The 70,017-nt window shown below is 43.0% G+C and overlaps 6 protein-coding genes across 13 annotated transcripts in view; 1 reads left to right on the forward strand and 5 right to left on the reverse strand.

Moving 5' to 3' along the window:
• The first annotated feature begins 944 nt into the window (after positions 1-944).
• On the forward strand, positions 945-5,933 carry mbd4 (methyl-CpG binding domain protein 4). Of its 3 annotated transcripts, XM_035536150.1 has the most exons (9): positions 945-1,143; positions 1,577-1,703; positions 2,177-2,634; positions 2,817-2,876; positions 3,018-3,152; positions 3,349-3,368; positions 3,479-3,628; positions 5,078-5,181; positions 5,295-5,933. In XM_035536150.1, the coding sequence occupies exons 1-9, from the start codon at positions 1,137-1,139 to the stop codon at positions 5,317-5,319; spliced, it is 1,086 nt and encodes a 361-aa protein (XP_035392043.1). In that variant the 5' UTR covers positions 945-1,136; the 3' UTR covers positions 5,320-5,933. The 3 variants fall into 3 exon arrangements, with proteins under 3 accessions (XP_035392043.1, XP_035392042.1, XP_035392044.1); XM_035536149.1 differs by lacking the exon at positions 3,349-3,368; XM_035536151.1 differs by lacking the exons at positions 3,349-3,368; positions 3,479-3,628.
• A 341-nt stretch (positions 5,934-6,274) lies between these two features.
• On the reverse strand, positions 6,275-16,599 carry LOC113589247 (protein disulfide isomerase Creld1). Of its 2 annotated transcripts, XM_035536147.1 has the most exons (11): positions 16,435-16,599; positions 15,409-15,540; positions 14,847-14,929; positions 13,190-13,300; positions 13,022-13,113; positions 11,959-12,138; positions 11,722-11,817; positions 9,197-9,280; positions 8,858-8,953; positions 8,410-8,550; positions 6,275-7,943 (listed from the first exon to the last, which is right to left on the reverse strand). In XM_035536147.1, the coding sequence occupies exons 2-11, from the start codon at positions 15,523-15,525 to the stop codon at positions 7,723-7,725; spliced, it is 1,221 nt and encodes a 406-aa protein (XP_035392040.1). In that variant the 5' UTR covers positions 15,526-15,540; positions 16,435-16,599; the 3' UTR covers positions 6,275-7,722. The 2 variants fall into 2 exon arrangements, with proteins under 2 accessions (XP_035392040.1, XP_035392041.1); XM_035536148.1 differs by lacking the exons at positions 8,858-8,953; positions 9,197-9,280.
• A 205-nt stretch (positions 16,600-16,804) lies between these two features.
• On the reverse strand, positions 16,805-28,989 carry wu:fl23c11 (interleukin-17 receptor C). The gene is made up of 17 exons (XM_035536136.1): positions 28,923-28,989; positions 28,523-28,631; positions 27,877-28,241; positions 24,707-24,734; positions 24,168-24,296; positions 23,801-23,979; positions 23,114-23,237; positions 22,972-23,007; positions 22,657-22,796; positions 21,072-21,128; positions 20,643-20,712; positions 20,155-20,396; positions 19,777-19,830; positions 19,548-19,599; positions 19,052-19,147; positions 18,876-18,914; positions 16,805-18,748 (listed from the first exon to the last, which is right to left on the reverse strand). The coding sequence occupies exons 3-17, from the start codon at positions 27,985-27,987 to the stop codon at positions 17,928-17,930; spliced, it is 2,178 nt and encodes a 725-aa protein (XP_035392029.1). The 5' UTR covers positions 27,988-28,241; positions 28,523-28,631; positions 28,923-28,989; the 3' UTR covers positions 16,805-17,927.
• Positions 28,990-30,692: 1,703 nt separating this feature from the next.
• LOC113590957 (interleukin-17 receptor C) lies at positions 30,693-46,389 on the reverse strand. 2 transcript variants are annotated; one of them, XM_035536135.1, is made up of 18 exons: positions 45,359-46,389; positions 44,213-44,228; positions 42,131-42,226; positions 41,856-41,956; positions 41,605-41,694; positions 41,347-41,464; positions 41,174-41,190; positions 40,896-41,096; positions 40,689-40,757; positions 40,487-40,553; positions 40,094-40,272; positions 38,979-39,026; positions 38,820-38,865; positions 38,155-38,309; positions 37,959-38,027; positions 37,780-37,831; positions 34,204-34,311; positions 30,693-34,006 (listed from the first exon to the last, which is right to left on the reverse strand). In XM_035536135.1, the coding sequence occupies exons 1-18, from the start codon at positions 45,455-45,457 to the stop codon at positions 33,159-33,161; spliced, it is 2,379 nt and encodes a 792-aa protein (XP_035392028.1). In that variant the 5' UTR covers positions 45,458-46,389; the 3' UTR covers positions 30,693-33,158. The 2 variants fall into 2 exon arrangements, with proteins under 2 accessions (XP_035392028.1, XP_026887099.2); XM_027031298.2 differs by lacking the exon at positions 41,174-41,190 and having other exon boundaries at positions 40,896-41,068.
• Positions 46,390-49,955: 3,566 nt separating this feature from the next.
• Positions 49,956-67,032, reverse strand: brpf1 (bromodomain and PHD finger containing, 1). Of its 4 annotated transcripts, none has more exons than XM_035536132.1 (16): positions 66,806-67,032; positions 64,519-65,295; positions 63,554-63,743; positions 62,908-63,195; positions 61,494-62,005; positions 60,702-60,876; positions 60,191-60,322; positions 59,267-59,395; positions 58,628-59,081; positions 57,920-58,228; positions 57,464-57,742; positions 56,206-56,353; positions 53,893-54,026; positions 53,697-53,812; positions 53,109-53,263; positions 49,956-50,552 (listed from the first exon to the last, which is right to left on the reverse strand). In XM_035536132.1, exons 2-16 carry the CDS (start codon positions 65,253-65,255, stop codon positions 50,369-50,371), a joined length of 3,942 nt encoding a protein of 1,313 aa, XP_035392025.1. In that variant the 5' UTR covers positions 65,256-65,295; positions 66,806-67,032; the 3' UTR covers positions 49,956-50,368. The 4 variants fall into 4 exon arrangements, with proteins under 4 accessions (XP_035392025.1, XP_035392024.1, XP_035392023.1 ...); XM_035536131.1 differs by lacking the exon at positions 66,806-67,032 and adding an exon at positions 66,518-66,788; XM_035536130.1 differs by lacking the exon at positions 66,806-67,032 and adding an exon at positions 66,436-66,788.
• Positions 67,033-69,276: 2,244 nt separating this feature from the next.
• Positions 69,277-70,017, reverse strand: part of LOC113590955 (serine/threonine-protein kinase WNK2-like) — a 46,615-nt gene continuing 45,874 nt past the window's right edge. The window contains exon 30 of the mRNA XM_035536464.1: positions 69,277-70,017. This exon is cut by the window's right edge and continues 1,004 nt beyond it. The gene's annotated coding sequence lies outside the window, so the exon portion shown is untranslated.

A 70,017-nucleotide genomic window follows, 5' to 3' on the forward strand; every position in this document is an offset into this window, starting at 1 on the left:
TACATTGGCTATTATAGGGCAGATTATTAAAGCATTACATGGATTAACACTATCACTATCATACATAGTAGAATGCCTGTCTTCCTATGTTCCAAATTGTTCTTCAAGGTCAAATAATGCAGGCTTGCTTAAAACACCAAACATTAATAAGAAAAGAAGTGGTGAGGCAGCGGGGAAAAAAAACAAGTTTGGATCGGCAACATCAGTGCATAATTTCAAGAAGCAGATGGAAACCAACTTTGTTTCTCAAGATTCTATTGTTTTTACTTACTTTTAATACTGGTATTATTGCATTTATTTTTTTATATTGTTTATATTTACTGCTATTTAAATGTAATTTTTAATATTTATTTTAAAATTATATTATCATTACTCATTGTTATTATTACTATTATTAGTATTACTATTGTCTATTTTATACTACTTTTTACCCCTACATGTCTGCTTATATGATTATATGACATTTTTATCTCTTTTATATAATACTATTCGTAGATGCAGTATGCCCTTTTCATGTTTTACCTTTATTGCCTGTAGCAAATATGCATCGAATTAAGGTCTGGATCACACAGCAGCTTCTAGAGTAAAAACTCTGGGGCGTGGCTAGAGTCAAGGGACTTGCGGACAGTCAATAAACTACACATGCAACAATAACACATATAGATTTAAAGTATTAGAATAGTTTTATTATATATATATATATATATATATATATATATATATATATATATATATATATATATATAGCAATTTTACTTGCAGTGTTTTTATTTGCATTGAAATGTCAATAGTTTTGCTCTCAAATTCATTAAGTTTGATCATATAAAGGAACAAAATTAATTCCATTGAATTTGAGTACGTGAACATTTTAAAGCGGATCGCCCAGTACGTTAGGTGGCAGTAGTATGGTTATGGTTGCGACTTAACGTGAAAGGAAGAAGAAGTTGACCCAAGCAAACGAAGCTTAGCTGTTTTATTCAAGATAAGGGAAAGCAGAGTTTTAACATTTTTTTTGCAAACGAGCATTTGTTTAGCCAGCATTATTTCTGTGGTATGATTTCCGTGGCATACATGAACAATACCGAATAAAGGCATGCACGAAGTCTGAAACTCGCATGTAACTTACGCGGGAAGTCATGTCAAGTAAGTCCATAAGAAAAAGGTTCAAGCAGCTAGTTATTTCATGTTCAGAAATGCTTGTGTTATCACGGTTGATGTTATTTTATTACATTTTCAATGCAGAAATTGATCATTTCCAAAGATCTTTATTTAATAATAATGGTACATAATAATTATGGTACATCATGGGCTTTGTAATTAGTGTGTGAAACCACTATATGGAAATCTAGAGCAGCAGGTGGCTGTTACTGTGTTCTTGGTGTAGTGTAATGATCTGTTTTGAGCTTAGCTTTTAACAGACAGCTAAAAATATAGCTAGGTGACTTTGAAATTGACAGAACGTGCATACAGGAAACAGGCTTTGACAAAATGATACACAATTTATTATAAGAACACATATATTAAAATAATCCAACATACTTTAGCACAGACTGTCTATATTTCGTTCACCATATAGAAGCAAACTGTGAAGTGTTTGAGGTGATGCCTGTCACCACAAAAGGGCTGCCTCCTGGCTGGACAATAGAGACAAAGCAACGAAAACAAGGCAAGACAGCAGGCAAAACAGACACATATATCATTAGGTAGGTGTTAATATAGATTGATCCCAGTAGAGCATCTTTCTCTGATTGCACCTCTTCATGCTTCATGCTTCACCAATTTATTGACAAAAATCCTCTATTTTGTCATGTCATGCAGTATTCATTTAATGGACTCCAAAGTCAATCCCATACATACTAGGGCTTTAGCTCTGTAGAATAACAAAGTCTTCATATATATATATATATATATATATATATATATACACACACACACAGTGAAGCTGGGGGCCATAATGATGATTTTCAAATCCTTTTCCTATGGTGAGAATCATTGTCAGTGTGCAGTAACATGCATGAACTACTAACAAGAGCTGGTAAATGATCTAAATGTTTCATGTGCAATAATGTCTTTGTATTATCACTGTTGGTGTCTGTTGTAATACCTGGACTTTTAAATAAGTGTAAAAAACAAAAAGGAAAAAAAAAAGGTGTAAAATACGTTTGCTGTCTTTAAGTCCTCAGGGCAAGCGCTTCAGGTCCAGAGCAGCTCTCCAGGACTACCTGCTCTCCAAGGAAAGCACCGAGACAGGCTCCTTCGGCTTCACCCCACCCGGAAATAACCTCGGAGGCTCCCAGCGCCACGAGAGGCAGGCAGGGAGGCCGGGGAGGGCACCGCAAGCGAGGAAGCGTGCCGTTAGACGGACGCAGACGGAGAATGGGAAGAGCGAAGAAGGAGAGGAGCCGGAGCGGAGCGGGCCCGAGAGCGCGAGCGTGGAACCGGCCAGCGGAGCAGCTCCGGTGGAGAACACACAAGCCGCGGTGCCCACCGTGAGGGTGCAGGCCGCGTCAGACAGCGACAGAGATGGTGACGGAAAGGACGAGGATGTGGAAGGGCGGGATCAAGTGAATGAAGGAAAACTGATTGACCCGGCCACAAGGGGGAGCTGTTCCCCTCTTAGAAACGCGCAAAGTGGTGCGTTCCTCCTCAGCGTACTGCCCCTTCACCATATCATATTACATATCATTACATACAGTCGTACCTCCATATGAAAAGTTCTTAAGATTGATAAAGTCACCTAAAATAATGGTTGCTTTCACTGAATCTTTGTGGTGGTTGTTCCATTCTGTTTATTTCATCTTTTTTTTTTGTTTCAGGCACCAGATTACTGGCAGAAAAGCGCCGAACCAGTCCGTATTTCAGCAGAAAGACTGATGGTAGGTAACTCGAAATGGCGTAATTTCACACATTTTCACGTCTGTCAGGGATGGTCTGAGAATCAAGTTAACATGCTGGAACATTCCACCAAGATTCATCCAGGATCTCTCTCCCTTTTTCTCCCTCCACCTCTCCCCAAGGTCTCAGTCCTCCAAAACGTAAAGCACTCAGAAAGTGGACCCCTCCTCGTTCCCCCTTCAACCTGGTGCAAGAAACCCTGTTTCACGACCCCTGGAAGCTTCTAGTGGCCACCATCTTCCTCAACAAAACCAGTGGTGCATATAAAGCATGTTTATACACAAGAGCAATACACTGAATTAATGTTAAGATTTCAGTGATTATTATTTCAGTGATATACTGTTAGAATAATGCTGTTGGCTCAGTGCAGTGCACACATGAGAGCATGCAGAGCGTTTATTTTCCAGGGTTCACCATCTGCTGTGTTTTTTTTCTGTTCTAACACACTTAAAGGACATCATGTGCTGAGTCAGGTGTGTAAATGATACAGGGAAAACCACTTCGATGTGTTTGCCAACGCGTCTGTGTTTATGTAACAAGTGCCTCCTGTGCTGGGCGTGCGGATGCGTGTTTGGGTGTGTAGGAAAGTTGGCAATACCACTGCTTTGGCGGTTTTTTGAGCGCTACCCGTCTGCTGACGCAACACGGGCGAGCGACTGGAAGGCGCTGGCTGACCTCCTTCAGCCGCTCGGCCTCCATGTCTTGCGAGCCAAAGCGCTTATCCGCTTCTCCGGTGAGTGGCTGCTTCCTAATGGCTGATTAGTCTTCGAGTGATGATGCGATTGGTTATGCTTCTTCAGATATTTACAAAATGATGGAAGGATGGTCTTTGTAAGGACAGATTAGGGTTAGTGAAGAATAGTTTGAAAAGGAAACAGATTGTTGGTCACTGTCATAGCACAATCCAAACTAATTATTAAAGCTGCTATTTTGTTTTTCCACAAATGGTTCATCACAGATGGCAACTAAACATTCCGTTTAGTAATAGTGTCATGCCCACAGCATCAAACAAACTATTTATAGCCAGCACTGTTTATCAAGCAAGTGTTAAATTACGGGAACTTACAGTACATGACCAATTTCACATATTCTTAGTTACCATTATAGGAACATTTTGACAAATCTCAAAGGTTCTTAAAGAAGACACTGAGGTATTATGTTGAAATGTATAGTCTCTTTCCAGTTCTGCATCAGTGAGAAAGTAAGACTAATTTTACATTCACAGAATTGACTTTAGTTGCATTGACCTTTTACTTTCAAACTATTTAAATACCATGGCAGTTTGAAATCATTGTCTCCTTTGGCTAGAATTTAATCATCTAGCCAGCCATATGACATGTACCTTACCCCCTGTTTTCAGAAGAGAATGCTGTTGATTAGGCTAAGTAACCCAGAGCTAGTGTGTTTTCTTTTAGCTATGAAACGTGTCTCTCAAATACACCAATTCCTCCACCCACATACAAAGTGTCAAACTTTTGAAATTATAGTGCCACTGATCTGTGTAGTTGAAACAAAATACTACTGTATGTAATTTTAGAGGCAAATCTTATTTTTTGGTACAAAACTAATCCCATTCTTATTGTAATGCATTACAGTTGTATTGTTAATGACACCACTATGCATTGTGATACTGTAGAAGGTAAATAAACATTCAAAGTTTTCAGTCAACAGAAATGTCTGTTGTGTTCTGAGTCTCTTCCTCTGTGGAATCAGGAGAATAATGTTCCAGATTATTGCACTATGGATTTTAAAAACATCAGCATGTACATAGATGTTTCTCTAACTTCCAAGACCCTCTGCGAGAGAGGTTCCACAGTATTTCATTAAAGTTACTTCTCTCAAAATCACAAGGCTTAAATTTTGTCTTCCATCACAATATTGTATATACTTGTATATATTTAATTTCTATGTCAAAATGTAGGTTGATGGGGCTACTAATTCACATATTGAACTGTTCTGAGCAAAACCTTTGAATCTAACTATTAAATTATGATTAGGATTATATATTTAATATATACACTTTGTCAAATAAAAAGATGTATGTGATGTATTTAGTCTTTTTTTCCAGTCCCTACTCTCAGATGAACAGGAACTGTTATGCACATGCTGGTTTCAATATATACACGCTTAACCTTTGCTATAATGATCCTCACATGGCTTTTTTCATGTTTCTGTTTGCCAGATGAGTACCTCACAAAGTCATGGAGGTATCCTATCGAGTTACACGGCATCGGCAAGTACGGCAATGACTCCTACCGCATATTCTGTGTGGGGGAATGGAAAGAGGTGACACATGCACAGCCACATTTATTGTACCCATGAACACAAGCAATGCAAAGAAAAAAGTAGCACTGGATGCACGTTCAGTCTGTGTGCACCTTCTTGTCTGGGTTTTTCAGGTCATCCCAAATGATCACAAGCTGAACGACTATCACACTTGGCTTTGGGAGAACCATGAGCGATTGGGCATCTGACCTCATCGCCACAGATGGAGAACTGCTTCCTCTTTAAAACCATGTTTAGCACCAGCATGCCTGACCACATCATCCTTTCTCTTTCCATGGCAGATGTTTATTTTTTATAAATTAAGCTCTTCACTTAATCACCCAACGTAGACATTTCTGTGCTCCGAGGGTGACCGCTATGAACGTTACCTGACCTTTGGGATGATTCATTATGTAACTGCACTCAGTGTAATTTACTGTAATTAGCATAATCATAACCTAACTCGCAAAACTTTCCAAAGGTGCAGTCTGCCAATGAAACTAAAAATTTCAGAAAAACTGCTTGAATTCTACTTCTGTTGAGAAAGGCCCGCCGCTGGCTGACTAGTGACTGTTTCCTGATGTTCTACCTCTTAACAAGGACTCTAAAGCGCTTTCTTAATTACAGGCACTTTAGCAATAAGCAGATGAAAATGCTAGGAAATCACATTTTTAATTGTTTTGGTTTTAAATGTATAAATTGGTGACTATTTCTGAAGTTCTATAGGAAATGTCTCCAAGTCACATCTCAAAATAATAAAAAGGGGAAACTTTCCAGTGCTAAGCCACCCCCCCCACCCTTAAGTTCAGTGGAGAATTATAAAGTGTGTATGCCATTACTATCGTAATATTTACAGTGTTGGCGGTTGGTGTGTTTTTCACTGTCAGTTCCACACATAAGAATGACGCAGTTTTGACATCTGCATCAACTCAGATTATCAGTCGTTAAGCCATTCATCGCAAATGATGCAAGACGCACACATGCACAGTGCCTAGCGTCCCTAACCCGGGGATAGTCTCTTTCTGCTCCATAGATTTCCATATATTGAGCTAAAAAAAAAACAAAAAAAAACACTTAAAGCCTGAAATAAAAGTAAAAAATAAAGTCTGCTAAATAATTTAAATAGGCTTTATTGAAATTCTCTTTTCACTTCTTTGATACAGCAAATAAATCATTAGAAACCCATTATTTTATGGTTGACAATATTGTAAAACAAAGCTCTGAACGTAAGCGATAACAGGAGGTAGACTATGACGCAGACTTCAGGGGTTGGCAATTATGTGTTCAATTTAAGGCAAGTACGTTTGACCCTAGTTGAACACAGCCCACCAAAAAGCCCTCAAGCCAACTGTGTTTCTCACAACTTTCCTAGAAGATGGTCATTGCTGATGGGGTCTTATTGTCTAAAGACAGAGAATTCATGCAGATCTTACCAGAATTACACAGGGACACACACACAGCTTGGTAGACAACTGCATGAGATTTAAGGAAAATTATCATTTGTAATTACTTGGATAGAATATAATGTTCATTTATGGATGGAATCGAGGTCACACAACGTAAAGACATTTCAGTAGGGAGACGATTATAACAGGAGCAGCAGCCTTATACAATTTCAGTGAGCTTTTAAGCACCAACATTATTAACACAAAAACAAACGAATTGTTAGGCAGTTTAAAAAAAAACAAAAAGTCATTAAGATATGAGGTGAAAATAAATATAAATATATAAAAGCCAAACAAAGTGCAATGAAAGATCCCCTTGAATAAAGGGATCATTACTCTATAATTAAAAAGTACACCAAGTTGTATATCATCATTGCTGATCTACCTCTTACTGCTAAAGCTAAAAACGAACAAAGGTCTAAATCACCAAATACGTAAGTGTTTAACATCCTTCACTTTGAGAGCTCATCTACTCTCTGGGGTTCGTTCACTCATCCTGTACATTGGCTTCCTGGGATACAAGTGATGCACATTGTCCTTTAGTATCGCTATCTGTACCTTCAGATACGCTCCTTTCAGCTCCTCAAAATTAAAAAAACATTTATACACCCTGTTTTTTGCTGAGTCTGAATAGATAAAAGAGATAAACATTAAAAAAAAGCTGTTTGTCTTGGATTTTTTAACATTAATGTAAAAAATGGAGCAAGATTTAGCTTTATGCTATAGCAGTGTTATGTATCAAACATATATTAACAGATTCTATTATGGTTCAAGCTTCAGTGTGATTTCTATATATCTTATCAAGATGCTTATCTGGTCCAAGTTTATTAAAAATTCTTTATGTAAAGTCTCTTATAGTGAGCAGCAGAAAAACTGTGGAAACAGAAAATTAGCATAGTCCAAACCATTAGCATAGTCCAAACTTTCACTACCCAGCCCTTGACACAGTTGCACTGCTAACAGTTACCCCTCCTCCAAAATCCCTGATTGGCTTGCATTCTTATAGCCACTCCTTTCAACCTCCAAGTCCTTCCCACTTCAAGTTTATGATGCCCGATAGGCTTGCATTCCAGTTGCACCCCCCCCCCCCCCATCCCATTCCTGAGCATCTGATTCATTAGCGTCCTTTAAGGATGCCGTCCAGCATACGGTCGCCTTTCTCTGAGAGCCAATAGCCTGCCATAGCAGCCACGCCCCCGATAAAGATGGCAGTAAAGACCATGTCTCCTTTTGCGGCTAGTGTAGCTAGCGCACAGATCACCACGCCAAAAAACATTTGCTGAAGGACCAGTACCTCGTCATCGGTCATATCGTCAAATAAACCTTTTTCTGGATCCGCTGCAGGGGGAGGATAAAGAAAGAACACACGTTAATTTGTAGGTCAATAGAGGAAAGTGTTAAGGAGAAGTATTGTATTCATATTTTATATTTATTTAATAACATTACTTAGTGTGGGATCATGAAATGTGTGCCTGATGTTTCATGAAAGGGTTCTGGGTACTAATAAGAGATTTGATTCATCGCATCTTATTTCAGCTCATGTCTCCTCATTTAAACTAAGACCTGTGCAGACAGGGTTGTTCGATCCAGCATGTACTTGTCTGCTCATGACATGTTGCTAGTACTATAGTCTGTCGATGCCAGCTGGCAGACTGCAGGAAGACTGACTAACTGTGCCAGTCTTAATGTTGGCTTTCTGAAACGTGCAAAATGTTCCATTAACTTGAATCAAAGAGCAAGCATTAGTAAATGCAGAACGGTTAGATGCGTGTTTATGTTGAGTGCGTGCGTGCCTGGTACTTACAAGGCAGGAGGTTCTCCACGCAAATGCTGTCTCTACGTATGAAGCCCTGTGCACACTCACAGCGGAAGGAGCCCTCTTCGTTAATGCACGCCTCGTTCAGGCCAGGACATGCTATCACTCTCTCCTTGCACTCGTCCACGTCTGGAAAGGGAGAGAAACAGACGGGACATGACGTCCTACACTCCCGAAGCATCTCCGCTGGCCACCACTGACCGGTGTTCTGCGGCTGTCACGGGCTTACCGAGGGCTCACGTTCGCTAGAGTTTTAGCTCCGGCTCCACCTGCCACTACCTGGCCAGGAGCGGGTAAAAGTCTGCACCCAGCCCCCACCCCGTCTCACCCTTAACGCATCAAAACGTGACCCAGGCACAGGCAGCCGAGGCTGACGTGGAGGAGGTGGCCAGAGAAGTTAATGAGGTCAGCAGGGTCAGAGAGGTGTGAGGCTCACCAAGGCACTTGGCTCCGTTCAGACGGTATCCTCGGGCGCACTTCTTACAGCGAGCCGGCCCGCTTCCCATGCAGCCTACACACGCTTGGTCACAGCCTGCACACAGGGAAGCGTTAGGTAGCACATAAAAACACGCTCACACCTGTTAGCTAACATGCCGGCATACACACGCGCATAGACCCACACACCCACATCTGTTAGGTAGCAAGCACAGACCCATGCGCACCTGTTTCATCATTCTTGGTGGTATATGCTCCATCTGTCTGTCTCTCTCCTTCCTTCACACACACACACACACACACACACACACACACACACAGTTTCACCAGCAGGACTGACCTCTGCACTCATATGAGCCATCGGTGTTAAAGCAGTAAGTGTTGGAGGGGCAGTGTGCCAGCTCAGTCCCACACTCATCTACATCTGTGATACAGAGAGTAAGTGTTACACACCACATAACCACCTATAGCTTGGTTTGTTCTGTTTACACGCACACCAGAAGCAGTGTTCACTCTCACAGAATGTTTGTCTGGAGAAACAACAGACTGTTGATTTTATAGTATCCTTTATATTGCAATTTTGGCCTACTGATTTAGCAGATTCCTGTAATTCATGATCAATGCTTGATGTCCATTTATGATGTGAATGTAATCTTTCAGGAAGATGCTTCAAATTACAACAGGTCAATTAAGGACATTAAGCAGTTTGTTATTTACCATCATTCATTAAAAATCTAAGAATCTAAACCAGACACAAGGTATTTTAACCATTTTATTTAGTATTGCAATATTCTGAGGAACCGACAAGTTTTAAAAAAACATTCATTATAAAGTTAGGCTTTAAAATATTATTAGTTGAGCCACATTTAAAGCTTTTGTAAAGAACTTGAATGCATACAAAAGACAGCACATTTACTCCATTAATCCACCAGGGTGTTAAAACATTAAAACGCCGAGCCTTCTGTTAAACTACACTGCTTTATTTGGACTATTAAAAATGATTGAATATTGATGCATTTTATTATACTGTATTTTTGTTATTTTACAAAAGCAATAAGCCACTTGAGTGTGTCATGCCCAACACCTGGTTAATGGTGGTAAAAGAAGGAAAATCGATGGGTTCATTGTTTTATTAGCCTACTCCAATCGAGAGCACTCTCTCTCCAACGTATCCACTTCCAGACCATCACTACTTCCCAAATTCTAGATGCTGTGAATGTTTACAGACTTTTAAACAGTAGTGAAGCTTGTAGAAAGACAAATATTAGATGCAAATATGTTACGCTACTTGCATGTAGATGATATAGGAAAGTGATGATGATTCTTACATTTTTCATGCTGTCACAGTCTGAATAAAAAACACTGAAAGAACCTCACGAGTAGCTACAACTAATGGTCCCACCCTGCATTTTCTATAGTGAACATTGACCTACAGAGATCCAGTATCACCTAATCATTAAAATGCGCTGGGAACCAAAATCTCTGTTAAAACTTAATATTCACAATAATTAGTAGGATCCGTACTTCTGTTTTTGCTTTTGTAAAAACATACGGTCGCAATGTCTTTCTTGAAATGATGATGCTTTATTTACTTTTTAAAGTGTATTTGTAGTGGGAAAATAATGATTTCTCAGGTCTAGCACAAGGCCTTCATTTAAGCATTTATTTATCAGATGTGCAGGGTTGTGCACACGTGCCTGAAGGACATGACATCGTGGAACATTCTCGTTTCAGTACTTCAGAGGTGGGCTTTGCACTGTGCCATTCAGTTTTCCTGAAGCACATACATTACTCATATGAAAAATACAAAATGTAAATTACTACCTGTACATTACATAAACACCAGTTAGCTCTCATTTTACCTAAAGGAGGAAAAGAGTCAAATAAATATGTAATTATTATAGTGACAAATTCATGCCGTTTTAAATGGCTTTCCTTCAGAAGACATCTAGTGCTGACTTTGGCATTTCTCCCCGATTTACATCTACGCAGGCTTGCTCAGGCTGGCTCAGGCTGGCTCCCATCAGGCCAGACAGTCAATGACCACACGCTGACTACATTTGGAACATTCGGAATCTTATTGCTTCGTCCCAGTCACCTTTTGGACTCTGGTTTTAAGACAAGATTCCTGCTCACTTCCACAGAATACATTTACCAGCCTAAGTACAAGGCTTTACTGAGTACCAAAGGCTACATTTTGTCCTTTTACAGATTTTGGGAAATGTATTTGTTCCTATTAATAGTGATAGTCAGTAAGCACTGGTCAAATAATGGTCAGAGAATGGGGAATCTGATCAATGGCCTTTACAGATATATATCCATGTTCTTTTCCCCCAAACAAGATGACTACGGTTCCTAAATGACTTAATAAATACCTCAGAATCTTGCCCTGTGACAAACCGTTCATGTATACGGACCAACTGATAATTCAAGTAGATAAGTGTTCACCTTAATTTAAGGCCTGCTTAATCTAGTTTTGCAAATATACACAAGCGAAGCCAATATTTTGGCTCAGTACCAGCTGTGTAATCTACAGCCATGCATCCACTACCAATTTAAAACCGGAAAACGCTCCACTTCACTCAGCCATCAGACAGGACATGGCAACGCCACGTCTTACTTGAATTCAAGTTTATCGTGTACAAGGTTGTGTTTCTTCTTCTACTTGTTCTCAAAGTAAACAAAGACCTTACAACGCTTTTAAATACAACATTCCATCTTCCTGGAATATGTTACAACAAAACCCACCTGTGACTCTTGGCAGCTTCGAACAGCTCCTTAAATGACCTCAATTTAACCGTTCAGTTCGAAGACCTGTTTTAACTGTTTGGTTAACATGACCTCGGCCAGCATAGCACAACTCACCCACACACTTGTTGTTGTGAAGGATCCACCCAGGCTTGCAGTCCAGACACTTGTAGTCTTGCGGCCCAGTGCACTTTTTACAGGAACGATAGCAGGCTGTAAGCACGCAAGCATGCACGCACGCACATTTATTAAGAACTATATTTCTTGTTTAAAATTAAAGCCTACTTGTGAAATACTGAGAAACAAAAGGATCATTTAAAATATACAGATAGTAACTGTCTGGATTCTGTTCACCTGAGCAGGGTGGCTGTGTGTGATTGGAGCTCTTCTCCCGATAGTATCCGTCTGCGCAGTTCTGGCAGAGAGGGCCCGAGTAGCCCGGGTCGCACACACACTCTCCGTCTCCGAACCTCGTCCCCTCACCTTCGCAGCGGCCGAGGCCGCCGCACACCCCCCCCGGACCCAACGGGCACTCTAGAAAAGCACAAGTGGGCTGGACAACCACCTACTGACCAGTAGCATGGCTACTGAATACATCTGTGCATTTGTAAACGCATATGCAAGCAGATGGTTGCAAGAATAAGCCTGAAACAACAACAACAACAACATTACTATTATTATTATTACTACTATTACAGATTAATCCTTTTGTAAGCACTGTGCATGAGGAAAGTAGGTGAGCTATGGCAAGCTGTCTAATGTATGAGCCATCGATCTCTGCTACTGACACTACGGTGTCAATCTTGTCTGGATTGCCCAGTCTGAAGGGCAGATGTACACGTGCATGTGCTCACATGCCCATCCTGGCCTCGTACAAACTGCCACCCTGACAACCACGAATCATTCTTTCCCCGCCGGTTACCTCATTTCACACCCCAGATCACTCGAATGGCCTTCTAGGAGGCTTTATTAGACGCACTGAACAAACAGGATGCACTGGGCACTAGAACAATTTTTTTTTTACCCAGTCACTGTCTGTAATCATTAAATGAAATATTCATGTAGACTGTATAGGGGCCTGATGAGGAAATTCCCAGATTCACAGAGTCAGTGGAGGAAAACCAAAAAAAATTAGTTTTCAACAAAACACACGGAACTGTGCACAGAGATCTGTTGGTTGCGGTAAATTGCCTGTTCCTCTGCACTAAAGTCAAACATCATTTTATACATGTACGTTTTTGCACTGTGTTACACAGCTGGTCATAGTTTGTCCCATCCCATACAAAAGGAAGAAAAATGACAGTTTGGAGACCAGCCAGTCTTCATCACCTTAACTATGAACTTTTTAAACCCCCAGGTTCTAATACCTGACATCAGACCAGTCTTCTCAAAGTTATTAGTGCTTAGGTGCGTGTACCTGCACACTCTGATCCGAACCGTCCCGGTGGGCAGCACAGTCGGAGTTCTTCTATGCATAACCATTCGGACAGGTCCGGCGCCTCCTGCTGCCTACGGAAAGAAAGATTCCTAATTTACCTGTACTGTAACCCCCTAGGCTGCGAGGCACCATACGGCCTGTGCTTACCTGTGAAACCACCAAGTCTCCACCTGGTCCTCGATCTGTTCCAGCAGCTTGTTACATTCAAAGTCCGATTTCTCGCACGCCGTCTCCACGATCTCCAGCAGACGCGTCTCGCTGTGAGCCGGCACGTAGAGAGAGCACGACAGAAGCAGGGACTTCTTAATACACACGGCCGCGGTTGCAACTGCGTAACGACGGCGTAAAACCTCAGAGCGTTTCCCCAATTAAAGATTTCGTTTTAGACTGGGTTTCCCGCCACAGTCAGAGTGGGGTGGGGGGGAGAGATGCATTTCGAGGCTAATAAAATAAACTGCTGCTGCTGGTCACTGGGACACGTTCCCAGAACCCCTGGAGCAGTCAACGATTCCAGTCATTTTCAGGCAGGGGTCAATACAAATGTGCTCCCTTCTGGCAGCGAAGCTTAAAATTCACTTAACTGCCATTACACACACAAAGTCAGTCTGGCAGGGGTCCATGACAGCTACATTTGGTGACATACTGGTAGGCATGCTTGTCAATCAAAGGAGATTACGCTCTTGCAAACTGTCCTGATCACTCCTATGTGATTCAGACATTGAATCCAGATGGCTATGCCATCTGGAGATAAAGACTAGGCATTTGAAACATCACTGACCCCCCTAGCACACATTTATTCATCAACATTTTCCATGTACCCTCCCTCCCCCTAAAAACCCCCCCAAAAAACATCCCAGTGGTGCACACCTTATTGCACATAGTCTTGGAACACTGCCTAAGAAATTAGGCAGACAAGTCCGTGGGTTCACAAAGTGCATGAATTGGCAAATGGACAATGTCAACCTAATTTCAGTCTCCCAAAGTTGATTACCATGCTTATTTTTCCATTCTTTATTTATTTTTCTCTTAAAATTGTTATTACTGTGGTGACCTTTGTCAGCCAGAAGAGGATGCCCCCCTCTTTGAGTCTTGGTTCCTCTTAAGGTTTCTTCCTCATGCTCTAGGGACTGATTGCCTTTGGCTTGCACACTGGGGGCTTGGACATTTGTAAAGCTGCTTTGTGAAAACATGTATTGTAAAAAGCACTTAAAAAAATGTTTTACAAATACATTTCTTTATAAATTGATAATCATTTGAACACATTCCCATGCACTCAGAACACAGTGATGGAAGCTGAAGAGTTGTTGAATTCTGTCGATAAATGTATGCAAAACATACATTTGTGTAGAAAGCTTTCATTATACATCAGTAAAACATATCTGTAAATTAAGATGTAGTCTGTATTTTGGCCTTTCAGAGACGGAACTACATTTGCAGAAGTGTTAGCCAATTACCACTCAGTCGAAAGTCAACATGGTTCCACCTGTTCTTGTACGAGTACCACAAAAACTCAGGGAAAAGTTAGTGTTAATGGTTTTAGTTTTTAAGTCATATTATATCATATTATAATCATAATCATATTATAGTCATATTATAATTCAAACATATGTTGATGAAATTCAACAACTGCCCTTTGGCTTCCATTACAAGTGACTTATGAGCCAACAGGTTTTCAGTTCAGAGAAACCCATTGAAATGATTCCGGGTGGTAACTGTGCATTCACTACAAATGTGGTAGATAAAGATTACGTTGAAAACCACCAGAATATTCCTTTGAATGAGGTGTTCGAGTTTTGCACCTTACCTGCGAGCATATTTGGCCAACTTCTCCTCCTCCCAAGCTGTGTTCCCACCACCAAAGTTTTTATTGGCTGTTCGTTCCAGGCCCTGGAACAAATCCATTGTCCATGCGTGTTAGCTTCGATCCTTATGTTTATTTAAAGCAAAGATTGTACTAAGCCTGAATGTTCAGAAAAATAAAACCTGTACTCTAAAAGTCACTTTTTAAGAAACAGGTGCAAAGCAAATGCATGCAAGTATGGCAAAAAAGCATTTGATTCTGTTGGTTTAAACATTTGGCCTGTTCATTCATTCATTCATTCATTTGATTCAAATATCAAGTCATGACAAGTTATTTTTACAGGATTACTGCACTCATATGTCAGCCCGAAGTCTTGCTCAGAAATTAAATGGACCATAAATAAGAAAAAAATAATAATAAAAATAATAATAATAAAATAAACAAATAAAAATAACAAAAAAAATAAAATAAAAAATAAAAAAAATCCACCCACAGGATTTGGTCCATGTTAGATGAGAAAGACCTAGCCAGACACTTCAGCACTTCAACACCCACAGACACACACCTTGATAAAGCTCTCTGCGAGTTTACGACAGGTCTGGCAGGGCGCTGTCTGCACGGTTACCATGGAGAGGACGGATGACAGAACCAGAGCAGGCAGCAGCGGCCATGAGCAGCACATGATGTCGTACACAGCCTGGGAGGGAAGAAGAACAAACCTCAACTAGCTAAATGAAAATGCATCAAGCCAAACTACCCAAGTGGTTTTTCCCCAAACCCAGTCCTAGGGTAGCACTCAAAATGATAAAAGTTGACAGGGCTTTTTTGAGCTGTGACAATTCTAATATGTTCAGTACATTAAGCATGCATTTTATGCATATTTGAGCATATTACATTTACACTTTTCACATGGACTATGTATGCCCCTTGACGTTTTCAAAAGCTGTTGTCAAATACCCTGTGCCAACCATTAGTTTCTAACAAATTTAAATTCTACCCTGCTCACACATGTAGGTTCCACACCACCTGTGCTTGCGTAAACACCAACAGTGAAGTTCCGCGATGTTAAAACCTGGGGGGGGGGGTGAGCGAGTGAGAGTGTATATGTGATTAAACATGGCCCAAACTGGCGTCTCTGCCTAAATGTCAATCTCTTCAAATGGAGCGATGCTGATGTTGGACATCCTGCTTCAACGCTTATTGGCAAATCAACCGTGCCGACGGCGGTGACCGCAGGGTGAACGCTGAATATGTCGCTAGCTCTAGCTGTCCACACCGACGTGCAAACCAAGCACTTTACAGTGCAAACACGCAGGGAGCCGTCATATTGCTGAGCTGAAGCACAGTCGGTTTGCCTTGCACGACGGCTTGGAGCACTATGCGATGGCTAATAAGAAAAGCCATGCTTCATACGACAGTAGAAACTGCTGCAGTTACCTTCTGCGTTAGGCTCGCCCCATTCATCGTAAAGAGTGTGCGAATGGCAAAGTCGACGCGTACGTCGTGTTCGACATTTACAACGTTACTAGCGACTTGGCTAGCGTACTTGCTCAGATGCAAACGAGCAGCAATCCTTAGGCTACATACTTACGTTGAGGTTTTCCTAAAGCCAAAGAAGCACTTCGATACCTTTCTTTTCAAAATCGCTTATATTACGCGCAAAACTGTTTTCTAATGAAAATTAACCTTTGTATTATAGAAACTGATTTGATCGCCACATATAGCTAGCGAGCTAACGTTTCCCCATCTGTGTTTCTAGTTCATTCTGTGTGCGCTAAAGCGGTATCATAATAATACCGCCCACCGGCATAAAGAACCAATCATTATAAAGAAAGATGAATAGTAACCAATCACACCTCGCCATGCAATAATCTCTAAGGCGGGGCTATTTTATATCAATGGTCATAATTTATTGATAACGCCACAAAAAAATTTAACCAACATCTATGCCCCAAAAATGTAATCTGACATTTATTTTAATGTAAATAGGACAATAAAATAACAAATACAAAACGCGGAATGTCAACATCATTTACAAACGTTCACAGAAACAAATACTTCACTGTTCATCAGTTCAAAAACAATGTCACATTACAAAAAAAAAAGAAGAAGCTACAATCCCTAAACACAATTCAATGTGACATACAACAGTATAAGAACAGACAGGTAGATACAGACAGATGTCCAAGATTTCCTGTTTGTATTCTCCCATGATTCTGGCAGGCAAAAGAGATATATTTCTAAACTAAGTCTGTTCTTTACACACTTGAATAGCAAAACAGTGTTGAATGTTGTCTCCTAATAGTGATCAGGATATAGTGTTAGAGTTAGAAATGTACTAGTGGTGTGGTCATTTAAGCATTCTCTCTCTCTCTCTCTCTCTCTCTCTCTCTCTCTCTCTCTCTCTCTCTCTCACTCTCAGACACGCCCACCCCATACACATAAACACAGATGAATAGACGAGAGCAAGATAAGATGTATAAATATTTGATGGAAGGTGCTTTTACAACAACACCCTCTCTCCATCCTGCTACCACCTCCTTCAGCTCAGGGGGTGATTCCACTCATCCATGAACCATTATAGTCCCTATAAGTTTAACACTCAAGTTAAACATTTAGCACTGGACCCCTGCTAGGCCAGCTATATGTTTAATGTGTAATGTTTAACCAACTTACTTAAAATTCTACATTTTTGAAACACTCATTAAAACACAGTATTAGCACCTTCTAGAAATGTTTACAGTCTATGTATTCAGTGTATTTTCACCCAAAATCAATTCAGCAAGAATACATTAAAATCATTATGTGCAATTGGCACACAACTACACTTTGATGTATTCCATTAACAAAAATGTGAAAACATGCTATTTACATTTACAGCATTTGGCTGATGCTTTTAACCAAAGCCAAGTACCTTAACAACTGAGCTACATGTGACATGGAGAGTTTGTGCTAGATGCCTGATTTTCAACTTTCAAAGACATTGCATGCTTTTTTTTTTTACTTCAAAGATTGAAAGCTCACCATATTCTCTACAGCTTTGCACTGGTCCCTGCCCACTTCAGAGAGAGGGCTAACTAAGGCTCAGACCCAGTTGGCAGTGTTGGTGTTACTGGGTAGGTCAGGATTGTCTGGCGGAGAAGACTGGCCTGGCTGTAATGGGATTCTCTCCCACGCGTCCTCCGCGCCGAAGCCCACGCAATCCTGAGGAAGTCCCGGCAGCCGGTGCCCCGCACCGCCGGTTAGTTCACGCAGCGTGCCGGCCAGAGCACGTGACGCAACTCTCAACATCCCTGCCCTTGCCCTCCTGTTCACCGTGCTGATGTTGCCTGCTTGCACTCTCTGTGCTCCGTGGGTGAGCTCTGTCAGGAAGCTCAGGCTCTGCGAGGGCAGGCTAAAGAGCGGCAGGCCACGGAAGAGCTCCGGCAGGGGCCCGCCGCCGAGCGGCGGCCCGGCCGGCTGCGCTTCGAACTGGGCCAGCACGAAGCGCTCACCGGCGCGGCCCTGGAGGTAGTCAGCAAGGATGCAACTGAGCGATGCACTGAAGACGTCCGAGCAGGGTGGTGCCGGGAGACTGGCGTCTCCCCTGGCATTCGCTTCCTTGGCCCCCCTGTGCTCCTCCCTCTCCTCGTGCACGCTACGGCAGCCTCGCTCCTCCACCCGCGCCCAGGCGGCCTGGTTGAGAACCAGGACCACCTTGCCTCCATGCCGCTGCACCCGGTCGAGGCGCGAGTGAAGCCAGGGCACGGGGCCCAAGGCGCTGAGCTCTGAGCGGCTCCACATGTCCAGGGACACGTTGAAACCCAGCGAGGAGAGGCAGGAGGCCAGGCCACACACCAGCTCTGCCAGGCCTCTGTCCACATCAGGAGGGTACAGCAGCACCACCTGACTGGCTCCCACTGCTCCTAGACAGAGGAGGTGTTATTCATCTTGAGTAAGGAGCTACTGGATTACCTTGCCTGGATAATGCAACCGTTTAGGGAGCACTATAATGATTAGAGGAGGAAAGAGAACTATTAATGTGGTACTCACTGCTGATGTCATCTACTTTCAGCCATCTCAGTACCCAACCTGCTGAAAATGCCATTTTTAAGGTTTTTGTCTGATAAAGAATGTGTGTGTGTGTGTGTGTGTGCGTGTGTGTGTGTGTGTGTGTGTGTGTGTGTGTGTGCGTGTGTGTGTGTGTGTGTGTGTGAGGGTGAGCTTGCCTTTGAGTTTTCCCTGAATTGCATAGGCTGCCAGAACAGTGAGACAAATAAGCACCACACAAACCAGTAGAGGCACGCTCCAGTGAGCCCTGGTCACTATATAGAGGGAGAGAGAGAGAGAGAGAGAGAGAGGGAGAGAGAGAGAGAGAGAGAGAGAGAGAGAGAGAGAGAGAGAGAGAGAGAGAACACATAAAAATGTTTAAAAGAAACCTCTGATTATTTTGTGAATTAACAGTGTATTTCTCCACTGAATGTATTTGAGAGCCCCAAGGGTAAATTAATTACTAAATTAATGGGAGTAATAGTTAGGTAAATTAATTACTAAATTAATGGGAATAATAGTTAGGTAAATTAATTACTAAATTAATGGGAATAATAGTTAGGTAAATTAATTACTAAATTAATTATTAAATCAATGGGAAAAATAGTTAGGTAAATTAATTACTAAATTAATTATTAAATCAATGGGAAAAATAGTTAGGCTAATAAACCTTACCTTCAAAAGGACAGACTGGGACAAAATGTACATCCATTCCCTTCACCTTTATCTAGGCAAGAAAGAGACATAAGCACAGAAACACACACACACGCACACACACACACACACACACACACACACACACACACACACGCACACATGCACACGCGTATACGCACGCACGCACATGCACACACACGCACGTACACGCCCGCGCACACATACAGAGTGTCCAGCCATTATTTACCTGTACGCATATTGAGGGGTGGCGCTCCACTCCAACAAACTCTCCTAGTAACTGCTACAGTAAAGAAGGAGACCATGAGCACTGGGCTGCCCTGAAACTTTCTGATTCGTCTATTTGAATGTATTGCTATTAGGAAGCAGTTCAAAATGTTTCAGGCAGGTTTCTACCTGGTGGCACCTGTTCTGTGGACTTGTAAGTGTGGGTTGTGGGCATGAATGTAAGACTTGACTCTAGAGCAATTAGTGAATGCATGTTCACTGCAGTTAAACAACTAAATAAAATGTGACAATATTTTTCTAATAGGGATGACTTAACTGAAGAACAAAACAAGAATGATAGTATGCTGTAATGTTATGGTGTACTGATGTAATATCTTACCCAGCGTCGGTTGTAGAGCTTCCAGTTTTGATGCTGACGGTTATGAATATGAAGCATGGTGTTCATCAAGTCTTTCATTTCATGGCAGCCTGTGTCACTCACTTTCTTGCACAGGCGCAGTTCAACATCCAGCCTGCAGAGGGCAGTGATGTTCCAGTGAAGCGCTGTCCTGTCAGTAGTGCTTGCTTTAACAGTGGTTGGCGCCTCCATAACAGACACTGACACGTTAGAGACAGAGAGAACTGAGAGAGAGAGAGAGAGAGAGAGAGAGAGAGAGAGAGAGAGAGAGAGAGAGAGATAGAGAGAGAGATAGAGAGAGAGAGAGAGAGAGAGAGAGAGAGAGAGAGAGAGCGAGAGAGAGCGAGAGAGAGAGAGAGAGAGAGAGAGAGAGAGAGAGAGAGAGAGAGATTTGAATTATTTTTAAAATTAGCAAAGCAAAGTCTTCTTAAAACTGAGATTATTCCCAGAGGGTCTAACCTGGGTCATACCTGCGCTGTTGAAAAATGGACAGAAATCCTTTCTAAGTCCACTCGAGGATCTGTTCATGGTCCACCAAACCTGACCCATGATGGAAAATGTTTAATGTACAGATACGGCTATGTTACGTATTATCTAGCACTAAAGATAATTACGCCGGCTTTTTGGTAAGTGGGGGACCACTGAAATTTTAAAAATCCACTAAATTATGATAGAGTGCAATCTTCATTGTCAGAATCTTCTGAAATGTGTCCAGTGTCCCACAACAGCTCCTCACACAAACTTACACACTCCACAGAATACCTTTACACAAAGTTACGACAACCGCACACTTCTCTACTGCTACTGTTTATACCACATACTACACCTGTAACATTTACACTGCAATTCTCCAAAACTAATTTCATGTATGAAATAAAAGATGTAGTTTTAGGAGGTACCTGGAAGCACAGACAGGGGGCGACAGAGCTCACTGGAATCAGCAGTGCATTCTCCTTCTTGAGTCCGGAAAAAAACAAAGTTAACACCTTGCATGTATACACTTGGTGGCCACTTTAATCTGCACTACACTGAATAGCAGTTTCCTTGGTATGCAGAGTATGCAGAGATTGGTGGCCCATTAACAGTACAGCATTAACACTGATATGATAGCGGTATAATTACAGATGCTGAGTTGGTAGCAGATTATCAGGCACAGCAGTGTTGCTTGAGCCTGTGGATGTGTAGTGTGTGTGTGTGTGTGTGTGTGTGTGTGTGTATATATATATATATATATATATATATATATATATATATATATATAGAGAGAGAGAGAGAGAGAGAGAGAGAGAGAGAGAGAGAGAGAGAGTTACCCAACAGCAATGTGAAAGACGGGTGGAAAACATACCAAGACGCATGAAAGCTGTGATTACAAATCGGGGTAATTCCCCCAAATACTGATTTCCTGACTCATCCTAAGTTGAAATATTAGTACTGTGTTGTTTATAAATGAATATGAGCTTGTTTTCTTTGCATTATTTGTGGTCTGAAATTTCTGTAACTGTTTTGTTATTTTGACCATAGTCATTTTCATAAATAATTTTTTTTAAAAAAAGCTCTAAAATACAATATTTTTATCTGGAATTTGGAAGAAATGTTGCCAGTAGTTTATAGAATAAAACAAAACTGCTCAGCCTGGTCAAACACAGACCCATCAGTTGTAAAACTAGAGAAACTGATCATCTTGTAGTGGTCTCTTTTTTTTTTTCTTGAGCTTTTTTTCTTGTGTGGCGAAATGTACAAAATGGAAAAATTATTTTAAAATGTAACGAGAAGAACGTTGATGAATATAACGGAGTAAAAGTACATTTTTGAATTTGTAAATGTACTTGAGTAAGAGTATAAAGTACACTCTTTTAAAGGAACTCTTAAAAGTGCAATTTATTCAAAAAGGTACTTAAGTAAATATAACTGAGTAAATGTAGCGCGTTACTACCCAACTCTGTCCACAGAGTTGCCAGTTCATTAGGTACCTTCTGTGTATTGGAGCCTAAAGGATAGCCAATCCACATTTTGGTCAAATCTTTTAATCAGAAGGAAAGGACTGGTGCTAAGGACTGTGGTTTTTTGCACAGTTGTACCAGCTTTCACTGGTCCTTTCCTTAATGTTTAAGACCTTTTTAACATGTTTAAAGACGTTTAATTGATGCCTGGCTATTTTGTGCATGAATATAAAAATGCATACATATCAATTTGTGCTGTGTTATTAAGATTTTTTTTGCAACGATATTTACAAGAGCATTTACACTATAAACGTGTATTAAAAGCATCCCGCGCCCTTTTGTCCGAACCCGGTCACTGATAAAAAAAATCCAATAAAGATTGACACAACATACACTGTGAGGACTCCGGTACAGTGAGTCAGTGGACTTCAACACACAATACTGACTCTGGGCAGTGCTGGTGTGCATTTTATACAATAAGCACAATGGCAGTCTATTTACGTAATCAAGTAATCACTCAGTGTGGTACTTTTTCAGAACTTACCCATTCGAGTTTAAAACATTCTCCCTCCGCTTCCATCTTCTGGCATGCCTGCAGTTCCCGGAATTTGCTGCTGCCTTCCGAGTCCAAGCGCAGCTCTGCCATTCCTGTGGTCTGGTTGATCGCGGCTGACACACTGGGTACTAGAACACAGTCGCGAGAGGACCAAACAAATACAAACTTTCCGTGAAATGATTCCCCCCAAAAAAACATTATGCAGCACACTGATTCACGTCATAGTTCAAGGAATAAAAACATGCATAAAACTGGATCAGAACACTGAAACAATATTTGCCAAATCAGCTTGTCATTACTCACCATTACACAGTGCAATGGCCTGAAATTGGGAACAAACTGTAACGGAAAAGTTATTTGTGTCAGTAACATCTATTTATAACTTTATGGGTTATAAAGTGTGGGTTATGGGTTATAAAGCAGAGTGGGTGAGTCAGGGAATAACCTGTGTCTATGGAAGGTACCAGAACACGCTTGGTGAAGTTGTGTTTGAGAGTGGCTGAAGAAAGGGCCATGACAGTACTGCCAAAATCAGCTTCTCCCAGCAATATTACAAAAGAGATCCATGTCTACAGGGTATATTTATAAATACAAACCCACACACACACACACACACACACACACACACACATACACACACACACACACACACGATGAACCTCCAGTAGCAGTAACTAGTAAAAATCATAAATTCCTTGCAAATATATTGATCAGCAAATAATGTAACTTTTACAAACATTAATAATAACAATTCGGTAAACCAACAATAACAGTACTTAGATAGTTGTAGTTTTTTGTGAAAATGTGGATAGTTGTTTTTCGTCAGAATGTCTGTTTGGATATATCACAACATATATCACAACATATATCACAACATATCAGCACGTTGGAAAAGTTGGAAATAAGCATATTAGGGAACTTTGAGGGCTTTGTTTGAGTGGTCCACCTGGCCCCAGTACCTCCTATGGTGCCATGTGAGCCTGGTGGTTGTAATAACTTGCTCAATACACAAATATGCGCTTGTGAAATATCTCCCACAGGGAGATATTATGAGTAACAGCATGCCACAGATCTGAAAGAAAATTTTTTTTTTTCAATTTTGGTCGAAAAAGCAGCATCGCCTGTTCATCACCTGACTTGCATGGACTTCTGAGGTGGGTGTGGTGAAGGTGAGCTCTATGTGACGAGAGATGTCCGGAGTGCTGCAGCACACCTGGACAGTCGCCTCCGCTGGCGACTCTTGGGCGCATTCTGTGTTGGTCCAGGGTTCAGCTCCCCTCTCACTGGGCAGACCGGAGGCCTCATGGAAGACTGAGCAAAAGGCAAGTCCGAACGTACAAAACCGTCATCGTGTCAACTGTAACTTGCACACGTAATGAAGTTACGCACATGTATGAACTTGCTCTGACTGAGACCCAGATTGAAAATGGCATTAACTCAAAGAAGAAACTGTGCAGTTTTTGAAACAATTTTGAAACAGGCAGTAGTATGTGAGTTACCTTCAGTTGTGATGTTCAGGTCAATTCGTAGACATGGTCGCCAGTGCTCTTTACGCACATGGCACAACAGCCCGCGGACAGCAAGGCCACTCACACACATGCTGTCATCATGATAAATGCATGTATTGCCTACACCGAGGGAGTTAAACAGGAAAGGCCAATGAGGAACATTACTTTTGACCTGCAATTTATGTGTCCTAGGTTTTGCAATTGCTATTCTAGTTAGAGCTTATATATTTGAATAATTTGAGCTCAGTCTTGTGCTATCTTGACAATAAAAAAACGAAAAACATTTTCAAGTCTCATCAGACAAATCAAAGATCTTTTTGTTAAAAGGATCTTTTAACAAAATGTGCTTAAATTCATTACTCTAGCTTATTACTCTACCTACAAATAGGATCGGTGTGAAGGATGAGAGAATCCAATATCAAAACAATAGGTAAATAACTGCTATTGTAAAATCACAAAAAATATAGAACTGTGGAATTTGTTAGTTGTTATAAAAACATGTTAAACATCTTAAAACATATCTGTCTTACCTTGCCTTATCCTACAATCAGTCAGACCCTGTGAAGAAAGCAAGATAAAAAAGTTTCATTTCCATCCACTGATTGCATGCATTCCTCACAACTACATTTTTCAGGTTTTTAACGCAGCTACTCTAGGCTTAAATTTAGATATCATAATGTATTATACAGTGTATTGCAAAATGCCAGGCTAATGACTAATGAACACTCTTACACATTAGTATACATATACTTTTACATATCCCACCTTTTTATCAATAAATCAGATGATTTCTCATTGTTGCAGCGCATGCCCTATCACCTCCGCCATATTCTCAAAGTAATCTACACACTCACAGTATCAATGCTGAAAATCACTGACCTAAACACTGCCCTGCAGTCTAGTGGGCAACTGAAACTGTAAAACCTCAAATATTACTACTTAGTAAATGTGTAAATAAGAGAAACTAGCATACAAATTTATGCACACATATCAGTGTTTGTAGTTTGTGAAAACAAACCTTCAGCATAATCACACAGACATGCTACCATTCTTAATTCTAAATACACAGTCATTTGAATTTATAGAAATACAAGACTTAAGCAAAATTATACTAATCATACTATAAATTATAATAACATAAACTATATTAAAGTATCTAGGAAACATAGTAGTATGTACATAAGATTGAAGATATGTACTATATCAATACACCAAAGCATACTTAAAGCTCAAAAGGAGCTACATTTTTTTTCATAGATTGGTAGAAACCTATCATAAAATAGACTAGTGACCGATTAAACATAGAATAAGATTGGGACTGGTCTGGGTAAGCAGAACAACAAAGGACGCACTCTTTATAAAGCAAAACATTTAGGTGATGAAGCCAAAACAAAACAGAACAAAAAAACCTGAATCAGGGCATTATTTATGCTTTTTAACAAACTCAGCACTTATTGTTTATAGCACTTATCATTGTTTAAGATAGGCCTTATGTATTTTGCACTTCTAGGTGTCAGCATTCATCCCTGTATTCTACAGTATTCTAGTTCATTGGTATGTTTAATTCTAACCTACTGTACTGTACTTGGATATATTCTATGAGTAAATGACAAAGCACTTTTGTAAGTCGCTTGTAATGTAAATGTAAATGTAAATGACCATGTTTCTGTCATGGCACCATTAAATGAATAATTAACAAATAATTTTATTGCTGGCCATCTTCCTTGGTATATTAAATATTAAAGAAGGACATGACAAAACGCTGCAAGGCATGCTTCAACTATAACTGCCACTACTGGACGCATGGGGTCATGGCACCATACAATGGACTCATCACGTGTCACCTGGAAGGCCAGCAGAGCTTTGGCATGAACCCTATCATCTGAAAGTAGCATGCTTTTTCTCGCACAAGAGAAAAGATCTTAAGTAGCAAATTGCACTTCAGGACACATCTTCAGGACACACACTTTAGGACACATCTTCAGGACACACACTTCAGGACACACACTTCATGGCACATCTTCAGGACACACACTTCAGGACACACATTTCAGGACACATCTTCAGGACATGACATGGACACGCCACCCAGATGTAGCCTTTCCCCCCTATATACCTGGTTGCCTTGGGAATGATCCGTCACCATAGCTGCACAGCACAGGAGCTTCAGGATTGGGTATCAGGCCAAACTTTGCTCATGAATAAGTAAAAATTTTTACAGGCAGGGTTCAGGAGCGCGTAACAGGGCGCCCGTGTAGTCCGAAGAAACTTCGTCCTAACAGGCGAATACTCCAGGCACATAACTTAGGTGTGCTTCCTAAAGAAGTTACAGGAGCTATGATAAAAAAAAAGTACGACGGGTCCCATATGGATCAGAACTTCATTCAAGTAGCAGTGCGGTTCTGATGACAGCTGACATACAGTAATCCCTCACTCGAAGGTGGGAAGTCAAAATCTCCACCGCCTTCAGCACCGCAAGCTTCACCAGCATTTCATGATGTCACTAACCTACTGGCCAATATAGAGTCTTAAAAAAAAAAAGATATCATTTAAAAACACCCCTTATATCACCATTCGGATATGGTGTTATTCTGGAGTTGTGTGCATGATAAGGGACCAAGCATAGCGCTATAAACGTACCTAATGAAAGTGATAATGAAGTAATGGTCTGAACCAGTGTTTGTCATTTATACGAATATTTAGTTTATGAGTGTTCCAAGAGCTAACATATGCAGGGCTATACAGCAAAGGTTTCAGTTAGTTATGTTGTTTCACTGCCTCATGTACTGTTTACCACTGTGTTATTTATTTTTTATCATGTGTTCTTATGTGCAGACTTCACACATATACATGCAGTTCTCACAGACAAAACAAAGTGTCCTGGTGCATCATTGGAAAATAAATTAGAACTGGAACAGCTACATCACACACACACACACACACACACACACACACACACACACACACACAGCCTTTCATTCTTTATTAACAGAGATCTGAACATGAAGTCTTCAGTACAAACATACGCCTCAGTAAAACTACACTCTGTAACCACTACACTCAAATGACGTTTAGAAATCTGAGATTAACAATTTTATTTAGTAGTGGCATGAAGTTATAAATTATATTTACCTACAGGTGTATAATTGGTTCAAAACACAGATGTGGCTTTTAGATTGAATATAAAATTTCAAGATAATTTATGTGCCATATATTTATAACCCACTGCTTCAGTAACTCATGCAAATTCAACAAATGTCTACTTAAACACATAAAAGCTATCCAAGTATCATAGTCATTTTATCTGTAGGTTAATTTTGACTATTCAAAAATGTTATTTCTTATGGAAATCATATGAAATTATTCTTTATCTTATGTTTTGTTATGACATGTTGATGATGGTTTAAGAAAGGTGACACAAGTATAAATACCTTGATTTTTTTAAAACGTTGAACAAAACGTTGTAAACAACTTTGTGTTTACAGTCTGAATGAAGCATCATTCCAAAAAAGAAAGTGAATATTTAACTCATATTTATATTTAATAAATTGGGCCTAAATAATTTTCGTTTTTATTTGTAATAAACAACCGGCTTTCCCATCCTTACAGATGAAGAAACATGATATGTACTCGGAGAAGATTATTTTACAGCTTTAATATGTGGCCTGTCAAAGAAGTCCCAGTTCGACTGTGGTCTTACCTTGCCACAGGTGATTGCATTCTCGTCACTGTACTCCATCGTCTCCAGCCTTTCCGCTAGCAGCGGTGATGAGTACAATGTGAGGCACAAAGTCAGTGTGAGGAGCCCCATGGTTTGTCCGACATCCCCCACAGCTCACCTACAGGGCAGTGCGCTAAGGGTGATCACTGACCCGCTGTTCTGTTTTTACAATAGGCATACAGACATGCCTTCTATGTCATATCCTGATTTTTCCTGGTGAGAATGGATTGAGGCCGTGGCGTAATTTAGTTGCAGGCGGAGAAAGACGTCATACTGAAAACACATGGGTAAAACAATACCCAATGTCCTATTTCACCTGTCCCCAACATGACTCGTACTGTTACCTGAGAGAGAGAGAGAGAGAGAGAGAGAGAGAGAGAGAGAGAGAGAGAGAGAGAGAGAGAGAGAGAATATATACATTATAGAATATGTACATTTATACATATTGGATTCAAATATATATATATATATATATATATCATTGTATATATTAGAATCCAATTACTAGGCTACTTATAGTATCGAATAGAATACATTACAGCAAAATAAATACATAAATATGTCATTTCTACCACTTTTGCTTCAATTCTCTACTTGTCATAGTTGAACGTGTAAGGCTGCGGACCTGCTGGCTGTTTCTTTGAGTAGATATAAGTGTTCACAAACGAAAACACAGAATTGTATTTCAGCCTGTTATTTCACAATCAGGTTGAGCTCCGCTCTTGTGAAGCCGCCTGAAATAGAAACAAAAAGGCGTGATCATAAATCTTTATCGACACGTAAGATATTCGAAGCGTTTGCAACTTTCCGAGAGATAATATCCGGTAAAATAACCTATTGCAGTCATACGTTTTACTTAGCAGCAGGCTAAATAATCTGCAATTTCATTCTGCAGTTTACGCGACAGAAAGAAAATGTTTCGTAAAATATTCTGAAGATAAAAAAAGAAAAAAGACTTAGTTTAAACCAAGAAAGATATGTCGCGTTTGACTTTTTCTAGAATAAATGGTTCAAATCGTACTTACGATTTCCAAACCAGCACAGAAAATGTGTCTAACTCGCAAAGGTGCTATTACGTGAAAAGGTGAGGGCGGGACGCAGGTTACAACACAAGCTCATGTTTACTCGCTTTACACACCCCTCCGACAAACACAACGCGCATACATTATATTTTGCCAAACTTTTACAAACCTTTAAGGTACAGCGTGGAATATTTACTTAAGGCCTACTTCTAAATAAGCATTTATACTAGTTGCCGTCACTAATAATAGTACAAAGCTTACCTTAACACTGGAAGTGCACGTAACGGTTAAAATGACATCGAACCACTACTCGAGAAGCAATTGCTCCTGTGCAAACAGGAAGATTCCAGAAATGTCGCCACTATTTTATTGACAGTGTATAACAAGCTCACCAAAGAATAAGAATGCAGAGCTACTTAAAGGGAGCCTTTAAAACATTATATTATTTAATGGCAAAGATTCTCAGTTGCAATGCATGGCTAGATTTATTTGTAAAATCTGATGTATGATACATGGCTGTTTTCCATATTAACGAAGGGGTCATTCTAGGGTGTCTGCTTTGCATGGCCATCAAACAAACAGGCCTACTGTTTATTTGTGCATGAGTAATGCAAATACATCAACAAGCCCTGAGTTGTGTAGGTTGCATCTTTTTTTTTTTTTCTTTTTAGACTGAAGTGTTTCAGTTTGCTTTGAAGAACGCAACTGATCATGCAGGATGTACACATTATAGCAAAGCTCACTCTTATCATTCAACTCACTCTTGCAAAAAGAAGTACAAAGAAGAAAACTGTTTAACACAAACGTTACTAATTAACAGAAATTTGGTGGATTCAATGAGCAGCTCTTCTGTTAATATAGTTTGTCCTGGGGTTAAAGGCACATGGCCTACCGCTGTAGTGCCTGTATTTTTTACCTATACAATAATGAACTGAAACAGATCTCATTGTACTCATAATGGGATGTAATCGCATGTGCATTGGTGTGCATGAAGGTGCTGACTTAAATCAGAGATAATGGTTAGCTTTCACAATTCAGAGTGGACACAACCTTCTACAATCCTGACAGACAACATAACTTTTATTACAAATCACACACACTCATAAAAATGAAAGTCACACACACACACACACACACACACACACACACACACACACACACACACACACACACACACACACACACACACCCACACACCAATTAATTAATTTGGTCACTGGAATCTAAAAAGGTTCCAGTTTGTATTCCAGTTGTGCCATGTGCTATGACATAGGATTAGCGTAAAAGTAGCTGGTTATATTTCAACAGGTACCTCTGACCTTTGCCCAGTGGTAGGAAACCTAATGCATGTTATGTAAAGCACTTATACTAGAACAAATGTTAAGGACATTCTTCTCATGTAACTCATGTAACCTCGCAGTCAAGCAATGGAACTTTTAGGACCCCTTTATAATAATCTTGGTTTCTACATGAATGTCTCCTAATGTGATCAGATTTTTATTCAAGCCATAAAAGTAATTAAAAAATGTTAATAATAATAATAAAAAGTCTCATTTCACAAACAAAGCCCATGTTAAATACAGAAGTGTTTAAAAAATAACAAAAATTCAACAAGTTTGTGGGTTGAATGATTGTCTCTCGGAAAAAGTGTGAAAAAAGTCTGTTGAGAATTTCTATCAGTATTCCTGTTTACAGTATCTACTCAGTCTTGATACATTTAACAGTAAAATTAAGAATGAAGAAACAAACAAACAAAAAGCTTGCTTGGGCGACAAGTAAGTTTAATTGCATCATTATTAAAATCACAAAATGGCAACTTTTTAGTGGTAAAATTCTGTGTAAAGCTAATCTCAATGTCTGGTATGCTGGATGCGTGCAGCCACAGTGTTATTCCAAATGCCCTACTCAAACATTTCATTCCCCCTTTCTTTCTGTGGAATATAAATCAGGTTCAAGACAGTCTCTCTCTCTCTCACACACACACACACGCACACACACACCACCATCACCAGCTATTCTGGCTCACTGGCTTGTGATCATGTGACAAAGTTGTGAAAGTTCAACATTTATTACTGAACCCAGGCAAATACACAATGACCACATTTAAAACAGTAATATTTTCATCTGCCTGCATGGAGAAATTTGCATAAGTTCTACCGTTGCTCAAAGTGCTTGTATCTGATGGAATTGTATACCAACCTGGGAAAGTACCTTACCACTCTCGGTGTATGCTGGATGTTATCAGCAAGAAGGCAACCACTGGCTATTCATATGAATCTGATCATCTCTGAGCCAACTTATATGCACAGTAGTCTCAGTGTTAGTCACTGAAACACAACAGCAGCCTTTTATTGTGCAGTTTTCTTCAACTATTTCAGGAAGTAAATGCTGTTTTGTAATCAAAGTTGCAGATGTAGCATAGCTGTAAGGCTACAGTAGTGCAGTACCCATACTGCACCAGTTAAAGCATGTGCACTATGCAGTCTAAGCCTAATCTTCCTTAGAATTATGTCACGTCTCAGTGCAAGTGACTCCAATATAAACAATTCATTCCCAGATAAAAATGCCAATAAATTAATTCATTTTCCTCAAAAGATAATTTCCTAGTAATTTTACCCTTACAATTGAATATTTCATATAATCTCCACCCATATATATGTAGAAGTAGTTTACAAAAATTTGTATCCCCTGTATATCATATGTATGAATTAAGAGCTTACAGAAATAACCCACAAAGGAATGATTTGTCGACAGACGTGGAGTGTCTGTATAAATCATTTATTACCAAGACACTGAAGGCGTTGAGGTTGCGCTGCATGGGAGAGTTATGTGTACAGGTCTTAGGCATTTCATCCAGTTTTGCTTCACTGCAAGCACACAGGTTGGGCCCTTTAAAACGTGTTCGAGTGAAGATGTCAACATATCCTTCTTGCTTTATACGTAAGGCCTAAAAAGGTTTAGGAGTATCCCACTATCATAGTCAGAGGCCACACACTGCGTGTGTAACAACTGCTGCGGTGCACATCTCAATGTTTCTCATTCCTTTTTATGTAATGTTCCTCTACACAGTACCCTTAGCATGCAGGCTGTAGGGTACCAGGCTAGAATGTTCCCTTGTCTTCATGATTGACACTCCCATCCTTCCAGACGTTAAATATTTCAAAGCGTTGAATGTTGCATTGTATCATAAAGTGGCACAGACCGGCTAATGAACTTAATAACCATATATGGGTTTAGGGGTTAAAATGAGAATTTATGAGTAACTGCAGAGAACATATACTCCATACTGAACTGCTTCTTTGCCTATACTGTGTTGGTCAATGGAGCACACCTGTACTGAACCAGTCAATGGAGGACACCTGTTTTTAGAGCTGGTCTAAAAGTGAAGGCAACACTTCATTACAGGTAACATTTACAAAAGGCACTGGGATGTGATATATTATTAAGCAAGTATCAGGTGCCATTGCCAGATATCTGTGCATTTGCACACACAGCCACATGCAGCAGAGAAATAATGCAGAGATCAGTCATTTAACAAAGACAAGCACTACCTGGAACATTTTCCTTTTTTACAATAAAAAAAAAAAATACAGTTGTTAAAAACACCAGTATCTCGTTAATGATGATGTGTTGAGGCAGGTTTCACTTGATTGTGCCATATGTCCAGAAGGTCAGTAGCTCAAATGCAGTCCGGGTTAAGGTTTGCCAGTTTGAATGTGGTCCTGGATAGGGATTGGTGGTTCAAATGTAGTCCTGGATAGGGATTTCTGGTTCAAATGTGGCCCTGGTTAGCAATTGGTGGTTCAAATGTGGTCCTGGTTAGGGACTGGTGGTGATGAGCCACCTAATATCAATGTTCAGAGTCTTCCAGAGGATCACCTGTATTAATACTCATAGTTCACAGGCATGTGAATAATGGAGAGCCTCAAGATACTACAGTCTGTCTGCATTTGACTAGATTACAGACTGCAGAAATCTGCACTTTATACCCACATCACTGCAAATATCCCTGGCCTTAGGTTGAGGTATGCAAAAAGTATGAATGAAAATGAACACTTTTATGGTAATAGTTGAGAGAGAGCATGCCCAATTGGAAACAGTTTTGTTTGCTTTTATCAGTACTACTTGTGCACTCCATATAGAAGCAGCATATCTTATAGCATCTTATAAAGCAGAGATTATGGTGGCAATTCCAGTAACCTTTTTTCTGTGATCTCATTATATTCCATATTTTTCTTCTCATGAGTCTGGCAACAAGGTTTTCTTCTGTTTCAGCTTCACATTGTTTTCACTGTCAGCTCTTAACGACAGGTTCAGCATGCGCTTGGATGTGAGGCGAGCTCGTACGTCTGCCTGAGAAAGACACTCCTCCAGTCTCTGAGCAAGTCGCTGTGACAACCAGGAGGACAGCGCTTTGGAGAAGAGGCGGGGCCAACAACACCAGCCGCCGATTGTTCCTTTAACCCCTCCTGGCCCACACTCCTTCAGGTCCAGCTCGTGTATCAAGCTGCAGAGGTCCCTAGGCAGGCAGTACCTTCGGATGCCCCTGAGGTCTTTAGGAACATAGCAACTGGCACCAAGGCCCTGGAAGTCAACCAGCCCGAACCCTTTGCCACGCCTCTCGCTGTGCAGTCCTGCCCACAGACTCGAGAGCGCGGCATTAAACACCGGGGCCATGACAGACGACGCCCCCCTCACCCTTTCCACCCATCCTTCCCTTGGCTTTTCCTTCCACTCTTCTTTCTTGCTCATCTTCTCTCGCCCCAGATTCCCGCTACATCTATGCTCCCTCTCATCCACCTGCCCTTCCCTCCATTGGACGAAAGCCCGCTGGGCGTCGGCGCTCCAGGCCACGAGCACCATGCCCCCGGCCTGCTGTACCACCTGGCACTGGCCGTAGAGCCACGGTGCGGGCCCCAGATGCGCCAGCGAGGCCTGGGTGCTGGAGTGGGCCCACTGCGCCAGGCGCACGTCCACGCACAGCTCCTCCTGCAGGCCGGAGGCCAGGGCGCAAACAGCCGCGACATGAGCCACATCATCCGAAGAGCACACGAGCAGCACGGGCTTCCTCTCCGCACAGCGCCACACTGACCGAGGATAAAGAAAAGGTGAGATTATTCCTGTTCACAGCACATCAAGTTATGAAATACAATTGTGATTCATAATGTATTGAGCACCATTTCAGATGGGAGAGTGAGAGGAGTGTTTAAAAAAGGAATAAGATTGTGTGGCTTTAGAGAAGGGGAAAAAAAGCATGAGGTTTCTTATAATGTTAGGGACATACCTGATGTCTTCCTTTTAATCAGACTGTAGGTGAGGATGGCCAAAGTTGTTATGGCGACCAAGAAGGCCAATGAAATGGCAAGAATGAGTCCCAATCTCCTGTGAGTATCTGAGAGAGGGATTTAGTCAGTGAGTGAGTGTGTGTGTGTGTTACTGATTTTGGCAGAAAAGATAATACAACATGGGAAAAATTCATGACTAGGTGTAGCTGAGTAATGGGCAACTAACAGAATCAACAGTCATGACATGCACGCTGCTAATTGGGTGTAATTGACTCATTTAGTGAAAGGGGCGTGTTCAAATTAATAGCAGTGTAGAGGTCATTCATTCTATGAAGAAACAGGTCTCAATTATGGCCCTTATTTAAAGAAGGAGGGCAGCAAATGTCATACCTCCTGGTTTTAGCCTTTGCTCAGTGAGTAAAATGGGTCATTCCAGACATTGTACCAAAGGAGAAAGAACTTTGATCAAGAAGTTGATTGGAGAGGGGAAAACATATAAAGAAGTGCAGAAAATAATTGGCTGCTCAGCTAAAATGACCTCAAATGCTTTAAAAGAGCAAACAAAACCCAAAACACGTGGTAGGAAAAGAAATACTACCATCCGCGTAGATCATAGAATAACAAGAATGGCAAAGAAGCATCCAATGATCAGCTCCAGGGAAATCAAAGATCTCAATTACCTGTGAATACTGCAACAATCAGAAGACACCTATGTGAAGCCAAACCATTTCCAAGAAACCCTCGTAAAGTACCATTGCTGAAAAAAAGACGTGTTGAAAAGGTTACAGTTTGCCAAAGAACACACTGACTGGCCTAAAAAGTAGCGTAACATTCTACAGACAGATGAGAGCAATATTATTCTTATTGGGTCTAAAGGCCACAGACAATTTGTGAGATGACCCATAAACACTGAATTCAAGCCACAGTACACTGTGAAGACTGTAAAACATGGGAAGTACAAGCATAATGGTTTGGGGACGTTTCTCATACTTTGGAGTCGGACCCATTTATCGCATATCAGACACCATGGACCAGTTTGAATATATCAAAATACTGGAAGAGGTCATGTTGCCTTATGCTGGAGAAGAAATGCCCTTGAAATGGGTGTTTCTGCAGGACAACGATCCCAAACACACCAGCAAGCAGGTGTTATGAAGTGTCCAGCCCAATCCCCAGATCTCAGTCCGATTGAGAATTTGTGGAGCGACATGAAAAATGCTGTTTTTGATGCAAAACCCAAGAATGCAGAAGAACTGTGGAATGTAGTCCAGTCAGCTTGGGTTAGAATATCTGTTCACAGGTGTCAGATGTTAGTTGACTCCATGCCACACAGATGTAAAGCAGTTATCAGAAATAAAGGTTATACAGCTAAATATTAGTTCAGTGATCAACAGAAAAGCTAAATCTGTAAACAACGTTCAGCTTATACTGTAAATATTCGAGTTTGTAAATGAAAATGAAGACAAAGACACTGCTATTTTTTGAACAGCCCGAACAGGGGGCCGAGTACTAGTGAGCATCAGAGCCTCTATCCAGGATGAAACAACCAAGGGCCAGGATGATGTATTGTGCTGAAGTGAAAACCTCAGCCAACAGATACCTGAGGAGGATGGAAATGTGGAGGAGCAGGAACCATCATGGGAGGAAGACCACTGTACAGTTTGAATGGCCAGCATATAGCGGTAGGGGCCGATATGGAGACATCCTACCAATGGCTAGAAAAGTCTGGATTGAAAGACAGTACAGAGGCACTAATCATGGCAGCACCAGGCAGGACCCCAGATGCAGGCTGTACAGAGATGCTCCTGATACAATCCAGCACATAACAGCAGAATGCAAGATGCTAGCAGGCAGGGCATACATGGAACGCCATAACCAAGCTGGCATAGTGGGCAAAAACACTATGAGTATGGGCTGGAAGTTGCAATGTATAAGTTGGATACACCTCGAAAGGTGTTAGAAAATGACTGTGCCAAGATCCTGTGGGACGTCCAGATACAGACAGTATAGGTGGTTAATGACCAACCATCCTGACATGGTCGTGGTAGGTAAACAGCAGATGAGGGCCTGAGTGATGGCAACATCAGGAAGAAGGAAGACAGAAAGTTTGAGAAAACCAAGGGTTGAAGGAAGAGCTAAAAAAGATGTGGAAGGTGAAGGCAACTGTGGTTCCTGTGGTAATCGGAGCACTTTGAGCTGTGACTCCCAAACTGGGTGAATGGCAACAACAGATCCTAAGAACAATGTCCGAGATCTTGGATCTCTGGCAGAGGACCCGAGCTTGAAGGAAAAAGACAGTCTGGAGGGCAAGTGGGAAATTTTATACATACCTACACAGACCCACCCACCCACACCCAACCACACGCTACAATACCATTTTATTAGACACCTGCCCTTTCGTGATTGGAATTTCCGTGTATGGAAATGATGTTTTCAGAGAATGGTATGATCAAGGAAAAACATCCGATGAAAGGTGATCCTGTGAATGTAAACAACTCATCAACGATAGGGGTCAGAGGCGGGTGCCAAGAATCGTTCTGACGAACAGGTGGTGCACAGTCAAGCAAATTGCATCTGAATACAGGGCTGGTGCTCCAACTAAGTGAGCAGTGGCTAAACCCTGCTTGTTCTGATGAATTCAGATTTCTTTTGCATCATGCTGATTGGAAGGTCAGGCTTTGGCACTAGCAGTATGACTCGATCTTATCAGGTGTCAACAGTTCAGGCTGGCAGAGGTGGAGTAATGGTGTGCACAATGTTTTCTTGGCACACCCTGGGTCCCCGGGATACTTGGGGAAGGACTTTTCGACAGTAGGGCCTCATGGCATAAGGACACTTTCAGCAGGACAATGCACCATGCGACAAGGGTCGAATAGTCATGGATTGGTTCCAGGAACATGACAGCAGGTTTTTCCTTGCTTCCCTGCCCTTTCCCAGAGTCCCTGACACAATACGGCCCCTCCCCCTTGAAGTCTTTGTGTGTGTGTGTGTGTGTGTGTGTGTGTGTGTGTGTGTGTTTGCATGGTCACGCCCTCTCGTGGTTCTCACCTGATCCTTGTTCTGTGTCATTATCGTGCACGTATACAAGTCTCTCGTCTCTCGTCTTGTCGTTTGATGTTGTCGATGTTTAACCCCGATAGCCTGAGAGCTACGGCTTCTTTGTTGTGTGTGCTAATAAACGTATGTCTCTCTGCCTCCTCAACGTTACAGTCCCCAGATCTTAATCCTATAGAACATCTCTAGGTCAAGGTAGAACAGGCTGCTCAGAGCATGTCAGTACCTCCGTCTAATTTGTGGCAACTGCGAGAAGCTGTCCTGTCCGCACGGGCCAAGATTCCTGCAGAACGATTTGAACACCTACTAGAATCTATTCAACGGCAAATTGCTGTGGTTTTGAAGGCCAAAGGGGATCTAATGTGCTACTAGAAGGATGTCTCTAATAAATCCATTCAGTGTATATAGTTACAGTACGCCCTGGAAAGTGATATATACCCAACATCCTGATTAGATATAACATTAAATGTATGTTTGTGTGTGTACACTAACCAAACATAAATCTAAATTTCAGCACTCACAGTCAGGGCAAATGGTCCTCCTACCAAGGAGAGCAGGTGCAGCCTGCCACACCTACAGACAGACACATTCACCATACCCCAGTTCAATATGTTTACACAGGTATACTGATATATAATATGAGGCATTGTATGTCTTATTTCTATCAGTATGACACACACACACACAAGCTTGATCTTACTTGCACACACAGTCCTGAGCTGAGCAATGGGAGGCGTATGCTCAGTTCTCCCTGTCTACTGTCTTCTTCCTGTAAAACACATAAAAACAGCCATATGCATTAAGGCTTAATAACTATCCATGTATGCTACTTTCATACTTTTTTTGGCATTAGAAGGGGGAGATAAAGGTCAATAAAGCGGGAAGTTATTATTAACCATCAGAACAGGGTGGACATTTCCGTTCGCCATGCACACTTCGCCCTCCTTCACACACAGCTGGGCAGCAAAGATGGCTGGAACACTGGAGGACAGCTGGACATGCAGACGCCGTAGTCTGGGGACCACGGTCACCTCCCATTTAGAGACAAACCCTAAAAGATATCAAAGACAAGAACGGGGGGGGGTCAGAGAGGTGAGAGGAGGGAGGGAGTCACAGAGATGGGGGAGGCAGAGAGTCACAGAGACGGGGGACGCAGAGAGTCACAGAGATGGGGAGGCAGAGAGTCACAGAGATGGGGAGGCAGAGAGTCACAGAGATGGGGAGGCAGAGAGTCACAGAGATGGGGGAGGCAGAGAGTCACAGAGATGGGGAAGGAGGAACAGAGTCAGAGAGATGGGGAGGCAGAGAGTCAAAGAGATGGGGGAAGGAGGAACAGAGTCAGAGAGATGGGGAGGCAGAGAGTCACAGAGATGGGGAGGCAGAGAGTCAAAGAGATGGGGGAGGCAGAGAGTCAAAGAGATGGGGGAAGGAGGAACAGAGTCAGATAGATGGGGAGGGAGGGTGGGAGAGAGAGAAATCAGTATTTTAGGAATACTTTATGAACATTTAGGGTTGAGAAGAGTCACACAACTCGACAGAGCCGTTTTCTGTGGGTTTATACCTGAGCTGAAGGGACAGAAGACACGGCGACTGCCATTCAGAGAAAACTGGAGCAAAAAAGAAAACAAAAGAAACAAAATAAACAAACGTGCACGCACTAAACATGACCAGAACATCATTAGTGTAAGCTACCATGTGACATCTCACCTGCACCGCTTACCTTCACACACATGTGGGCATGCTTGTCAACCTGAGACACGTTGTACTTCTGTGGGGAGAAAGAGGGGCTTGTGGTTATTTGTTAGATGTACATTTTATTCACAAAATGGTCATCATCACTGCTAAAATCATCTTGTCCTGGAGCAGCGTGTGTGACCACAGCGCCATGACCTGTTCAAAAATGCTTCCTCGCTAGTCTATGGATGTACCCATACAGAGCACATGCAGCGTGTTCAGAAAGTATTCACAGCGCTTCACTTTTTCCACATTTTGTTATGTCACCACCTTACTCCAAAATGGATTCAATTCATTGTATAAATACTTTTTTTTTTTTTTTTATAAATTTGCAACAATTCCAAGCAAACCTTTTTCAATTTGTCATTATGGGATACTGTGTGTAGAATTTCAAGGGAAAAAAAATGAATTTAATGCATTTTGGAATAAGGCTGTAATATAAAGTGTGGAAAAAGTGAAGTGCTGTGAATACTGTACATTCGCTGATGCACTGTACATTTGCAGGTTCAGACCTTAAGGTATAACAAATGTATAGGAAAAATAAATGGAAAAAATACATAAGCTTCCATGGTCTGTTTCTACAAAGGTAGTATAATTTTAGCTAGTGTAATCTTCAGACTCCTGAGTGGAATTAGATGCCAATAAACACTCTTGACAACAGAAATCTCTTGAACTGAAAATTCCCCTTTATGACTGCATGTACATGTGCAACTGAAAAAAACAACATAGCAGGAAACCTGGATTCCTAACCTGATTTACATGATTCATCCGTTTTTTAGCTTTTCTTTTCTTCCAGAATACTTCTGTAGTGTTAGTGAAAGCAAATCCCTAATCCCCCCAACTGTATGAATCTAACCACGAAGAGTGAAGACCAGAACATGCTTTTCACCTGTGCTTCACCGTGCATCTCTCGGAGTTAGAGGAAGCCGAAATCGAACACTACACAGACTGGATCAGCCATGCAATCAGAAAGGAAAACCATGGAATACAAGACTATATCCTCCACTGGTTCCCTGCGTAGCATCAAAGCAAATTTCTGAAGCATGGTCCCAACCCGGGAATTTCAGGGATGATTTATAGCTTGGGGCACTCAACACTCACCAGGTCCGTCTCCCCCAAGGTGGAGTTTTGGGCAGGAACGCACAGCGACTGGTTTTCCTGCTGTTGCCAGCAGAGGGTGACGGTAGGTTTGTACTGGGCAGACGGACAAAGAGGCTTCCATTTAAGAACAGAGCTGCCAAAGAGAGTCACTGAGCTGCTGGACAGGACATCCCCACCTCCTGAATGACAGAATGAGGTCACAGATACAGCCCAACACACAAACGACACCACCCCTGAAACATCCTGACAATAGGATCTTAAGAGTAGCATGAAAGCGTGCAGTACTGTTTTACTCTTTTTGTTGGAAACGAATGACACATCATAAACACGCACACAAGCGAGCACACACAGGCACACAGACAGGCACACACTCTCCGGGTCACATTAGGTCACCTGGCAATATCTTGTCTTTAAGTGGACAGGCTGTGTCTCTCTTGGCATCGAGTGCAGCATAATACAGCTGTGAACAGAAAACATTTTATGGTTGGAATAAGGTTTAAGAAAGGCTACATGGCTAGATTTGGGCTGTAAATGCTGTATTATGGTGTGGATGCAGTGCACAATGGTTGTGTTTGTGTATATAATGAAGCCTTACCTGCACACACATACAGGGTACCAGGTGAGAGAAATTTAAACTGACGGCCCGAACAAGGTCAGTATTCATCTGAAAGGAAAACAACTCTCACCATAAACATTTTGTCCAAACAACAGGGCTTTCACTGCCCATAACAGTTTCTTCTCTCTCATGTGAAAAGGTTCAATAAAACCTTGTTCTGTACTTTCCACAGGAACCCACAGCTACCTGAAGCGGTTGGCCTCCAGTGCATTCCCATTGTAGGTTTTTGAAGCACAACCTGGCTTTCACTTGTTGGCCTGCCTCCATGGTAACTAAGAAACGCTTTGCCAAGATATCCACTGTTACATTATACACAGGCACTGTGTCTCCGTCTTCAGGACTACGAGATTTGGGATATACTGGTAGACAAGGAGAAAAATGCAGATGCTATATATACAATTTACATAATGTAAAGGCAGGAAGAAGTTAGCAGAAGCATGAAATGTAACTTTTCACAGGTGTACGTTACATGGAGATGCCACTAGAGAGAGAGAGAGAGAGAGAGAGAGAGAGAGAGAGAGAGAGAGAGAAAGCCAGATATAGTGAATCATCACCAGTGAATATACTTAGCCTATACATATTGAATTGAATTTAAAGAGAGAGAGAGACATAGACAGAGACCAATAAAACAAACTACCTTCTGTAAGGTGGTTCACTATGTGAGAGGCAGTGATGAGTGTATTGCTGAGTTCACGCACAGACACATATACCATGTAGCCAGCCTGAGCGTTGAAACACTCAAACTTCAAGGTCCACTAGAGGGCGACAGAGTAACATGGATAAGCTCATACCTCCATGGCACTGTATGCACAAGCCCGTGCCTCCACACATCCATAATCAACCGAAATGTCACCACAAAGCAGAACGAAATCAATGACCTTAAAGTCACTCATACCACAGGTGTGTATCCTGCCTCAGGACTACAATGACTCACAACGGGGCACCTAACATCGACTTTCCTGTGGTCTTTAAACAACTGTTCCCACTATAAGAGACAGAGAAATATCAAAGTCAAGAAATCTTCTCAAAACATTTTAATCTATTAAGACTCCCAAAATCATTTTTAATACTGACGATATCGAACTATTTTGGAGAAAAACATATCAGCGGGGCACTGTATATCATGTACACGTGCCAAAGGCGTACCCAGATGGTGCCGTTTCCATTATGGCGTTTCTCAATGAAGATATTCCGAGAATTATTGGTTCCTAATTCAGTGAACTCAATCTGTAGGGTTTTATTATCTGCTGTAAAGAGAAAAGACAAACGGAGAGGAGGGCGATGGAGAGAGAAAGAGAGAAAGCGAGAGACAGATAGATAAATGACACCAAAGACGAAATCGTAATATGCTTTGTTTTTTCATCCTTATTGGTATGCATTTATAGGTATGCACATTTGAACCATTTGGCGTCTTGACTTACACAGAGGCTCCATGCGCAGATGCATACGCACACAGACGTCCATGCTGCTGGACAATACTGTGGAGAGCTTAAGCCGGAGCAAATTCTGCTTCTTGTCTACGACAGATTGTAAGCAACATGAAAAGAAGAAAGAGGCAAACACCTCAGAAAGCTACAAAGCATCTACAAGGTCCTCTGCCATTCTACTGCAGCGTATCACACGGGACTTTGTTCAAATTCCTTTCTTTCTGGATTCAGTAGGTGTTATTTGAGGGTCAAATATACATGAAATCTGAAATGAAAATCCAAATATTTGGAGTCACTGTTGTCATACTTATAGCACAAATTAAATAACTTTATTTCAAAATTAACTCGTCCTCTGTCAGCGCACTACACTGAAATATCACCTGGGATCAACTGATTGATTGATTGATTGATTGTCTGCCTGTATACAGTGGTAGACTATAAGGTACATATACTTTGTTACTGTACTCAAGTATTATCTTGAATATTTGAGTATGTCTACATTTTGATACCTTTTACTTTCACTCCACTAAAAATCACATTATAACAAGGATGGGCACATTGTGCACTTTAAGTGGCTAATTTGCTTTGACATGTTCAGCAGCAATGTAACTGCCTGGAGAGCACAAGGAAGCACACATGGTGAGCGAGTCTGAAAAAATCTTAAAAAAAAACCTAAAAATGACAGTCTGACACCTTCCGCATGTCTTCAGTGGGGCTACGTGAACAGGAGAATTCCATCCTTATATATTCTTACTTGACTTGCCATGCTTACACATAATTTAATCTTTCAAGACGTTTAAAACAAGAAGACCACTGCACTTCATAGAGGCTGCGGGTAAAATATATTTAGTGCAAACTCTTAAGTGCAGTAGTCTTCATGTTTTAAAAGTTTTAATTTGTGACTTGTGTTAGATTTGCATTGAACTGGAGTAGCACTCCCAATTTCACTGTATAATTGCACAATGACAATAAAGGCATCTTATCCTCACGATCACCCCCCCCCCACCCCCCACCCACTGCCCACAGTTGTCTTAGCAATACTGTGTTAAGAAACACCTGGGGCTAACTAGCTAATGTTTTAAGGTATGTAACCTATTGTTCATGAGTTAACTACAGTTGTGAATAGGTGCTCTGTCTAGAATCATAATACATATTACTGGCTGCTTGTTTTCCTTGTAAATTACAGCAAAATGGACAGAGGTGCGAAACCTTTATAGATAATGCTATATGTAGCGTTAGACTGGCAGACCCAAATTAAGTAAAATAGTTAAGATTGTTTTATTGTACATTTCTGAACAATTTTCATTCCTCCATTTGACACCATAATAAAATATAATTTCAGACATTGTCAAAATGTATTAAGTTGTTCAGCTTTCCCCAGTGGATGTTAAATTACATACAGTATATTTCTGACAACTGCTTTCAGCTGAAATGAATAGAAGAAGGAACATCCTAAAACACTACTTTAAATATTATTGATATAACTGTGACATTACACCGTTTTATCACTTTTATAAATTATCCCCACAAAAAAAATCCCGTTTTATCTAATAGATTTCATGTTTTATAATTGACAAACCAGAAAGAAATACGCATCTTGATAATTAGTCTAACAAAATATATCAATATGCATTAAATATGCTTTGTATGTAAATGCAAATTATTTATATTTATAATTTATAATAAAATATGAATACTTGGGCCTCCACTTATGTTATTTTTAAAACCAAAATATCACAATATTACTCTGAATTGACTTTTCTCCCACCCCTATACTATACCCTAAAAATTCTAATTCTAATAGTAATTCTAACACTTGAGTGCATTTTAAAGAATGCACTTATGCACTTAAACGACTTCCGTAAATGGAGTAGGTCTACGTTTGCTAGAGTAATACTTCCCCAGGGGTATCTCTAATATCACTCAACTGGAGTTTTGTGCTTCATCCACCCCTACAATCATCACAGAAATGTGCTGCCGATCTACTATAAAAAGCCCTCAGTGAAGACACTCCAACGTTCCACAAATAAGCATGCATGTAGGCTCGCACAGTGTAATGAACGTGGCATTACTTACCATTGTCAACACAGTGCTTAGGAGGGAGAGAACAAGGAGGGGGGAAAAGGATAAATAAACAACATTTAGTTAACAGAATCTTAGAATAGTTTAAATAATCCATATACAGTCAGTGGAATGAACGCGTTTATTGAAGTCAAACAAGCACAATAAAAAAGCTTTTTGTTTTGTGTCAGTAACCCAGCTCTAAAAGGTGTCGTTATTCACATATGCGCTCTTTATATGTTGTGTGTTTATGCGCAGCTAAACTGTGGCATGAAGGTTCGGGAGCCTCGGGCGGCAGCGCAAAGCCAGACCTTAGATCAGAAAAAAAAAACAAAAAAACGGCGTGAAAAAAACAAAGTTGGGGAAATTTGAAAAGGGCCTAAAATGACGTTTGTATTTTCCACTGCATATCTCACTCCCCTAACTCACGGAGTCCTGACTGATCTACACTGGCTGTAGCACTTCACCACCGACTACCGCAGTGGTGTTCATTCTTACTTGTTAGTTGACGAGATCTTTTAACGTCATTGCTCGAAAACACGCGTCGCTGCTGTAGAAAGTGGGTTTTGGTAATCCACAGGTTAATCCCAGTTGGCCAGTATTATACTTAAGTGGTGCTTGGGGTTCTGAAAGTACTCCCCGAGCACTAGATATTTAGATTTGTATTTAAGTATTAATATGAAGTAATTACTATTAGTTATTATTGGTATTGGTCGATTAGTGTTATTCATATAATGAGCACTTAAGTATTAGTATTTAGTTCATTTTTATTTACAGACGAGTATTCTAGAGTATTCTATATTCGAGTATTTTACACCCATACATCTTCATCACATTTGAGGCATGGCGTAGCGTGTTTCAGTGTTTTTTTAATGAGGTTTTTCTTCTTTTTCTGATAGACTTCACTTATACGCCATGATAAGTAGGAGCCTTTCGACCCACCATTTATATGTACATTTTAACTGTATATCTACCCAACTTTTAACTGTTGTACGAAAATGTAACGCTGATACCATCATAACTAAAGGATCCCGCTGGCACTAGCAGTGCGTGGCTGTAGCCTACACTGCACATTACAAGTGTTACTCAAGTGAATCATTTCTCACGCTTCCCTGTTAGCAAGATGCTAACCGGCGGGATAGAAGTGAAAGGAGCGCTTACCTCCCTGATCTTTAGGACATTTTTCCGCGTCATCTCAAACGCTACGGAGAGATGCGCCAGCTGAAGAGTAAGGACCAGAAACGCATAGACTCCAGGCATTGGACTCGTTTGCTTGAACTCCGGTTTCAACGACGTGTTTTCCGAAAGAACATTGTTGTTTACAAAGGTCAGAGGAGGTGCACACGACGATTATACTGTGAAACTAACTCACACGCCGGTTATAACATCGTCTAGATGAGGGTGCTTTGGACCTGTGCAGACCTGACTGGCACCAAAAAGTGACTCAGAGACGCATCACGCCTCTCTGTCGATTCCGGGACTCGACGTTGGGCTGCAGCGCTACACCTAAAACTTCACACCCTAAAGGAATTTAAAAGATACTGTCACCACCTGCTACTTTAATATCAGCCAATCGTATTACACTCGTGTTACGGTCAGTATGATATCCAGTATGCTAGTACGAGGGGTTTTTCTTGTTGAGTAATCTTACGCCACCGTAGCGCAAGTTCGAATAAACAATTATCTCCTTGCAGCGCTTGGCGTATAACGTGAAGGCATTGAATTGGTCAGGATGTGACCAAGTTGCCTTGTAATTTTAGAATGTAATTTTACAGGCTACGGTGTGCATGTCAGCAGAAGACACCAGTGACTTTTGGCCCCACCACCGAATAATCTTTCTTAGGGGCGGTTTATGACAGTAAACATAATCTGGGCCAAGACCTCTGAGTAGTATTAAATAGCCTGACCTACATGAAACACCTTTTCCCCCCATGTGAATTACACGCTATACTCACCAGTCACGTTTACTAGATTCACTTACACATGATACACTCATCTTAGAGTGCATGTTCTGTGTGCAGTTACAGACTGTAGTTCAGTTGGTACACACGATTTGTCAGCGTCTAGCTCATCATTAGTCTGTTTTTGAGCCTTGCTGACTGGATGCTGTTTGGGTGGCAGACTGGTCTCAACACAACACTAACAGTGAGGTATTCGTGGCACCGTCTTGGCTGTTGAACTGGTACGGTATATCAGCGTTGATAGTTTTTTTTTTATTATTTTAAATTTTTTATATATATACATGCATCATGTCCTGAATCATCAGAAAAAAATGAACAATGTAGTTAGTGATGCAGATCAAAATAAATTAAAAAAATGGGTGTCTTGCAAATCTTCTATTAATGAATGCAGGAAGAAGCTTGCTGATCTAGTGTAACCAAGCTGGTGAATACATCAGGGTGTTACTCTCATGATACTGCTAAAATATTCTTCTAACTAAACCACTAGATCCTATCAATGCTTCTTAACAGTGTGGCTGTCACTATCACACAACCTCTAGGCAGCATGTAACCACAGTTAGTAGTGAGATTTGGTATCCTGTCTCTTTAATAAGTAAGTAAAATGTGTGGATTTGCAACCCAGATTTTAGTCATTGATTTATTGACTAAATCAATGATTGATTGATTTTTTTTTGGGGGGGATTAATTCACTTTGAAATTCACTTTTCATTGGCCCCAACTTACAGCCACAGCTGAATTGAGAAGAAATATAAGCACAATTCAAAACTTGTGAAAAATCAAAGCAAACAGCTTCTATCTGTGTCTATCACATTAGGCAAAAACCTGCACCCAAGTAACAAGCCAGGTGTCCCTAAATGAAAAGATCGCAGGTTATTATAGCCTTTTTGTGAGTGTATTTTTTAATGTTGAAAAAAGACCAGTGTAGCTGTATTACTTGGGTAAACTGACACCAGGGCCACTGTGAATTGTGTTTGCAAGACTGTATCTGAAATGTGGGTGTGTGTTCACAAGGGAAAGAGAGAAGGAAACATCCAGATAACTGAAGCGAAATTGGGGAAGAATATTTTGCAAAAGATATGCAAATGTGTATGCCTTTGAGTCATAAATCTATTTTGTGGACTACTTAAATGACCACTGATCCTGCTCCTATGTTGACTAATTGAAACTAATACTCATTGTGGGGTATTTTTAACTGTACTGATTGTTGTCTCAGATGGAGCTTATGTGTTTTGCACTTCTAGGCATCAGCATTGATCCCTATATGTCAACAGCATTTTGCTTCATTGGTATCCTGGACTCTAACCTACTGTACTGGCCAAGATGTGTTCTATGAGTAAATGAAAGCACTTCTGTAAGTCGCTCTGGATAAGCGCGCCAAATGCCATAAATGTAAATCCGTGTGTTAGGAGAGGTCTAACAGTTTTTGTTCTGTGCTTGTTCACACAACAATGCTGCAGGTGTAATAACAGAATAAACACATGCAGGACAAAAGAACCTCCACAGACGTATAGCCCCCACAAATGAAAAAGGAGTGAAACAGAATGTCATGTGATATATTAACACCAATCGGCACCAAAACCGTCACACAACAACTGTCATTATGGAAATTAAAGTGACACGCCACTAGGACACCTAAGAGTCCTTTTGAAATGTACTTCACCACCTGGTGCAATGCTCGATGGAGCCAGTTTTATAAACTCGTTCTGTGTAGAACTGCTGCCTGCACTGGCAAATTTGGGGCCCCTGCATCAACGCTGCAGCTACAGGTCGGAGAACCTGATCCACAGGCTTTCTGCTGCAACCTTTTGTTCAGCTCACATAACATGAATTACTCAACAAACCATATCATTCAAGAAACCATATCTTTAGTCACATTCATTGTAAAGCGAACCGGTCTATCCTAAGTGCCCTTTTTTTAGGGGTGAAAAAAAAAATCGAAAGCTACACTCGAAGATACACTCACTGTCCTGCATGCCCCAGCAGCCTCTATGGCGGAGGGTGTTTGGGGTTCATCAACATGGGATGAGGGATTTTATGAGTGAATTCGGTTAGTCCTTCTAACCCACGGAGACAGTTTTTAGCATGGGATGCAGCGCCACAGCCTTGGCTCAGGGCAGGCAGAGGCTAGCCCCGCTGCCAGAGAGCCGTCAGCGATGTGAAAGAGGGAGATGGAGAGAAGCGAGACTGTGTGCCTGTGCGCTGTGCCTGCCGAGAGCCATTGCCTGGGGTACTGAAGGTAGGAACGCCACCCCATACAATCCTCCTTACCCTCCACCAGAGCCACGCAGGCCAGCCCTATAGAGGCCGCCTCTCCCACTGCACTGCGTTTGTGCACACAGCTGCATCGGCCCTGCCCCTAATACACAATTATAGAAAATTAAGGCAATTACACACATGTAAAGTCATGTTTACAAGTTAATCCAAGACGACTAACAAAATGATTGTTTAAATATACACCAATGTCAATACTTTTGAGGTTCTATGTAACTGAAAGTGTGTTACACTCCAGTAATTACTAGACTGGTCTTCTTTGCCATATTTAAAGAGCCAACTGAAAACAAACCTCTGCTTTCCTTTCTCTTCACTTCATAGGTTTCTTACCTTACCTTTTTACCATGCATTTTTATTCCACTGTGAAGTGTGATTGCGAGAAATGTCCTTTCTAAGTATAATTTACAAATATCTGAAGTAATCAGTAATGTTAAAGAAAACAATCACTAAACGTGAGATGTTTCTAATGAAAGTCATCTACAGAAAGGACATTTTATTATTTTGTTTCCCACCCACCACTTTATAAATCTTATGTCATCATGAAAATACCTTTAGGGTAAATTTCCTGTTTAAAGGAGAAAAGATTGAAAGCCCAGAACCAGGTCAAGTTTAGCCAAAGGGCTAAGACAAGTGTTTCCTCAAGTAATATTTGAGCCAAGTGTTTGCTTGAGTAATATTTGTGATAAACTGTAGAAGATATACTGACTTCAGTTATCACACATTGTATTGGAGTGAGCTTGTCAGAGTCTCACTGGAATGTGGAGTCCTAAATTTATACAAACACTTATCCACATTTCCATGTAACCCTGTTTAAAAACAGAACGTTTTTATATGTATGACCCATGAACACTCCTGAAAAAAAAAAACTTTAGAGATAAGCGTACAAAACTCAATTCCTTTTTTATTATTAAATTCTATCTTTTCTTTTATATATAAAAAGTTCTACAGTGACAGGACAAGAAACCTGACAACCGAACAACCAATTAGTCCTTCTTGATACACAATACAGAGCACAAGAAAAATACAAAACCAATTCAACACCAACAGATACACCATGACACCAGACCTGTGTAAGTGTATTTGTATGTAGTGTGTGTGTGAGGATGGGGATTGACATCATTTGTGTGAACAATAAATAAATGATAATTCAATCTAGAGCTCCTTGTATCCCCTCTTTCAAGTGAGAAAAGCATGCTTTGCATTTATACATTCTCACACACACCCACTCTCTCTCACATACTTGTGTGTGCATACATGCACATACACACTTTCACATGGGTTGGTCATGTTCAAGCACACACACACACACACACACACACACACACACACACACACACACACACACACACACACACACACACACACACACACACACTCATTTTCTCTTTCTCTCTCAGACACACACAAACACACAACAGAGCAAGTAACTACTCTCAAACAAGGGTTGTGCTGAGTTTGTAGGTTGTGTTAAAGTCGTATTGGTGTGTACACACGTTTGCTCAAACACAGGGAATTGTGACTCATGATTGTAATAACTCATATTTCCATAAACAGTCTCAGTATAGACACATGTACCATCTTAAACGCTGGCTGTAGTGTGAGGTATGAGTTTGTGTGTGTTTGTGTGTTCACTATCTATATATGGACTTGCCCTTTTAATGTGTGGAAGAGCACTACAAAACAACATTCTATGAGTTTTTATATTTACATACACAGACAAACAAGACTTGTCAACATAGACTATACACTTGACCCCTGATCTTTGTCCCCCAACCACTGCCACACACCAAACACCAAGCCCAAAGAAGCTTTAGCACCAAAGAGCTGGTTTGACATGTGGAAGTATGTGTGTTTGTGTGTCCATCCATGGATGTTTAAGTCCATCTGTGTGATTTCCATCAATGTAAACTGCTAGGTGTGTGTGTTTGTGTGTGTGTGTTCAGTCACTGTCGCTGGTATCGCTGCTGGGATCTCCCTGAACTTTGTTGCGGTGCTGCATAGCACGGTGGTATGCCACCTGGACTGATTTCCTGATGTTAGACTTCCTGCCTTCCAGCATCTTCTCCTTATCAAGTTCCTGATCCACACCCAAGGGGACCAGCTTAGAGCGGGGCAACCACTGCCTACACACACACACACACACACACACACACACACACACACACACACACAATAAAACATATGATTAAACTCACACATATATACATGCACACACAGAAAAAATATACAGTTAACCACACACCCATGAACATGTACACACACAAACAGAAAAGCATGCATAAATGCACACAAACAGTAAGACATACGGTTAAACATGTACAGTATCTTAACAGCCTTTGCACCTGTATTACAAACCACACTGCTGTTTCTTTTTTAGTTGTTTTCTGCATTTCAGCACTTTCCTCACACTTGTTTCCTTTGCCCTATTTATTGGACTTTGTTCTTCACAACAGGATGCACACCAGCGCTTCTCTCTGTTTCTTACACAACCTGAAAATGTGCCGGCCTCAAACAGAAATTCTCCACTCTGCAGTTCAGGAAAACCATTCTAACAAGTGATGCATAAGTATCAGTGGGCAGGCACATCTAATATCAATTGTGCTCGATAATAATTGATCATTAATGTTTGTTACTAATGTATGCATATTAATTTATATTAGCTGAAAAACCTTTTTCCGTTAAAAAAGTCAAAGACCAACCTGCTCTGCTCGAGACCCAATTTATGCTGATTCTTTATGTTTCAACTGCATAATCCTACCAAGCAGTTTGTTTAGCTGAGAGGAAGGTGGTGCAGCTAGCTGATCGCACCGGAGTGGAAGGATGGGGTGGGACAGGTGCAAAGCAGAACAGCAGGGCTTGGTTTTATTCGCGAGCTGGAAGAGGAAGCACGGCACGCAACAGGCGGGATAACACGGACAGTGTATTAGCTCGGAAAATCATCTGGTGGTAGTTTTGGTTAACGGAGGCGAGTTGTATAAAATGTTTGATTAGAGTGTCTAACGACATCCTTGTAACTCTGCAAAACCTTGCACAATGGGTAGGTGAAGATCCTATTTGTAAATTGTGTGAGGGTTGGGACACTGAAGCATATTTTGTGGGCACGTAAGGGTACCATGTCACTGGGACATTATACTTGGAGGCATAATCAGGTGCTTGGCTCCTTAGTGGGTTTATTTAGTAATATGTGCACATATGTTAACTCTTTGCCCATTAGATTTAATAGGATATAGTGGGTGTAGCTACTAAAAGGAAGAAGCTGAAATACGACTTCGTGGCTGAGGTGACAGCACATGGGCTGCGTATATAACACAAGCAGTGACGAGGGATTTGTAGCCAAGTCTGCACATCCTTACTTGTGGAATTAGGTTTTAGATGCTGTAAGCTAAGGGCAGCTGTGAAGGAATGATCTGAAGCAGCTGAACGAGTCAGTGCCCAGGATAGTGCTTTATAAAGATGGAGTGGCTGAGGTTTTCGGTGTCTCAGGTGCATGGAGGACAGGGCAGGTAAGTGGATTGCCTTCTCTAGTACGGTAGCTGCAAATGGAATCGGTGCCGCTGAGCATGCATTAAAAGGTGCCTCAGGAGGCCAGTATGGATTTAGGAAGTGATTAGCTGCCCAGGGGCAGTGCAGTGGATAGATATAGGGAGGTCATTTCAGTGAGTGTTGTTGGTGTAGTGTATAAAGCTCATGTGGACCTGGTGGCCCTGAACGTGCATCAACAGTGCCAGTGGGGCTGCATACAGCCTTAAATCACCAGAGAGGCCAGTGTGGATTTATGGATGGTTTAAATGTGAGCTTGGAGGAAGAACTGTAGCTTTTGTAAGCGCTGTTAAGTGTTGAGGCTAACAGCAACAAGTGCTTTGAAGAACGTGGCACACATGAGAACTGAACAAGGTCACAAAAACCAAATGTGAACGCAGAATCAGAGGGCAAGTTCCACAGAGCCGTAAGGTCCAGTTGAGAACAAGGCTTCAGAATCAGAGGGTGCTCACAACTGTGGCGTATAGCACAAAAGTGACCCCAGATACAGAGGGCAGGTCCAGTACAGCCACATGGCACACATGAGAAGCCAACAAGGTGACATAGTCCAAAAGTGACCTCAGAATCAGAACGCGCTCACATGTCTGAGAAGTCATTCCTTTAAGAAGGCCAGAAGAAGTTTGGTTGATGGCTTCCACTGGGAAGAACATGCGTAAAGTAAAAGAAACCATTGCTTGGAGGAAGCAATATGGAGATGCCTATGAGCCAAAAAAAAGGAACCCACACAAAAAGCAACTTTCAATTAAGATGGAGGCACTGTGCTCAGTTGTGCCTGTACCCTGCCGGAGGTGAACACATGCCGATGTGTGCTGTGGGAGACGTTACTGCATTGCTGGGAAAACCACAGCAGTGTGGTAGTACGTCAAATGAGAAAACCACGCCATTCACTAAAAAAAGCACACCGTCACAATAATCTACACGCTACGCAAGAAATGATCAAGTACTTCTCACGATGTCTGCTGGTTTCCTGACATTTCTCACACTTCGTGTCACAGTATAAGAAATATTTATGCACCGTGTTGTAGCACTGGTCCGACTATGGTAACCTATCCGTGTATTTCTGGTAGTGTCTGTGGAGGTGCTCAGACACACGGCATGTGTGGTGTGGCAAATGTGTGCGTGCGTCCTTTGGGACTAACCAGGTCCTCTTGTTGTCGAAGAAGAGCACCAGGAAGAGGTGTTCCCGTGCCTCCTGAGTCATCTGCTCACCCAGCTTCAGCACCTCGAGAGGGGGAACGGGGATCGGAACACCCCTGTGGAAAACGCCCTCCCGTGGCATTTTGGGATCGATTATCTAAGGGAAAGGGGGGAGGGGGGAGAAAGAGAGAGAAGGAACATATTAGAGTGTTGAACATCTTAGGTTGCTATAATCCCATTAGTGCAGGCTATAGCCCTCTAGTGGACAGACTAGAGGCTGCAGCTTCTCTTTCAACAATACTGGCAGGCTTTACATTTGAATACCTCTATCTGGAACTGGAGAGAGTGAGATGGTAAACATTAGATATCAACAAATATGGCCAACAGAACAGACAAAGGGTGACTCCACTAGGAATAATGAAACATTAAATAAGGTTTAGTAGCCATCGAGACAAACGCAAGTGATGGAACATAAAAAATGCACAAGGAAAACATCACAAACAAAGACAAGCAGAGGTATGTTTACTTGAGGTCGATTGCGCGTGCATCAAGGCTGTGTGCGAGTGGGTCAATATGTGGGCAAGACTTACCAAGGCAGGGTAAGAGGGATATCCTCTACATTTGGCCCATACCAGGTCTAGCGCATCCAGGGTAGTGTAGTCTGTGGAGCTCATCCAGCAGCCTGACCTACCCCTGCCCCGAACCACTAGGACACATGGACACAAACGTATTAAATCCCCTACCCATTCTCTCAGCGTGCGTGTAGGCGCGTACAGGGCTACTCACAGTGAGAAACGCCTCTGTTCCCGCCCACTGAGTAGGAGTCGTTCTCTGTCCCGGATGTCTCCTCACTGCTGTCCTCCTGAAATGCCGAGCGGGAGAAGGAGGGCTTCCCACGGCCCTGCTTGGAGGGAGTGGTGCTGATGGGAGACAGATGGTCAAACGGGGGATTATTGTTCAAAATCGGCCATACCCAACTGCACAACTTCTTCCCTCCTGACTCATGGTTTTGCTGACTCATAGACCTAAGTGTGAATGTGCTTTGGAAAACATTTGCACATCAACTTCACCAGGAATTGCATTTTTACAGTGTGGCCCTTTCTGACTCAGAACAGTACTAGCACCATAAAGAGCAGCTCGTACGGAATCAATCTTACACCTGGCAGCTGACAGACTGCGCCTTTGTTGCCTGGCTCGAACACAGAGTGCAGATGCCATGGCTGTAGCTACCGCAGACAGCTGCTGTGCGCCTTGTCCAGCCCACCTCAAACGATCACGCTTTCTGAGTGGCTATTGGCATTTCCGAGTTAAGGCACTTGTCGGCGTTAGCCTTGACAGCATTTAAAAAAGCTACAGTTCCTTCTTCAAAGCTCGCATTTAAACCAACCATAAACCCACACTGGCCTCCCTGGTGACTAAAGGTGTATCCAGATCCACGGACACCTTTAATACATGCTTAGTGCCGCCAGTTCCATACGGGCTTTTCACACTACACCAACAGCATGCATTACTGCCCCTTTGTGGCCAATCACTTCCTAAACTGTAAAATCCATACTGACCTCCCCAGTGACTAAGGCCATACCTAATCCCACTTGCACCTTTAATGAATGCTCAGTTCCATTGGATTTGCCGCTGGTTCCATTTGGATCAGCCATTCTAGACGAGACAATGACATGACAACAATCCACGTGCCCTTTCCTTCATGTACCTGAGACTCCAAACACCTCAGCCACTCCATCTTTATGAAACATTTCCCCAACTAGTCTGGGCTCCCCTCATCCACAGCCACTGACTAGCTCTTTCAGCTACTTCAGATAATTCCTTCACAGCTGGCTTAGACTCTCAAACCAAATTCTGAAGTTAAAATACCAATTGTAGTGATGCTAATGCCAAGAGAACAATACCAATAATACCATATTAATACCATGTTCAATTTCACATTAGTTTCAGATAAACTGTTAAATGATTAAGGTCCTTGGTAAATGTACCCTATGGTATATGACACCCAGAACAAAAGGATTTGATCCAGAACATTTTCCATTGATGTTCAGATCCGAGGATTAACACAGTTTTGGGCCTTTGCGGTCTTCTTGTTCAGACTCTCCGAGTGGAGGGGAGCTGTCTGGCTGTCTACTGCACTCCTGCTGTAGTTTATAGCTGGATCACGCTGGATCACGTCCCTGAGATGCCCCATCACCTACTTAACACTGGTACAACTGCATAAGGAGCTACGAACTGCAGTGTTTAAAGTACACTTGACAGGCAAAGAGAACTGTCAGTCTGCATCAGGGAACGCTGGTACATTTTTGCCATTCACAAAACCAGGACTCAGATGTGGAATAATTACAGTAATTTTAGAAAGTCACAGAAGAGACAGAAAGAAATGACAGACTTCAGGATAAAACTGCAACAACCAGTGCTTTTAAAAAGGACACACCATGCTTTAGTTTTCTTCCTACTGTGCTTTGCTGAGCTATTTTGGAGACCCCATCTCTCGCAGGAAATATATATATTCCCCTAATGGCTATATGTTCAAACAAACATGGTTTAAAGTTTTGTAAGGTTTCCTCTGAATTAGCAGCTACTAAAACTGCCAAGTGAAGACTTGTTTTTAAAAAACTGCTCATGTCCTACATGCAGATCTGTTATTGAGAGAATCTAAAAGTCACGGAGTTTATGGTACGGAGTGGTCTATGGGCTTTTTTTGTAGTGACTAACATGGATCAGCTGGAACACTGAACTGTGCTGGCAGTATCCAACTTATTCACAGTATCTTGACTGCCATGCCTGCTGTCCTGGGAGTTTTCGTAATGTCTTATATGCTTCTAATATTTCCTGCACAACAAATTTCCCTTGGGGACAATAAACAACAGCATTCACTGCACATTATATTTCCTGTGTGTACAGTACAGGTGTTCAGCCTGGTTAAGTCTTGCCTTCTTTACAGTTCGTAAAACATGCAGCTGCTAGGTTGCTTTATAATGATTTCTGTACATTGAAATATTTTAGATGTTTAAAATGTAGGCCAATATGTCTGTTTGAATTTGTCTTATACATTAACACCTTATTTATTTAAAATGCGTGCGTGTGCATGTGTACCTGGTCCTGTCGGAGGCTGCGCTGCTGCTGCTGCTGCTCGTAGACTCGGAGTCCGAGCTGGAGCGTGGTAGACTGCGCTCGTTCCTGTACACACGGAAGCTCTCCGTCACCGGCTGACTGCCACCATCGAAGCCGTTGCTAGGCAGACCTGCGGCACGGGCAGCACCAAGAAGGAGTCTTCAGTGGAAGCCGTGTTTAGTTATTGCCCACTGGCCTATCGGTGAAAGGGACTGTTTCTCTACACCCATCCATCCAAACAGCAACTTTAACAGAAGCAGCGAGGACTCGCTTACGCTGGCCCCGCCAAGGGCCCAGTCCCCACACTTACAAGGGCCCAGTCCCCACACTTACAAGGGCCCAGTCCCCACACTTACAAGGGCCCAGTCCCCACACTTACAAGGGCTCAGTCCCCACACTTACAAGGGCCCAGTCCCCACACTTACATGGGCCCAGTCCCCACACTGACAAGGGCCCAGTCCCCACACTTACAAGGGCCCAGTCCCCACACTCACAAGGGCCCAGTCCCCACACTCACAAGGGCCCAGTCCCCACACTCACAAGGGCCCAGTCCCCACACTTACATGGGCTCAGTCCCCACACTGAGAAGGGCCCAGTCCCCACACTCACAAGGGCCCAGTCCCCACACTCACAAGGGCCCAGTCCCCACACTCACAAGGGCCCAGTCCCCACACTCACAAGGGCTCAGTTCCCACACTTACAAGGGCTCAGTCCCCACACTCACAAGGGCCCAGTCCCCACACTCACAAGGGCCCAGTCCCCACACTCACAAGGGCTCAGTTCCCACACTCACAAGGGCTCAGTTCCCACACTCACAAGGGCCCAGTCCCCACACTCACAAGGGCCCAGTCCCCACACTCACAAGGGCCCAGTCCCCACACTCACAAGGGCCCAGTCCCCACACTCACAAGGGCCCAGTCCCCACACTCACAAGGGCCCAGTCCCCACACTCACAAGGGCTGTCTGATCTGAAGGGCTTGCTTCCCCACTCTCATTCTCTTTCTGCCCCTCTCTCTTCCTTTCAGTCTACAGCATTTAACGAACATCTGACGCTGTGGTGACATTTGGCATCAGGATAAAGGCTTTTTAACCCTTTTTCTTTTTTTTAAATGCAGATTTTACCAAAACCAAAAGAAACAAAATACTACTGGTCACTTAGGTCAAGAGTTAGGTTTACCCATTCACACAGCTGGGAAAACCGAACTCTTCGAAACCCTTAAAAACAGAATTACGTGTGTACCCAGTGGCAGGTGCTCGTTGTCACTGTCGCTGTCCGAGCTAGAGGTGGAGTGCGGGCTGCGCGGTCGCTTGCGCTGTCGCATGGGGCCCAGCAGGGGGAGCTGTGGCGGGCCCACAGAGCTGGAGCTCATGGCTCCCATGCTGTGCAGCGCCTCGCGGTTCTTCGGGGGACGACCCGGGCGCTTTGGAGGGCCGGTAGCCTTCGGGTTCTTTTTGGAGAAGAGGACGGAGGTTCGGCGGCCCACTTCTGAGGCCAGTGTAGAGGCAACCGCGCTGATGTCTGGAGAGTCAGTCGGTAACGAGAACTGTTAATCAGTAACAAGGGTCTAGAACCTTTGGGTGCTGTTGTCTGAAACTAGATGGCATACACGACGAGTGTTTTGAGACCTCAATAACCCATTTACATGTATGAGTGTGTGTGTGGTGGTTGTGAGTTCGGGCATGTGTTTGGTAATACCTTTCCCACTGATCTCCTGACTGCTGCTTTCCCCACCCTCGTCGTGCCGGGCGGTCCCAGAGGTGTGATGCCCTAGGGCGGGGCCTCTCTCGCCAGATGCTCCTGATTCGCGGTTGCCGGCGGTGGGCCCACCCTCGCGCTGGTGGGCCAGTTTGCGCTTGATGACAGTCATCTCTTTGCGCAGGGCCTTGGCGCGGCGGGAGCGGCCGATGCTGTGCTTGCCTGAGCTGACCTCATCGAAGCGCGCCTGCAGGAGACGCAGCTGCTCCTCCAGGGGCAGCCGCCGCCTGTTCTCTGGCAGGAGGAGGTCTGAGAGAGAGAGAGAGAGAGAGAGAGAGAGATGACAAGTGGGGAAAGGTCATAAATTATAAAGGAGTTACTAAGCTAATATTTACATTCACATTACTAATGAATGCATTTCTATATTATTTTTAGATTTTGTCTTATTTTCCTGTATGTTATTTTCATTGTTGTATCACATCTCTGATGAAATGTCTTTAGACTCCTTAATTCTGTTGTACTGCCTAGTCTTGACACAGAGTATTGTTTCTAGGACAACTGTGTGGGAAAGGTGTTAACTCCCCCAAAAAACAAACGCGTGAATGTCTGTAAGAAAGGAGGAAAATAAGTCCAACAGCAAGGAAAGGAAACGGTACAGAAAGACAAAAACACAAAGGAACAGTCGCAGATAAGAGACATCCAACTCACCCTCCTCATTGGTGGAAGGTGATCGTTCTCTCTCTCTGTCTCGGTCTCGGTCTCGCTCCCTCTCCCGCTCTCTCTCTCGCTCCCTCTCCCGCTCTCTCTCTCGCTCCCTCTCCCGGTCCCGCTCACGGTCCCGCTCACGGTCCCGCTCTCTCTCCCCCTCGCACGGCGACTCCGGGCTGGGTTCTCGGGGCAGGTGCATGCCTGTGTCGTAGTCGTAGCCAATGCGCTCAGCTTGCCGGCGGGCCTGTCTCAGGACTCCGCCCCCCGCCTCCCGAAGGCGCAGCGCTGCCCGGTAGAACACTGTGTCCTTGGCATTGTACTTCAGGCAGTTGTTTACGATGAGGAGGAAGTCGGCCTCGAACGTTTCAAAGTTGGCGTAGCGATGTGACTCCAGGCTCGTCCACATGGTCTGGAAGTCCATCGGCCTCTCGATGTGGTCCAGGTAGTCTGGGACCTACCACATGCCCACACATGCCCACACACACCCACACACACCCACACGCTGCACTGTTGCACAGTATATTGAAAGAAAACAGGGCTCTGTGTGTCTGTGTATGTGTGGGTGTTCATTAAACAGCTGACCTCTTTTTAAATCGGCCATCTTCACTTGTCTGCGTGTGCCTGCGTGTGCTTGTTTACCTCGTTGAGCGGAACTGGCTCAGTGAAGAAGTTGTTGGTGTCTCGCTCTTGCAGCTGTTCCAGGGTGCTTCTCAGCAACACCAGGAACGGAGTCAACTGCATCTCCAAGGCCAACTGCTGCACCTTAATCTACACCCACACAGTGCAGGTACACCATCAGTAAGGCAACGGAGCAACTGCTCAAGCACCTGCGGGAGAAGGGGTCAAAGGGCTCCCGCCGCACGCACTGCCGTCTGCGGGCCCGTAAGGTTTCCTTCTTAACGACTGGAAAAGGCCTCAGCACTATACTGCCTGGAGGTTTCCTGTCACCAAGGACATTTCTACTGAGCGGAGTGTAAGGAAGGATTTTTTCCCCCCTCCCCCTTCACACAGACTGGTCCCCAGTGCTTCTGTCCGGACGTAGGCTACGGAGCAACCCGGTCGAGTTCTTTCGACTTATAAACAGTTGCTTCTCGCAGGCTGCCAGGCGTCTGAACACATCTGCTAAATGCACTTACACATTTAATCCCTCAGCCCTGTTCTCCCATTATACTGTACACTTGAGATTACATGCCACTCACTTTAATCTGTATTTATTGCAGGCCAGGCAATGTTATTGTGCACTGGATGGCCCATTTAAAATAGTAATCCGCCCACCTAATTACCGACTGCCTACTGTCTCTGCTAAATGGTACAGTGTACATTTTATTGTGTAGTGATGTATTCCAGTTTATTGTGTGTATTTATTGTCCATTCACACTGCTGTCTGCTCCTGCCTCATGTTAAATGAGACACTGTGTCCTGAAAAAACCTCGAGTGAGGAACGAAATACACGTGTGTTGAGAAGGAATACTAATAACGATGACGTTGATTTCAGACTAGATCCTGGCATCAGTGTGTGTGTGTGTGTGTGTGTGTGTGTGTGTGTGTGTGAGATCACCTCACCGCTTCCCTCTTGAACTTCTCTCTCTTGCGGATGAGCTCCACCAACAGTCGGGCTCTCTCCAGGTCGTGCCGCAGACGCTGCCAGGCTTTCAGCTGCTCCTTTAACGCGGCGTGCTTCTCCTCACCATCCCTCTGCGCCCCACGCACGCACACAGACACACAGATCGTTCACGTTGCCAGAGCGTACTCCCACCACAGTTACCGGCAGCAAACATGATAATTAGTGAGCTCACATCAGAGATCTGCTTATGAAGGCTTGTTTTTCCTGTCTACTATCTTTGCTAAGTTTGCTTTTTGCATTGGTGGAGGATAAGATGTTGAACGACGACGCTTTTTTTTTTTTTTTGCTGAAGATCGGGGGGGGGGGGGGGGGGGGGGGGGGGGGGGGGGGGGGGGGGGGGGGGGGGTTTCGGTGCGTACGCATGTCCGCGTGTCTGTGCATGCACGTCGGTGTGTCCTCGTCCTTTTTGCACCCCTTCGTATGTGTGCGTGTGTGTGAACGCGCACTGACCGTGGCTACAGGAGGACCGGGCTCAGGGTGGCGCTGAGACTGCAGGTGTGTCTGCAGGCGGCGGAGGAGCGGGACACCGTTGCGACTCTGTCTCTTCAGCGTCCAGTAGGCGTGGAGCCTCTGCATAAACTGACTCTTCCTGGGCACCGTCAGGTTGGCCGTGATTTTACTCAGCCTTGAGGCACACAGCCGGAGAGAGGGAGGGGGATGAAAAGAGAGAGAGAGAGAGAGAGAGAGAGAGAGAGAGAGAGGGCGAGGGATGGAGAGAGACAGACAGACAGAGAGAGAGAGAGAGATGGCGAGGGATGGAGAGAGACAGATGGAGAGAGGGAGAGAGACAGAGAGAGACGGTTTACAATAGCCAGTTCAGTTAATCACGGCACAGAGGAGGGTTTTGGGTCACATGCTGTAACTTGGCCTGACGCTTGACTTGAAATCTGGCCATGAGAAATGCTACGTTTCTCCCTCAACTCAAAGTTGTCGGACCCGTTTCTGCAAGAAATAATAACCAGAAACCACATTTTGATTTATGTCTACTGTTTTTGAATAAAAAGGCCTTTTGCACTGGATTAAAGGTGCGCACACACACACGCGCACACACACACACACACACACACACACACACACACGCACTGCAATAGGTATTGTAGTTTAGATGTCTGAGAACCATCAGAAATGAATGGCAAGCGCTCACCTAAAAAATAAATAAATAAATAAATAGATCGGAATTTGGGTCGTTCTGGCTGGCCTCTCCGACTGTGTGTACCTGTACGACATAAAAACAAAGTGTACCTGTGTGGTGGGATGCAGGGCACAGACACCACCGGCGCGGCCGCTCTCCTCTCCGCCAGGATCTTCCTCGCTCTCTTCATCTTCCTCCGCGACTTGGCCTTGGCCCGCTTTGCCCTCTCCGAGCTCCAGCCCTTCCCCTCCTCCTCGCCGACCCCGCCCACGTCCTCCTCGTCCTCTGGCTCGCCCTCGCTGTGGGAGGTGCTGGCCCCGCCCACCCCCCCCAGCGGGCGGGCCGAGCCCGGCGGCGTGTGGATGTCGCAGTAGGCGGTCTTGCGCACGCTGAACGACGTGCCGTTGGCGCCGGTCTCGCGCACGGGCTCCATCTTCATGTAGAGGCCGGCCTGCTGGGCACACGTGACGTGGAACGCCGTGTAGCAGTTGGCCTTGTGGCACTGGATGCACGCGCCAGAGCCGCGCTGCTTGCAGATGTAGCACGTGAGCTTCCAGCGGGCGGGAGGGATGTGCTCGATGCTGTCGATGGGCTCCAGGAAGACCGTGTTGGCAAAGCACACCTGGCGAGGGGAAGGAGGGCCGAGCCGTCGATGAGGTCAGAGGAGAGAGGGGAAATGACAAGCAGTGCGGGATGCGACTCGCGCTCAGGAAAAATGCCCGTCCCTTCACTAAGGCACAGCTCAGCGCGCCGGCACGCCAAACCCGTCTGACTCGGAGCCCCTTCCTCACTTGGGCAAGCCCCGTATTCAAAATGAAACCCTGCTGTAATGACTACCATAATAAGCTTTTAGAGTGGATTCACAAAGCATGGAAGAGAGCAAGGACCATTACCGTCGCAGAATCAAAGCTCTGGAGGCCTCGCATGCGAATGGCAAAAACATACGGCTGTGTCAGGGTCAGCTCTGAGTGTGTAGCTCACCTTCACAACACCGTCTGATACCCGAGAGTGCTCGCTACTCAAAAGTCGTGGACTTTACAAAGGACAAAGCAATACGACTAAGCAAATCCATTATACTGCTACTTCCATCAATTTTTTAATATCAGATCTTGTTGAGGAAACCCAACTCCACTGTCTGGCCTGCGACCGGCTGCGATGGCCACTGTTTGAAAAGGCTAACCGCTTCAGGGTACTCTGGCCAAAGTCTTTCAACCAGAACCTGAAATCTGAGCAATCGAGGCAGGTATTCTCACAGCGCTTAAGTTGTCCTAAATGCCAGAGGGCCCAAATCCACCCATCACTTTAACGGCAAAATTCTAAATTTAACCCATAGTCATATTCCAAATTTGTAGTTGAAATTTAATCTGAGCCGCCACCCTCTTCACACCTTTCTTCATACCCACTGACAAAAACAAGCCTCGGTATTAAAAAGCATATGGCCAAACATCCGCCAATTCAAGACACAACTGGGGTTTGGTGGGGGTAACACTATACACACACACACACACACACACACACTCTCACCTCGGGTATCCACAGCGCGCACACAACGTGCGCCCACCGCGCGTCGTCGGTCTGTTTGAAGGCCCCGCCCTTGTTGGGGCAGAGCGCGCAGTCGACAGCACGCGAGGGCGACTGCAAGCACCGGCGGCAAAGCCACTGGCCCTCGGGGATGTAGGGCACGCCATAGCACTCTTGGTGCACGGCCAGGTTGCACATGTCGCAGAACAGGATGACGTTGCTGTTCTGGCACTCGCCGTCGTTGCAGATGCAGCACACGGCGTCCTCGTCGATCAGCGAGTTGGGGTCGCCCTAGTGGGGAGAGGAGGACGTTTTTACTAGCACACGTGCAAGAGTCAGCAGCGAGTCTGTTGGAAGACGGGAAGCGACGGCAAAGCCATTCACACGTGACAAGTATGTGACAAATAAACCAAACTTGATGTGTCGCCACCAGAGGAAGTGGCCAGAGGTGTTTATGTAGCTCAAAGAGAAACGTGAAACTTACTGAACCAGTCCACCGGTAACTATACAATGGCCAAAAGCAAATGGCTGAAAGCTTGCAGCTCTACTCAAGCCATGCTGCCCCTTTAAGATTTTAAGGCATTAAGGTGTGCGTTATGGGGGTTATCTCGCAACCGTAAGATGGCACGTCTGGAAACAGCCGTCAAACCTTGTTGTGACTCTCGAAGTAGGACTCCTTCTCCAGGCGGTCCATCAAGTATTCAAAGACCTCCTGGGGGATCGGCGTTACACCGTCGCTACGCCGCTTGTCATTCATGATGTCCAGCCAGATATAATCTTCCTCATCGATGTCATACTCGACCTCCTCATCCAGCTCCTCCACAGACTTATCTATGTACCTGTGGGAGCAGCACAAAGCAGACAGCAAGGGCATAGAAGGAAACAAAGGGTTAAAAGCTGTTGGTTGTTGAGGTTCAACAAGTGTTACATATAAGACTAAAACAAGTGTCACACACCCACCCACCCACACACACACACACACACACACACACACACCCACACACACTCCTGCAACCACCCTAAATGCGCTACATGTAAATTTACTAGTACGAGTATGAAAGGACCAACTGTTATCACTCATTCCTCATCATGTATTAATGCATAAGTAGTTTATTCTCTTTCAATACATGTTATCGGCTGCACTGGAGAAACCAAGAGAAGGATTGCTGATGGGTTCGGACTCGTCATTTTCAGGGGTAAGGCATGTTGATGCCAATGACCATTGCATCCGTTTGCACTGGTAGTTGCCATGACAGCAATAAAGACAATAAAACAAATGATCTACACTCTGAACTTTAGAACCCCTTGGAATGATGTAAACATCTACTGTTTAGAATATAAACTGGTTTCGCATCCTAGAAATTCAAAAGTACTGTGCTTGCACAGTTACTGAAGGACCTCTTTCAGAAATGTCCTTTTTCTTTGGAAACCTTATACACTGCAAAAAAAATTTTCTACCTCTACATCACCCTTCCCACAGGGCTGAAGAAAACTGATGATATGGCTTACATCTGAAGGGAGCAGGAACACAACAAGACTGGCCCCGTGACTGTGTTGACACCTTTGACAGACAGACAGTACCTTAAAGGAGAAAGCATTGGCACGTGCGTCTACCTGTAATAAGACAACGGCCGTGGAGGTGCGTCCGGCCTCTCCTGATCCAGCTCTCGGAACACCGCCTCAGGAAGCTTCACAGCTGGACCAGGCAGGTTACCATGGTGATGCGAGCCCTCCTTCTTTTTCTCTTTACTCTTGTGCTTGCCTGTCTTGGGCGTGGTCCCAGCACATTTCCCCCCGTTGGCTGCCGCAGGAGTGTCGGGCCTGTCTTTCCCATTGCCCCCACCCTCGCCGCCGCCCCCATCACCCCCATTGCATGCAGCGGAGCCCCCTGGTCCGGACGCGGAGGTGTCCTCAGCCTCGCTATCCTCCTCAGAAACGACGTCAAGGTCCTCAAAAATGCTGATCCGGTGCACTTTGCCATGGATCTCCAGCTCAACCATGCGCTGGGCCTGGGCATAGGTCATCGTCTCCCTGCCAGGAGAATGGGAGCGTTCGGAGCGCTCGGCCGGGCTACCGGGCATTCCACCTTGCCCTGGCATCCCAGCACCAGTGCCAGAGTCCGTGCCATCGGCCGAGCCAGTCAGGCTGACCCGCGGCGGCCGGCCCTTGCGCCTCTTCTGAGGTGTGCCTTGGGTCGGAGGAGGATTGTCGTGGTCGTAGTGGTAGAGGTGGTACTCGATGCCACTAAAACTCTTGTAGACTTTGCGACAGGTCTCCACGGGACACTCATAGGGTGGCTTAGTGGCCCGGAGGTTGTGGCAGAATGTCTTCACGTCAAAGTCCAGACCCATGCTGTCAGCAAACCCAGCAGGGAAAAGGTCCAGCTTACATCTGAAAAAGAAAAGGTGGGACATTTTGTAAGATGTTAGTATCCTTGCCAAGCAAGTATACAAAAAATATCTATAAGGAGGACTGACTCTTCTACTCATAAATATGTAATAGTTAGACACCTACAAGGTATACACAAGTTCGTTAGCTAATAATAACTAGCTAGCAGTCAGTTGCCTAAAATGAATTCATCCATACTGAATAAATCAGCAAATTTAGCAGATTCTGTATAACAAGTTGTTTCAACTGAAATTACATTTCCTATAAATAAGCTCTACTGAATCATCTTTAAACAAGGCAGACCAACAAGGCAGACTAAAGCACAGTAGAATAAAACTTCAAACATTCTGCTATTTAACGGAAAGATTCTAGCTATGCTACTTCTAAGCATAGTCAACTACGTTAACAGTTGAAAAATGTCGCTTACAAGCTTCACCGACAGACTTCACAGGCAGTTACGCTACACTTATATCTAACAAATCCTTCTGTCATTATTCGTTCCGTTAAATGATGTGACGTTATACAGGTGTTATACAGGCGTGCCACCAGCTGGATGTAAACAACTACGTTTTCAAAAACAAGTGGTCTGAGAAAGGTAATTTATTTCCACGAACATATTTCAGTAGCTACCACGGAGTACCGTAAAACCTTCAGCACTTAACCGCGGTATCTTAAGTTAGGTTGAGTAATCTGTAGTTAGCACGGCTGCAAGCCGAAGAGCATCTTGCAACAATGTTTCCCTCCAATGTTTCCCTTCCCGTTTTAACAGAACATTCTTACAATAGTCATTCAGTAGAGTAAACGGACATAAAACCGAAGCCAAAATGCCTATTCAGGTTCGTGGGTTTTTGTTTTTTGTCAGAAAATTCTCCGATATTGCATTGGAAACAGAATGGAACTGGAAAGATGTCTGGTATTTTAGCTCGCACTGTTACGGCTTACTGTACTGACTGTCTAGCGATTAGCTAACTGGAGCCAGTGTAGCCCAACAGTCGCGGACACGAAATAAAAATAAAACGATTCCTCTGCCTCGCAAACGAGGGGGTTTCGTTAAATTCGCAAAGCATCTTGTCCACACGAAGGGACTCCTGTTTAACCCAGTATCCCCACCACCAATGTAGACATGAACTGGTAAACACTCACTACTCCGGGCGCTTCTTAACGAGCAGCACAATATCCGAGCGTTAGTTCCAACGAAGAACAATTGGATTTACATCCAACTTACTTCTGAGAATATCGGTGAATCTGATTAAAGACTGCCGATATTATAGTGATTCAAAAAATACATTAGGTGGTTTAATTGTAAAGAGAATAATACAGGAACTGGACGAACAAAAGGGGGCTACAATTGAATGCCATGGGCGCGTGTTTGCACATTCGCCATTTCCATATGATGGTTTCTGTCGTTTCTGGTGAATTAGCGACCAAACCCTAATCGTATAAAAATATTTGATCACTAAAGGAGAATGCGTAAAGATTTTTGATTTTAAGAAAATCAAAACGTGGTACGCACATGTGCTGGATTAAAAATCGTTTACTTCCTTCTTGAACCTGTTTTGAACTCCACCAATTTGCGAATCAGACAACGACTTTCACATTTCACATTGTAGATGTTCACATGCTTTCACAAATATTACTCAGGGTCCATTTCTGTAGAAGGATGTTAGCTGTAATCCGCATTAATCGCAATACTGTGCGAAATCAGAACGTTTAACCTTTTCGGTATATTTCCGTGGTTTTATCAAGCTCTCATACGAATCTGCTAACGTGGATCTGTCATTTGTTCTACTAATCCTTTGCGCCATAAATTTGAATACGTACCTACCGTGCATACATACGGAGTGGTCCAGTAAGGCCGACAAGGGGTGCTGTTTGCAGACTTTGCGGAAAAGATTGCAGGGCTCGTGTAGTTTAACTTACGGCACACGTAAAATCTTGAAAATACTAAATACAATATTTACTACTACTACTACTACTACTACTAATAATAATAATCTACATTTATATGTCTGTTTTAACGTATGATGAACACAGACATTCCATTATGCTATTAAGTGGTTGATTATTTTCTAACTCAACCTGCAATGACATAATGCATTTAGATGTCATTCTTCTAGTATGCCAGTTTTAAGAGACAGACAAGTAAATATGTCTGATTTTTACCCCCCCCCCCCTCCCTTTTTAAGCTTTACCGATGTGAAAGTACACTGAAAAGAAGCAAGCGATGGGGCCATCCAACACATTTTATTGTTGCCATGCGTTTTATTTTGTTGTAGTGCGATTCTGATAAATGCTTTCCTCCATCAGCTTGCTAAACCATATGCAAACATACATACCCTATATCTGGCTAAATGAATTAAGAATTTCTAGGTAATTGGCTGAAAGCAGAACACCTAGAGAAACTGGCTGAACAGGTTTGGTGAAACATTACTAATGCTCAGCCTGACTGCATGTTCCCTGGCCAGGAGCACAACTGAACAGTCACTACAGTAACACTGCTACAACAAAACAACATAAACAAGGATGCTGTTATCAAGCACAAAATAAGGTTTATTTCTTTTTTTTTAAACATATACAGAGGCTTTGTGACAGGAGTGCAGCTTGATTGGGCTGAGCTGAATAAAGGAATGCAGAGAGTGGGGTGTTCTAGGCAAAAGCCATCATTAACAAATCTTCCATGAAAATAAAGGTCAAAAAGTCTGCTAACGCACAATGGCAACTTGACATATGGCTGCAAAAATACAAGTAAACAGAGGAAAGTAATGTCTTACTGCTGGAAGTGTTTCACCTAAAGCACACCATTCTCCATAATGTCCAATATAAAAGAGTACAATAAACTGGTGAAATAATAAGATACTGGGAGAGGTTTAAAAAGAAGAAAATAATACTAAAGCAAATGGTGTACGTACATTAAATTACAGGTGACCTGCACAGTTCACAGCTTGGGCAGAACCATAGTTCACAGCCTCTTCAACGTGGGGTAGAAAAAACGGTTCCGTTTAGGAACCATGTGGTGGGGAGCCTGAGCGTGCAGGGCCCAGGATTCGGAGTCACAAAGATCAGGCTCTGATTGCAGCCGGGGAAAGTGCAGTTATAGCATAGTGTCCTCAGAGTGTCCAGTCACCCCTCCCCCCCAATCACCCCCAACACCTCTGCAACTTCTAATTAAAAAGTTAAATATTTGCAACACAAGTGAAATGCAGAAACAGGTGATCTCCATTATGAATCAATTTGTGGCACACACAAACAAATGTGATTTCATTCCTCATACTTCACAATCTTTCTAAATCAACAGCAGGGTATGTGGAATTATTATGGACATGACTTAGAGCCTTTTTTGTACCTTGTTTCACACTCAGTACTTCACAGAGATCTAGATATAACTTGGGCAGTGTGCTGGATTACAGACAATATATTGCCTTATACACTGCATTGTTTGAATGTGTGTGTATACAGTAACTGCTGTTCACATTTTTCGCTTTACTAAATCACTCAGAACACACTAGCAGCATTGAAAAAAAGAAAAAGAAAAACTCTTAGAAATTTTAATAGATTGTAGAAACATGTCTAAACGAATGATTGCAATGCCTTTCCAAAATACAGCCAGTGCATAAGTGCCGAACAATAACAGAGCCGTAACGGGGAAAGAAAAGAAGAACCTATGTAAATGCAGCTTAAAATCATCTTGCTCTAGTTGATGGATGGAATGCTAGGCAGTCGTGTACAGTGCCAATTTCTGCACTGGGCCTCTCGTTCTCCTAGTGTGTGGATAAGGCTTGTGGCAAGGCCATTTTTAAAAGCTTTTGTTCCTTTTCTTTTCCTCTTTATTGTGGGTTAGGGTGAAATTGCACTTAAGTCTGCGTAGCTATTCTCCCCCAACATTACATAGTCACTGCTACATTCTGAGACAGCTCAGTATTTAATTTCTCACACGTACCTGCAGGATTTATCTTCCCCCCCCCCCCTCCCACCCCCACAAACAAAACTAAAACCAGCCTGAAATTTGTAAACTTGTAAACTTCACTGTGAGCATGCATAAGTTTTCCTGCCCTTCCCCCTACATGCAACGTTCCCAAGCACCACATGAAATCTTTCTGTGTGTTTCACAAATGCACCAACACGGATGGCATGGACCCTTGTCCAATCATACACCATGCAAGTGGCCAGTGTTTCACGAGGTTAAGATGTTGGAATAAACATTTGCGACTCCTCATATTGTGCTTGTAACGGGCTTTCTGCTGAGGCCGTAAACCAAATGCTCTCCACAGGCATATTTCCTATCAAGAATATACAGTTGCTACCAAATTAAGATTTTCTTTTGTGTCATGCTTTGTCTCAAGGGCTTTTTAAAAATGGTAACAATTGAAGGAGGAAAAAATAAATAAATGGGGTGGGGGAGAGACGAAAAACTGATATTGCATTGAACACAACAAGATTCGTAGTCGCCCGTGAGGCCGAAGCCTCTTCGCTGGGGGCCGACTTACTGAGTTGTGTGGGGTAATCATTTAACTGTCAAGGCACTACACTCCTCCTGATCCTCTTGCTTGCAGGGCATCTGCGCTGCAGTCTGAGACTGCACTGTGCATGCATTCTTCTCCACTCCATGGGACTGGTAGCTACCAGAGCCATAGGTTTGGAGCTCCATAAAAGTAGCCTGAAATTTAGCGTTAAGACACCTCACTATGAGTAGGACCTTAAATCGAGTTGAACACTGATGAAATCTTT

Source organism: Electrophorus electricus, chromosome 18 (genome assembly GCF_013358815.1).
Source record: "Electrophorus electricus isolate fEleEle1 chromosome 18, fEleEle1.pri, whole genome shotgun sequence".
Lineage (NCBI taxonomy): Eukaryota > Metazoa > Chordata > Actinopteri > Gymnotiformes > Gymnotidae > Electrophorus > Electrophorus electricus.

Excerpts from the sequence above, each read along its gene's own strand:
- LOC113589247 (XM_035536147.1), bottom strand. The coding sequence starts at position 15,525 with ATGTGCTGCTCATGGCCGCTGCTGCCTGCTCTGGTTCTGTCATCCGTC. Across the intron at positions 13,114-13,189 it reads GAGACTTGGTGGTTTCACAG|GCAGCAGGAGGCGCCGGACC; the intron begins GTAAGCACAGGC and ends TTCTTTCCGTAG. Across the intron at positions 8,954-9,196 it reads TGGCTCATATGAGTGCAGAG|GCTGTGACCAAGCGTGTGTA; the intron begins GTCAGTCCTGCT and ends CCCTGTGTGCAG.
- wu:fl23c11 (XM_035536136.1), bottom strand. The coding sequence starts at position 27,987 with ATGGGGCTCCTCACACTGACTTTGTGCCTCACATTGTACTCATCACCG. Across the intron at positions 24,297-24,706 it reads TGATTGTAGGATAAGGCAAG|GCAATACATGCATTTATCAT; the intron begins GTAAGACAGATA and ends CCCTCGGTGTAG. Across the intron at positions 23,238-23,800 it reads CAGAAGTCCATGCAAGTCAG|ACATGGATCTCTTTTGTAAT; the intron begins GTGATGAACAGG and ends TATACCCTGTAG.
- LOC113590957 (XM_035536135.1), bottom strand. The coding sequence starts at position 45,457 with ATGCCTGGAGTCTATGCGTTTCTGGTCCTTACTCTTCAGCTGGCGCAT. Across the intron at positions 40,758-40,895 it reads CTGGAGGCCAACCGCTTCAG|ATGAATACTGACCTTGTTCG; the intron begins GTAGCTGTGGGT and ends TTTTCCTTTCAG. Across the intron at positions 38,866-38,978 it reads ATGCCCACATGTGTGTGAAG|TTTTCTCTGAATGGCAGTCG; the intron begins GTAAGCGGTGCA and ends TTTTTGCTCCAG.
- mbd4 (XM_035536149.1), top strand. Across the intron at positions 1,704-2,176 it reads ACAGACACATATATCATTAG|TCCTCAGGGCAAGCGCTTCA; the intron begins GTAGGTGTTAAT and ends GCTGTCTTTAAG. Across the intron at positions 2,877-3,017 it reads TTTCAGCAGAAAGACTGATG|GTCTCAGTCCTCCAAAACGT; the intron begins GTAGGTAACTCG and ends CCTCTCCCCAAG.
- brpf1 (XM_035536132.1), bottom strand. The coding sequence starts at position 65,255 with ATGGGTCTGGACTTTGACGTGAAGACATTCTGCCACAACCTCCGGGCC. Across the intron at positions 63,744-64,518 it reads CGGCCGTTGTCTTATTACAG|GTACATAGATAAGTCTGTGG; the intron begins GTAGACGCACGT and ends CTGCTCCCACAG. Across the intron at positions 59,396-60,190 it reads AGAAGTTCAAGAGGGAAGCG|ATTAAGGTGCAGCAGTTGGC; the intron begins GTGAGGTGATCT and ends GTGTGGGTGTAG.